At 39.7% G+C, this 72,089-nt stretch overlaps 2 protein-coding genes and 1 long non-coding RNA gene across 6 annotated transcripts; 2 read left to right on the top strand and 1 right to left on the bottom strand.

Moving 5' to 3' along the window:
• The first annotated feature begins 3,497 nt into the window (after nt 1–3,497).
• On the top strand, nt 3,498–7,385 carry LOC144995640 (uncharacterized). Its single transcript, XM_078955388.1, has 5 exons — nt 3,498–3,791; nt 5,079–5,172; nt 5,516–5,627; nt 5,736–5,995; nt 6,949–7,385. The coding sequence occupies exons 1-4, from the start codon at nt 3,671–3,673 to the stop codon at nt 5,739–5,741; spliced, it is 333 nt and encodes a 110-aa protein (XP_078811514.1). The 5' UTR covers nt 3,498–3,670; the 3' UTR covers nt 5,742–5,995; nt 6,949–7,385.
• Nucleotides 7,386–8,680: 1,295 nt separating this feature from the next.
• LOC144995641 (uncharacterized) lies at nt 8,681–8,918 on the bottom strand. The gene is made up of 2 exons (XR_013659159.1): nt 8,812–8,918; nt 8,681–8,733 (listed from the first exon to the last, which is right to left on the bottom strand). It is a non-coding gene; the product is annotated as an uncharacterized LOC144995641 (long non-coding RNA).
• A 5,579-nt stretch (nt 8,919–14,497) lies between these two features.
• Nucleotides 14,498–68,946, top strand: rapgef5a (Rap guanine nucleotide exchange factor (GEF) 5a). Of its 4 annotated transcripts, none has more exons than XM_078955387.1 (26): nt 14,498–14,922; nt 23,957–24,007; nt 25,385–25,491; nt 26,395–26,516; nt 27,679–27,856; nt 33,287–33,368; nt 33,440–33,488; nt 33,648–33,721; nt 36,889–37,089; nt 52,425–52,570; nt 53,319–53,419; nt 58,165–58,243; nt 58,321–58,465; nt 59,821–59,912; nt 59,996–60,071; nt 60,457–60,535; nt 60,699–60,848; nt 60,973–61,070; nt 61,320–61,442; nt 63,908–64,086; nt 64,176–64,266; nt 64,346–64,396; nt 64,478–64,565; nt 64,651–64,715; nt 64,841–64,895; nt 66,585–68,946. In XM_078955387.1, exons 1-26 carry the CDS (start codon nt 14,779–14,781, stop codon nt 66,701–66,703), a joined length of 2,745 nt encoding a protein of 914 aa, XP_078811513.1. In that variant the 5' UTR covers nt 14,498–14,778; the 3' UTR covers nt 66,704–68,946. The 4 variants fall into 4 exon arrangements, with proteins under 4 accessions (XP_078811513.1, XP_078811512.1, XP_078811511.1 ...); XM_078955386.1 differs by having other exon boundaries at nt 14,498–15,036; nt 60,041–60,071; XM_078955385.1 differs by having other exon boundaries at nt 14,498–15,036.
• The last annotated feature ends 3,143 nt before the right edge of the window (nt 68,947–72,089 follow it).

Genomic DNA, 72,089 nt, shown 5'->3' with positions numbered 1-72,089 from the left:
GAAATCTGCTTCCAGAGTTTTTATCACATCCAGTAGGCTGACTTCTTTCACTTGGGTTCTGCATACAAAGTGTACTTCCTGCTTAAGTTTGACTGTTTGATGTACTTTAGAAGTTACTTCACGCACAATGACTCTATGACTGGTGCCAATAACATCACTTTGGCTGTGTACTTGATATGAACAGCCTACAATGCTCCAGCCAAGATCTGTCAGTTGTGCATACGGTTGGTTTTCTGTACCAGACAAGACTTCTCTTGGTAGAAGAGCTTGTTGGCAGTTATAGCCAATGAGTAAGCCAACTTCACATTCTAGCAGAGGAGGTATGCAATCCGCTAGTTTTTCAAGATGAGGCCACTTTAAAGCGGTTTCAGACGTTGGGATGTGCGACTTGTTCGCTGGGATAAACTCTCTTGTAAAGACTGGTGGCAGAGTAATTCTCTGCTTGCTTTGGTATCCTCTTACTTGAAGGTTTAGGAGCTTCTCACATGGAATAACTGTTAGCTTGGCAGACATTGTCGATAGCCGCAGACTGGCTTTGTTTTTGTCTGTCTCAAGTTCTTGAGCTATGTCATCCAAGATGAAAGATGAATCGCTCTGTGAGTCGAGAAGAGTATACACGAGTACTTCTTTATCTGGGTACTTTGTGGATGAGACCCAGACGGGCAGTATTGACGATGTCAAAGTGCTTACAATTTCTTGGGAAACTCTATTGGTTGTTGCGGTTGCAGGTATGTCTTTGTCACTTGTATGTGTCTCTTCTTGAACATCTGTCTTCTCTTGAGACTCACTGTCAATTTTCACAGTAACTGTCCTTTTGCGTTCTGTGAACTTGTCATCGTGCAAGCATGTTGGATGTTTCCTTTGACACTTATCACATGTGCTTCTCTTGTCGCACTTCTTGGAGTGATGCCCTGTCATTAAACATCCAAAACAAAGTTTCTCTGTTTGTACAAACTTGACACGATCTTGTACAGTTTTCTCTGTAAACTTGCGACACTTATTGAGAGAGTGACCAGACCTTTTGCAAAATATGCACGTTGTGGCACTGAAAATTGAGTTATCTGAGTTTGTTGTTAGAGTTTTGGCTTGAATGACTTGAGTTTTTTTGTGTTTGGGGTTTTCTGATTCTAAACTTTTGAGTGCTTGTATTGAGGTTATGGGGTCGCAGGCCAAGTCTGCTTTAGCTGACATGAATTCCACGAACATCTGGAACGATGGGTAATAGCCACTGATTTGTCTTATTTCCTTAGCTTTGCGGTTCCATCTTGACACAAGCCAATCTGGCAGTTTTAACAGTATCCTTTGGTTCTCCATACAATCATTGAGAACTTCCAGAGTTTTGATATGTGGCATTGCTGCTTCACAACTTTTAAGGAAGTCTGCAAATTCTCGTAATTCACATCCATCCTTGGAGTTTATTTTAGGCCAACTGTGGAGCTTGTCTTTAAAACATTTTGCTATGGTGAATGGATCTCCAAATCGTCTTTCCAACAAATCTTGAGCTGAGTCGTATGCTTCGTCTGTGCCTATTAGGAGAAATCCTTCGACTGCCTTTTTTGCAGATCCACCAATGTACTTTCTAAGGTAGTACAGCTTTTCGTTTTTGGGAATATTTTTTCTTTCAATTAATGTTTTGAAGGACAACTGCCAGTCTTTAAACTTTAGAGGGTCTCCAGTAAACACTGCAGGTTCTGGAGTTGGAAGCCGATTGGCACATATGGCTTCTGCCAAAATGCTCACTAAATCAGAATTATGCTGAAGTTGTGTGTTAGCTGTGGGGACTTGTATTTCTCTAGGAACAAATTGCGGACTTGATTCTTGAATTATTTGACTTTTGACTACTGTGTTAGCAAGTGGAACAAATGCAGGGCTCGTTGCATTTAGAACTTGTGCTGTGTTTGAACCTTGAAAGAGTGTAAGTGGTGTGATGGGAATTTCATTACGTTCATCCGCCAGTTTGTTGCTGCTTGTCGAACTGTAACTTTCGTAGCTGTTTTCCGCTTCATTATAGATCTTCACTCTGGCTTTGGCTGCATTAAGTTTTTTAATCTCTTCCAAACGTTTTATTTTCCTGCGTTGTTCCTCCATTGCTTGTTGTCTTATTAAAGTTTCAACTTCAAGTTTTTGTAATTTGCTCTTTTGCCTTTCTTGTTCTTCCATGACAGCTAAGATTTCTTGGGATGCGGCTGCCTCAGCTGCTGCTTCAACCTTTTTGATTGACTGTGCGCATGACAGCAATGAGCTATTTGACTTTTGTGTTTTCGACCTGGAATTAGATCTTTCTGAAGCCAAACACGATCCAACATCTGGCCATGGCTCTTGGTCCTCTTCGGCCTTTCCTTCTAGCCACCTTTCAGCTCTTTTAACAATGAAATCTGAAAGGGTTGTGCATGCATCAACCTTGCACCTCATGTCTGGATCCGGAGCATGTATTTGCCGGATCTCATTGTATATAGCTTGAACATTTTGGCAAGTTAATATTATGTTGTTCATCAACTCTGTTAACTCACTCTCAGTGGCTGTGTCAGTCAATATTACTTTGCTTAATCTTGCCTCATATCTCCATTTTTCATAAGAAATTTTGTATTTACGTTGCAGAGCTTTGAGATTTTCTTCTTGAAGCTCCTTTCCCTTTTCAGTTAATGTTCTTGTTCTTTCACTTTTGCGAATATTTGTTTGAGTATCTGGATCATTAGATACGTCAGTCATCTTGTGAGTCGAGTCCTATTGTTATAATCTCACTTCTGATCACAAATGACTCAAATATTACCTTCAAATTGTTATTTCTTAGTAAATAACATTAGTTAATTAATTTCTCAACATAAATAGGATACATTCACTTATATTACTTCAATTAACCTTGAATATGGTTTTAACTTCAAACAAAATGTAGAGACTTCAGTAATTAGAACAAACAAATTACCATAAAGTTCAGTAGACCATAATTAGCTTTTGGCTTAATGTGCTGAAATAACTTTGTGCAGTTTAACTTCTTTTAAACCACCCTTATTTCCTTAGAGCACAATTCTTTTCTTATTTCCTACTTTACTTCATGAAATTGTCCTTAATCAACGAAGCACTGTTGCTGGGGAACGTTGAGCTGGCGTAATGGCGCCCTCTTGTGGTGTGCGTCGGTTATCGACCAACTGCCGCTGTTGTATGGAGTTATTTCAGTCTCAATAATCAGAAATGCACACAACCGGTTTTACAAATACACACGCTCCGATTCACAAATGTCATTTTATGCAAACGTGAAAAATAAATTCGGAAATACACACCCTGTGTTTCACAAACACACAGATTATGTTTCACAAATGCACACTAAATGTTTTACAAATGCACAATAAGTGTTTCTCACAAATGTGCACACTGTTTTTCACATAAACATTTTAGGAATTCACAATAAATGTATCAGAAATGCACAGTAAGTGCTTCACAAACGTGACTTTTAGGTACACATGTGATGTGAACTCACAGATCATTCGAACTGCAGACTGTGCATTCAAAATCCCGTTCTCGTTTGTGAATCTCCCCGTGTGTGTGAGAGATTTTTCTACGGTGAATATTGAGACTCATCTGACGGAGCGGGTCAACTAATGTCACCATTGGCTAGTGAATCTGTCAATCAAACTCATCGGCAAAGCAGGCGGGTTCGCTTTTAGCCAATCGAATGGCCCCTTACACTCTTCACTCTCAACTGACGAGGGAGGGAGCTGTTCAGCACAGCAGTTGGGAGGACGCGGGCGGCAAACATGGCGGAGAGGTCTTCAGAACGGGAACAGTCTCAGCCCGTAAGTAATGCACTTATTTTATCATTCCCTCGTTGTACATCTTGTAATGTTATTGAATACTAAGTTGAAGCGGTCTCCTTAGCCAAGTGACATGTGTGAATGCTTTATGAACACTGCAGCCGAGTCGTTTGCAGAGTACCCCCACCGCAAATTAGCTTAGCTTAGCCTGTGCGGTCATATTTTTTATGAAAGCGGGGGAGGACTTATGATGGTTTTGTCAAGTTTTATACTTGGCATACCAGCTCTTCACACAACACGAGTAACTACAACCAACCAGGGGCCTCGAAACTAGCCGGCTTTCGACTCAAATTGTGTCTGCCTGCCCTGTGTGAGTGTGAGGGAAGTTTAAGCTAGCGCATCGGTTCAAGCTAGATATACAGCCAATGTAGGTTCTTAACATGATTCATAAGGAGCCAAGGGGAAAACATGCCGGATTTACAGCAGCACAGAAAGTTTAATAAAAAGTATTGATTTAGAGACGGGGATTTGTTTAAACACTGATGCTATGCTAACTAGCTAGTAAGTTAGCTGTCCCGTGTGCTGCCTTTATGTAAACGCGATCCGGGTTAAAGTTAGACAGTCTTTTCACAACCCAGACTTTAAGACGGGGTGGATATGTGCAACAAAGTTAATTCATATGACATTCATGAAAACGGCATTTTTTAAACATAACATACATGAATCCACTGAGAATGAAAGAAGCCTCATTAACGTTTCTAACGTTAGAACCCGTATTCATTGTGATGACCAGCCCTATGAGATTGTGTCAGAGTGACAGCCACTAAATTCCCCGTATCTTTACTTCCAATGACAAAATGACAAGAATCCCAAACATTGTGTTTTTAGGCTGTTTTGTAGTCAATAAGTAGTCACAGAAAGGGCGGATGGGAGAAATCTGCTGTCAACAGTGATTTGAGTAGAAGTTACTGTAAGTATTACACACAGGCTTCCTGTGATCAGTGTCTTGTCTCTGATATTTTTTTAAAGCTGTTCTTTACTACAAGCTCAAGTTATCATAGCAAGAGTGTTTTAAAAAATTCCCCTTTCTAATATTTGAAAATTATGTAATTTAATCTCAGACAGCTAAATGATCCATCCATGTTTGTTGTGTTTTTATTTATTCTCTAGGAATTGCTGAAGCGTGACATCCTAAATACCTTTCTATTCTATTCTATTTCATATTTTATCATCCTATTGTATTACTGTTTTACCTGTCAATTGGGAATTTAGCATTTTTGCCCCTGTAAATATCTGTCAGTTGAAAGTATTTGTACTTGTATTCCATAGATCTTGTACCTGAGAAGATAGCAGAGAACAACTGTGCAGACACCCACTTGGCCTTCTTCAGTGACGCTGTGAACGTTTATGGCTTACCTCTGAGGTATTCATGTTTTTCATAAAGAAATCTTTTATTCACATATCAGGCAGTATAAGTACTTGGTTTTTTGTACAAAAATAAAATAACTTTTTTTAGACTCCTCTGAAAACAAAGCCAACTCTAAAACTTTCCCCTCGTGAATAACATTTTACCCCCCCTTAACAGTCTCTCTCACCTCATTTTTTTCCCCAGTGATACATGTAACCCACTCCTGCAATTTATCTAACCTAGAAATTCTACTTATTGGCATCATACATAAGAACATTACATTTTAAGTTGATGTGTACCGTATTGGCGATGCATTTGTAATTATGTGTTTGAGACTTGATTTTCATGTTATTGTCAGGGTGAGAGGAGATCACGGAGGAGAAAACGTGGGCATAGCCGAGTTAATGCTCACAGTACGTACAACTGACACAAACGGCTTCATTGTGGGAAAAGTGTACACACAATCAACGGTGAGTTGAACCTAGTTTTAGATGCTTTAATATATACATAAAAGTGAATGATGTATTAAAAATAAATCTGACAATATAATATTTCTTTTTGCTTTTTTCCAAATACAGGATTGAGCTCCTCTGGTGTGATGTCTTCATGACTGTTACTGGTTTATATTACAACATCCTGCACTCTCCTGAGGACCAAGACTTGCTCAATATCAGTAACATCACGTATTCTGCTGCCATTACATCTTCCTACCACGCATTCAGGCCAGTTTGGATGTCTTTAGTGACGCGTGGGACAGCCAATCAGGACGGAGCAAAGCATGACACCAAATCAGCTGTGGCATTTGGGCTTGACCCAGAACCCTGTTTCTGATCCCCGGGTAAGTGCTTTATTTCAGTGTTTTTCAACCTTTGTTCTCTTGTTCCACGGTCTGACACCGGACTCTGTGGAAAGTTACACCGCTAAAGACAAGCTTTAGCTGGTATTTTTGTTATAACTGAGCGACTTTATCAGCAGAATTAAAAACAAGGAAGTGAAAACTTTAACCACTTCTCATTGGTCAGACTGATGACATGTGATTAAGCCTTCAAGAATGATTGGTGGAGACAGTTAAAGGGGCGGGACTTTTCCTTACAAGGTTATAGCTGCAGCTAAATCACGGTACTGTCAACCTTATCAAAATGTATTTTATAGAATTAAATAAACACAAAGAAAAAGTCATTTTAAGATCTTTTATATTCCTAACTACTCAGTGTTTTATCAGTGCCTGTTTGGATTAACAAAGAGCTGATTTCCTGGAGATGAAAAATGATTTCAGATCAGTGAAGTAGGGCAATTCCCCACGGCACACTTGACCATCTCCCGCGGCACACACACTGGTTGAAAAACCCTGCTTTATTTAATCTCACTGTACTGGACAACTGATTTGTGTGCAGTTCGACTAAAGTGGAAAGTATCAAGAACAGTATGATGAAATCACAATGACTACAAGGAATTTTCATCAAAAATGAATGAAAAGTATTATTGTTGTGTGGTGCAAACTATTTCCCTAAATTGTTTGGTTTTTTAAATCAAGTAGGAAGAATAGCACATCTGCAAGTTCAAAATGCATCACAATGTTTGGCATTATGAGCCATCAGCTGTACTAATCTCACTACTTTGTTAAGAGTCACTTATTTGCAAATTATAAACAGTTATGGAGATATGAGGTCTGCCTGCTAGAAACAATATAAGTCATTATTAGTGGGTCTCTGTTCCTACATAATCTAAAACATTAAAAAAAACAGTGCTGTTCATAAACAGTATCTTTTTTTTTTTTTTTTTTTTTGTCAGGGTATGCTGGTTCCAGAGATTGAATGGGAGGAGAGTGGATCCATGGCTGAACCTCATCCTGGGATCAATGTCCTGGAATGGGACAGTCACCTTTTGGGTCCACAAATGTTGGAACTGCAAGACGACATCAATCCATTGTTTAATTCAGACCGTGTGGGAGTGGACCTACATCTTTACTGTCCCGTTTGTTTAGAACTTAATTTAGGCGACATAATTACATACAGAAGAAGAGAGACTGAGGGGAGTAAGACAGAGTTCAAATCAATACTGCTGTATTGTTCAAGGGACTTCATTGTATGTAAGGAAGTTATGAAAATTAGTTCCACTTTAAATAAAATTCAAATCAGTAGAGATCCCACATTTGCTTAAATTTTGATGTTTTAATCTGTCCATGTTTTCACTGAATTTTACTCTGCAATAAAGGGTGAATGTTTGCACTTTGTTGTTCTATGACCATCTTTTGTTGTGTAGTATTTAACCAGCTATAAAACCCAGAGAGATGAGGATCTTTTTTGCAAGGGTGACCTGGCCAAGAGGTGTATATGTATATGGTTACAATATAAAATCAATGACATTTGAGTTATTAAAAAAATAAAATTAAGGTCCATCAAAGTGACTTTGGGCTGAGCAGGGGAGGTGTATATTGGGCGTCTGTGATTGACAGTGAGATGAACTTGAGGTAATGTAGTCCCACTGCGTGGTACGGAGCAAAGTGATGCCAGTTTCTCCACAAAACCTTCTGTGGAAGTTAAAGATTTTTCTCCTCCACCTTCAGATGATCACGACCGAAGGGAACCGTGTCTGAGTGTTGAAATGACGCTAGCATGAAAGCTAAGAGAATAACGTACAAACAATCCCGAGTGAAACATTCATTTTAAATCTCATGACCAGTACAGAGTTCGATGGATTCTATGTCAACTGCATTCAACCACTGTTGCCTTGCTCCCAGGTCCACTGAAAAGTTGCACAAGCCAGTAATTTTTGACAACCCAAGGCAAATAAACCGACAAGCCATGCTAAGGCTAACACGCTAACGACCGACTGGTACAGAATCAAATATGGGCGGAGCTTTTGCCACCTGCAGAAAGCGTAGAGAAAGTGTAAGGGGCCATTCGATTGGCTAAAAGCGAACCCGCCTGCTTTGCCGATGAGTTTGATTGACAGATTCACTAGCCAATGGTGACATTAGTTGACCCGCTCCGTCAGATGAGTCTCAATATTCACCGTAGAAAAATCTCTCACGCACACGGGGAGATTCACAAACGAGAACGGGATTTTGAATGCACAGTCTGCAATTCGAATGATCTGTGAGTTCACATCACATGTGTAACTAAAAATCACGTTTGTGAAGCACTTACTGTGTATTTCTGATACATTTATTGTGAATTTCTAAAATGTTTTTGTGAAAAACAGTGTGCACATTTGTGAGAAACACTTATTGTGCATTTGTAAAACATTTAGTGTGCATTTGTGAAACACAATCTGTGTGTTTGTGAAACACAGGGTGTGTATTTCCGAATTTATTTTTCACGTTTGCATAAAATGACATTTGTGAATCGGAGCGTGTGTATTTGTAAAACCGGTTGTGTGCATTTCTGATTATTGAGACTGAAATAACTCCATACTGTTGTGCCGTCCGTCTCTCGAGCTTCTCACCGCCGCTTGGCTGGAAGAGTTTTCACTGTAGAGTTTTCTTCACTGTTCCTCCTCAATGACAATGCTGGACACGGTATTCTCGAGAACAGGCGCATTTTAATGTCTTCACTCCATGTAACGCCGTGAAAACTACATAACAGAGTTGTACAAATACCGTTAGACTTGAAATTTACAATTTCACCAAAAAATACATAACAAGTTAACTACCTCGTGGCTGCCTGTCACTTTGGAGGTCTTTGATAAATAACCAGTCTGTATTCAACTTTTCACAGCTGGTTAGCTCCTTTTCCAAGCTGCCTTTTTGCATGGATCTTTCAAAGTCTATTATGATGTGGGAATAAACTCCTCAGCCCAACATCAAATCACGCGAGTTCTCAGGAACTCTCGTGTTATTAGTGTTATACACAACTTCATATAACATTGTAATATAACAGTACTAAACAGTATAAAAATCAAATAAAACACAATTTACACATTTTAATAACACAATTTTCAACCAAAGGTATTTCTTCCTTTAAACCAAAAATTCCCAAATCTTGTAACCTTTTCAGTGACACTTACATGGACCTCATACCCTTCTAGATGCATTCCTTTTATAGGTAGGCCACTTGCTGCTTCAGCATTTTTTTCTGCCTCGAGAATAGAGGCTTCAACTTCATACTGACCATATCTTGACCACAAGTTCTTTTGAACTATTTCCTTTACTTCTTTAAACTTCTCTTCAGCATCAACTGCTGTCTTTTCAATGTCATAATCCAATGCCTTTTCAAGGATGTCCTCTGATTCTTCTTCTGTTGTTTCAAATAAAAGTCCAACTTTGTACTCATCATTGCTTTCCAGAAGATGTTTGAAGTAGTCAGACAGTTTATGAAATTCTTCTTTTAGCTCTACTTCAGACATGCAGTTAGCTTCTCTAGTGAGAAAGTTGGTCTGTCGTGTGAATCTGCTTTTTGCAGCAGTCCTCTCCCTTTTGAGTTCCTTAACAGTCTTTCCTGGGCCTTCATATGCCATTTTTGTGTTGAGAACTCTCCACGTCTGCGTCAGCAGCTTTACACAGGATCTTCTGGAGCCTTTTATCTTCTCCTCCTGGCTGCACCGTGGTTATCAAGTGTCGAGTTATTTCTTTTCATTTTCAATGCTGCCCAACTCGAATGGCTCAGGAGACAACGGAGGATGCTGGACAACTCCACTCATTTTAACTTCTTTTTATTTTCAACAAAGAATGGATGAGAGCTTGATAACCTTGAAATAAAACAGAAAATAATTAAACAGATATCAGAAATGTTTGTCAGAAATGTACTGTTATTTTAAACTTTTGCAAATATTGTGCCATTTAACTATTTCACTTGTTGAATAATGTTCCCACAAATATCAAACTAGAAATGAAATTGAAATCAACATACCAATGGCATCACCGAAGTCATCCAAGCATTGAAATGTTTGTTTGTTGCTCAGCTCACCATGACTGCCAGACAAAAACCCCCACCTGCACACTGTCACCTGGTTAAATACCTCTTCCCATCTACCTGCCTGGTAGATTAGGATTCACATTCTCCTTATACCGCCCCCTGCAGCTGTGGAGTTGATCCTACCTGGAACAATCCTCCAAATCAATGTTCAGGAGCAAAATAAAGAAAATAGAAAATAAGGCAGAATAAAACAAACTTAACAGTGATCTTTAATAAATACTTTGGTTGAGTGATTTGTTTTGCACTTCAAGGCCACCATACCAAACAGACCCCAATTCTACCAACAATGCATATCCATGTTTGAGATGGGACTACTTCCCTAATTCCCCACCACTACACTGCCACCATGGGTCTGGCTTTTAGTGTCATCTCATTAACCTGTTTAACTCAGGGAATAACTTTTGAATATGACTTGGGACCTACCTCACATCTTTGTGTAGATCAAATGAAGCCCAGTCTATAATCAGTGAAGTCATTATAGTAGCTTTTCTACCAAGATGTGATCAAAAACATTGATTGGAAGAACACCTAGCAGCATCATACACACCTTACCATTCACATCACAGAGCTAGTTACACAACTGGTCTCCATCTCTTTGTCTGCTCTGATCTTCTTCTGTCTGTGAATGCTTTGCTGCTTCCTCCTCTCATCTTTTTCCTCATCCTCCCCTGCTGTTTGTGCCTTTTTTTCTCAGGTCACTGTGTTCTTCTTCCCTTTGCACCCCCCATCCTCTTTTGCCTTGGATGGAGAGCAGCGAGAGGAGGAATTGTATCTCCTCAGTTTGCCATAGGCTCTCTTCAATATTTCATCAAGAGTGCATTTGTTTGAGATGAGCTCTGCATGTGTGTCTAAAGAAAGATGTCTTCACAAACAATTGTATGTATATTCACATATGAAGGGGCCTTAAAACCGGATGGTACTGTGTATTGAGAGATGATTTAAGGCTTTGTGATCTATCACTGGATTTTTTTAAACTTCACTTCCCCAACCCCATCTTCCATTTTTCAGCTCCAGTCTCATGACATCGTCATCAGGCGCTGTCTAACACTGCACATGCCCTCTTGTGAGGGCTTTTATTCACCCCATGCATGCTGCTACTATTAGTTTTCCATGATTTTGCTTGGTGTGCATATGAAACAGAGTGTACATGCATCATGGGCCAGTCTTCAGGTGGTCCCTAAGGACCACAAAGCAGCATACATCATCATCATCTAGACTCGACATAAAAAAGAGCCCAAATCCCTTCACTTCTTTTGCTTTTTCAGCACTTTACAGATTTAAAATTGTATATTTATATAGTATTTTTTTTCCTTTGTTTTACTTTCAGGCGCACGCTGCTCTTTAGGTTGAAATCTGCAACTTCCATCAGATTTTTAGAAGAAATTTTACAGTTTGTGTGCAATTCTATTTTACTTCCTTCGCATTCTTTGTTAATTGGTTAAGTTTCTTAATTTGCTATGATGCAGGTCAATTTAGAATCTGCCTCTTTTTCGAATATGTGCATTTACCTCTGAATAAAATTGCAAGTTTGCATTGAAATTATCGGATATTATGTTATTTCATTTTAGCTATAGAGACTTCAAGTAATTAAAGAAACATATATAGTGTGAATATTGGTATGAAAAAATGCTCCAATAATATTTAAAAAAGATAGAAAAAAGAAAGATAAGAAAACATATTACTGCTGACCCCCCCCCCCCCCCCCCCCCCCATTTAAGCTTTTAGTGTGTTTACTGTCTGGCAAAGTAAAAAAAATGAAAGTGAAAGAATGAACAAAGCAAAAAATAATAATAATTGTAGTTGGAGCATTAAAATCAAGATGTTACTGGTCCCGCTGTTTCTACAGATTCCTGCACATTCCATGGCTGTTGTCAGTAACAGTTTGGCACAATCCACATCCCTGACAGAGACCCATTATCCCAGATTAGAAGCATTATCTAGAAGCCCAGTTGACATCATTTAATTAAACCAGTGGAACTCAAAGAAGTTTTAGTGTGAATTAATTAATTATTTCTTCCTTATTTTGTTGTCGCAAATTACCAAAGTTTGCAAATTAGATCATCCAAGGTCAATACTATGTTCAGAGTCTCCAATCATTTTGGATCTATTATCAAAGCCTTCTTGGTGGTCTTTTATTTAGGATTACATTGTTTTAGCTCAAATAATTAAAAAAAAATGTGTTTTATTTTGGACATAGTCTCTGCAGGGAAGCAGAAAGTCATTAAAAATTAATCTCTGACTTGTGGGCAGGACTGTTGGCATGGAGTAAGCCACTCCACTCCCTCCATCCCCATTGCAGAGATCTCTCTGTTGACATGCTCTCCTGCTAGCTTACAGTCCCTCACACCCCCACCCTAACAAAAATGGTAAAGAATATCTGAGCTATCCAGCTTTTTTGATCTAGAAGGTGCTAAGACGAGGATAACAAAGATGTACATGGATCCTTTAGTCTGCAAGTGTTTGCCTCAGAATGGGGTGGAGCACGGAGCTGGTGGCCCAACCAGCTTTTTTCTGTCACAAATATAAATTTTTTCCAAACATTTTTCATTTGCTCCTGATTCAAAACAATTTGACCAAAGACATTAATTTTAATATCCAAATTTTAAGCTCAAATTCATTTCTATATGCCCTTCATCATGAAGAAAATGCCACAAAAGCATGTCAAAAACATTTAAAAAAATTATCGGATATGGTCTTTAACATTTCAAAACTCCTTTAAGAGAATAATTTGTTAACACATTGTCCAAGTTAACTAAAAGAAGCACCAAATTCGTAGAATTTGATCTGATTTGAAATGGTTTATTTCAAGCAATCAAATAAGAAAAATACACAACAATACAATCATCAGTTATCCATTCATACAATGACATATCAAACTTAGGATATTTAGACATATTAATAAATATTGCTTGAAAGGGAGTGGAAGGAAGCGAATTTATGTAATCCCACCCCGTTGTACTGTAACCATTTTATTACATGATTTATCAATATCCGGTTCCTGGCTATTATCAGACAGAATTAAGAATTATTAGGTATCAATGAGGAACATGACAAAGATGAATTACTTCAATTATTATTTAAAAATAACTTTTAGAAATCAACATGCAGATCAGTTATCCAAAATATATGCAGAATATGTTACGTATAAAAGTCATGTATATGATTAATAAAAATAATACTATATCAGTAAAATAAACATAACTCAGTAAAAAAACATAATCAAAGTAAACAACAGCAAAAAATGTTTTAAAGTACAATGTCATTCAGTATTTCTTGGTAAACGTAGTACAGCTCAAAATTGTATCTAAAATTACAGACTGATGAGTATTCACAATTATTTATTTATTTAGATCTTTGAGATTTAAAACTAAATAAATTTTAAAACTGTATAGATGGATGATGCACTGTGATATTGTGGTTAGTACTGATGCCTCATAGTTAGAGGGTCCTGGTTCAAATCCCATATGGGTCTCTTCTATGTGGAGTTTGCATGTGCATGTGTAGGTTTTCTCTGGTTTCCTCCCACAGTCAAAAAAACACGCTTTATAGGTTAATTGGTGATTCTAAAGTACCCGTAGGTGAGCATGTGAGTGTGTGTGTACATGTGAGTCGTCTTTTGTCAGACTGCCGACCTGTCCAGGTTATACCCCACCTTTGCCCAACGGTAGCTGGGACAGGCTCCAGCAACCCTAAAAGGGATTCAGTGGGCTCTGAAGTTTGAAATATTTGGAGACTTTTGGCGTCACTTTAATCTAATTATTAATTAAAAACAGACCATAAAATTATGAAAAAAAACAAACTTAAAAGTCGCACAGAAGACAACATCTGACAACCTGCATCAGGGAGGTTAGGACATCTTATCCCCCAATCGCAATCTGATTCTATCAAATATAGGGTTGGGGGGGGGGGGGGGGGGGGGGGGTCAATTTTCCATTTAAAACCAATTTTGTTTATTTATGGGGAAACAAATCCACAATCAAGTGATTTAAAACTAAACAGATTAAACTGAATCTTTTTTTTTTCAGGAGGAAAGGGGTATTTAAAGGAAATTTGTTTAAAGAGATTTAATTAATTTACACTGAGGATGTATTTGATTAACTGATTTTCAGATCCGCAGGTGTCATGTTGCTCACCTGCATTCCGACTCACGTTTGACTGGGAGTGTCCACAGGCTTCACAGCATTCCCAGCCCTTCAAGGCAAAAACGTACAGGAAGTTGTGCGCCCATGCAGGCAGTCTGTGACTTTTCTTTGTTAGGAAGCAGGAATCTGAACCACCAGGTAATGTCGCAGCGAAGCCCTCCTACAACAAGCCCCCACTGTACTGCGCGTCACTCCTCCTCCCCGAGCGCAACCAAACAGCTTGCAAATACATTACAGGACGTCAGATTTGGAATAGACTGAAGGAGAGGTGGAAGTGATGCAATGTTTGTGTGCACCTGTAACCCCCCACCTCACTAAAGAGACGGATCAACTTGGTAGTAGTACCGGAGTAGGACGCAGCGCCAGCCATTGGGTGGAGCCGCAGCGTCACCAGTGCGCACGGCTTGGCTGCAGATGCGGATCGGTGTCAGTGCGAGGCGTTGGGGGAGACATGGCAAGTAGGCGCAGGCGGTGCGCCTGGTGAGGACGCGGGGAGTAGGACGCCGCGGCACACAAACACGCAGCGCCGCGCGAGGAGGAGAAAGGCGGGGACGCAGCAAACCATGGAGGACACCGAGCCCGCAGAGGACGGCGTGCTCGCGGGGCTGCGGTGGAACAGAGGCGCGCGAGACCAAACTCAGCTGAAACACAAAATTCGGGATCTGCCGGGGCTGCTGAAGCACGGACTGCACCTGCGGAAGAAGAGCGTGAGTTTTAACGCACCGTCCTTCCGTGTTTTTGTGGACGTAAGCAATGGCCTCGTCTTTGAACCAGCAGAGTGCTGTCCACGCGGGCTGTTTCACATTCTCGTCACGACTCAGGTGTTTTCCTTTTACTACAAGCATCCCTGTCGCAGAAACCCCCTTATGTATGTATGGTTTTTTACGCATGCTCAGGATGTCTGCTGGGCACCATACCTTTACAGTCATGTAGTCAAGGCAACACCACTTCCACCTCCTAAAGCTGGATGTACTTTTACAGTCTCATCATGTTACACAATGTGCAGATCATCAATCAAAAAATGTTTTCTTTATACAAATAGTTTGAATAAATATTTACATGTTGTGATCAAAGTCTTAAAGATCTGCTCTGATTAAAAAAAATGTGTTTGTGCTGTTTTTATAATATGTTCATTTTTCTGATGACGAAGGACATAGAGAAAAAAAATTGAGCTTAAAATAGCATTTCTAGGTATTTCAATATTCAAATCATCAGACGACAAAATGCGGTTGGAATAAGATTGTATATGTGACGTAGAAAACATGTTGAGTTCCCTGCACCGACTACATCCTTTCACATCATTTTCCTTGTCCAACCTGGTATCTGGTTCAACACTGTACAGCTGGATAGCTGTAATATTTGCTCGCTGTTTTTGTTGCACCAAGCTGTAAGCTAGCGGAAGGCATGTAAACCGAGAACTCTCATCAACAGGAAGGGGTGTCGGGGTTGCTCCTTGCCAACGGTCTTGCCCACAACAACAATATTTCCCGAAACTTGACTTTAAACACTTTTATTACAAGGTGCATTGTTTTCTAGTCAAACTTGATCGTTTGCTACAAAAAAAAACAGGTTCATTGTCTTCCTCCTTCCTTGAGAGATGAGCTTTAGAAGGTGTCACATTTCAAGGAAACCTTTGGTAAGAGAAACATACTCAACTGAATTTCTGTGCACATGTATAGATTCAACATTGAGGTGTCAGTTTCAGGGTTTAATTGGGTCAAAATTCAGATTTATCTTAAAATATAGAAACTTAAAGGCAGTTTCCCAAAGTTGTGAATGTTCTTGTCCTAAAACTCTTGGACACAGGGCCTCAGGGTCACCTCATAGCTGATTGTCCCAAAGAGTTTGAAAGTATAGAGCTAAAACTGTGATATATTTTGGGTGTATCTCTTATTTACATCTGAAGAATTCATGACTAATCTGTTGATCTCAGTCTGAATGGCTAAACTGTTCTTAGGAAAGCAATAATTTTCAGTTGGTAGAGTTTGATAGTTGATTGTGAATCGACTGCTGGGTTACGTCATATGCATGCTTGTGTTTTGGGCATACACAGAGCGCGTAGAAGGGCATGTGCCATGGGGGGTAATTGCATACGGGACTACCTGTGCTATTTACTTGGTGCAATTCCAGGATGGTGCAGATAATTGTTTTTTTAGTGCTGATGCCAGGAGGTTGCATTGTGCAGAAGAGAGTTTAGAGTATCTTTTATTTATTTTAACATAAAATTAGTTTCATATGTTTTCTATTGCCTCTACGGAGGAGTAAAAATAAATGATCGGCAGAAACCAATTATTTCTTTAAAAACATTTTAAAGGGAAGTTATGACTGTAATTAATCTGTGTTGTCATGGATAGTCAGTGATGAGTCTCCTGACATCAGCAAATTCTGTGTCTTTGGATAAAGGGAACTCGAATATTTGTGTTCTTTAACTGGTTTTCTGTTGCTTTGTGCAGTTTTTCAAGAGTATTTTACTATAAATTATTGTTTATCAAATATGATATCGTAATGACACAAAATGTTCATGTTAAAAATGAAGTCTTAAAAATGTTCTATGTCTGTGTTACCCATATTTTCCGCACTTTATTAACTGCAATCACAGTAACTCTAGAACTTGTTTGTAATATCTGTTACACGCTAGCAACGTTAGACGTGTTAGTATAATCACAATACCTAAGACACAGTCCAGTGCAATCAAAATTCAAAAATCCCTTCAACCTAGGTAAACACAACAAGAATTAATTCATATATAAGATGCTCAGGACATTAAGGTGGACTGTCATGAAATGGGTGGTATATTTCTTTGCTTGCATCATAATTTAGTCAAAAATCTTTTCTGGTCTTATATTTTAAAATATGTAAAATAAAAGAACATTTTCAAATAGATTCTTTGACAAAAGAAAAAGCCTCCTATTTTTGTAAATCTTATAGTCTACATATGTTTCAAGCTATATTTGTGTCTTTTTTCAAACCTTCTTCTGTATTTAAATCAAAATATTGTCAAAATGAAATTAAATATTGCTGCTAAAATAAAATATTTGCCAAACAAATGACCTGTTTACTAATAAAATCCCACCCCAATCATCTTTTTATCTATTGGAAAAGTGTTTCCAGTGGTTTTTAATTATAAATATGATGTTTTTAGCCCAAAACCAAAAACTATGTTGTTTTCTGGGACAAAGTTTCTATCTAGCTATCCAGCCGTACAGTCGCCAGCTCAGATGAGATAAAAAAAAGACGTACATGAATATATTTGTCTGCAAGTAGATGCATCCAAATGGAGCGGAGCAGGGAGTTTTTGGCCCGTCCATTGTAACTTCTAGATAACAAATACGATCTTTTTCAAACTGAGTTTTTCCATCTGCTCTTGATTTACAGCTATTTGATTAAAGAAATCCTCAGAAATGCAATTTAAAGATTAATTTTCTTTCATTAATATCCTCCATCATCGGAAAAATGCTGCAAGAACACGTTAAAAACACCTAAATCTGTCACCAGACCAAACTGGAAGTAGTCATTTTTTTGGTTGTCTTAGTGTCTGTGAATAGATATCTCAACAAGTACTGGCTGTAGGTGTTGGTGAGTCAAAGGTCACATGACGAGGAGTTTTGTTACAGTGGAGCTCTGCTGATCTGCACATGGATCCCTGCGTGCTTTGATGTCTCCATTTTGAGTCCGCGTGCGACGGATGCGTGGAGTCGACAGATGTGTGTTTGTGTGCCTGAGTATGCAAGAGGGAGCTTGCCAAGCATCCTGTGCCACAGCTCTTCACTGCGCTCAGCAATCTAATCTAAGAGTAATCCATTTCTCTCAGATAATGACCTCAGCTCTCCTGCCCTGTCTCTAGACTCTCTGTATATGTACTTTGAAGTCAACACATAACAACACATAAATGATCTTTTCTGCATCCCTGCAGCGGAAGCAGTCTTTTGTTAAAAACAGAAGGAAAGCACCTGGTATTCAAATGTTCTTTGAGGGTTTTGTGAAGAGATCGGAAGATGGAATGATGATAACCAGACAACAAGACAGGGAAAAAACACAAATGGAAAAGAAAGAAAGACGTTGTATTTAGTGTGTACAATATGTGCTTAGCTGGCTAGTATGCTCTGTTTATCCACCAGTCCAATCTGCACTTGCAGTACATCTATACTAAGGAAACATTTCTTAAAATGAGAAACTTAGCTTTTTTTCTTTTAAGTTTCCTTTTGCTGTTAAATCTAACGATCAAGAAAGTCTGTGACTTCAAATGCTTATAGTTTTTCTACAATCCAATTTTTTAAAACTTATATCAATTGTTGTGAAGGAGCATTTTTTGTGTGCTTTTTTAAAAAAAAGAGGTGTTAAAGGGCTTATATCATGCTATTTTGGCAATATTGGAGGAAAACCTGTAGAAGTCTGTAAACACTTGAGACTGGGGTGGAAATTCACCGTCCAATAGGACAACTACCCTAAACATAAAGCCAAAGCTCCAATGCCCCAAAGGACTTGGATCTGTCTGTAATTGCAGCAAAAGGGGGTTCCACAAAGTATCGGCTCAGGGGTGCTGAATACTTTTGCCCACTGCACTTTTCAGTTTTTTATTTGTAAAAAAAAAAAGAACTCTTGTATAATTTTCTTTCCACTTTACAATTGTGTGCCACTTTCTGTTGTGTCTTTCACATACCGTTCCAATAAAAAAGAAAAAGGTTTGCAGGCATAATGTAAGAAAATGTGTAGAAGTTCAAGGGGTATGAATACTTTTGCAAGCCACTGTATGAGATACCCCACTGCCCTTCCCCTCCCCATTGCTGAGAGTTCTCTGTTCAGAGCAGGGAGCTTTCAGCATATTTTCTACGTTACAAATACAATCTTTTTCAAACAGCATTTTTTGTCTGCTGCCTATTCACAACGATTTGAATTAAGAAATGATCGGAAATGCAAATTTTAAGCTTAATTTTATTATTATCTGTCCTCCATTATCAGAAAAAGGTCACAAGAACATGTTAAAAATCGCAAAAAACGCAATTTTCATTGGAGTGGGTCTTTAAGTTTTTTCATTGGAAATTGAATGACTTGTTTACAAGCGACATTAAACTTCAGAGTTCAAATTCAGTTTAAGTAGTTGAAGTGAAAAACAAAAGAAACCTTTCCCGCACATGTGACCACATAACCACGTGGCGTTTCCTTTTAACAATTGACAACTTTTTTTTTTTGCCTTTTTAATGTTTTACAGACATGCAGCTGTCCTCAATATTAACTGGATATTTTTTTAATTGACTCATTAGGGGTTTGTCCTTAGCTGCTACGAATCAATTCTGGGTTGCATATTTCTGCTGGCTATCATCAAGGAAGCATTTATGTGATACGATTTATTTACATTACACTTAGATGTCACGTGGTTCTAATGTAAACAAATGTTTTGAAGGGGTTTTTCCCATTAGTACAGAAAGGAAGCTGCGCATGTCTGATCTTATCTTGTGTGGGCATCAATTTCATTTATGTTAATTAGTTTCTAAGTGTGTTCTTTCAAATCTTAATATAGTGTTGCTTTTCAAACTGCTAGTTTTCCCATCTCTCCCTGTGATGGTGTTATTTTGCTTCTGTAGCCAAGCCAGTATTGGCCTGCTTTACTTTCACAGCAAGTTCCTTTGAACACATGTTGTGGATTCAAAGCAACCGGCTCCTCGTACAAACAGAAACAACTCTTGGCACTCGACTTCTCCATGTTTTATCTACTGTGCTTATGGACAAAAAATAATAATCTGGTATGTTTAATTTGGGTTTACCTAATTTAAAATCTAGATACACTAATGTTACCCTGAAATCATCGACTGTAAATGAGAACTGGACCGAGTGAGTGTGATGTCACATATAAAAATGTTTCACTTGTGACTCAGATGAAATGGAGTAAATTCAGTCGCCATTTTTTTGGGATAAAGATGCCGCCATGTTGGAATCAGATGGGTCAGTTTCAGTCGGTCTGAGTCCTTGTTTTTATGGCAACTACTCTCGACGATCAGGAGTGAGCTCGTTGGAAGTCCAATCCCCTTCCACTTGAAAGCCGCCATACTGTCAATCAAACATTTTGATCATTTGATTATAGACCATATACCTTTTTCAGGAATGATTGGCCAGTTGAATAACTTAAAAAAAATAAAAAAATAAAAATGAGGATTATAAACATGTTAAAAAAAAAGGTATCAGAGCAAGAATGGTTGATCGGACAAATGGAATGACTGAGTAATAGCTGTTTGTTTCTCTATAGACGTCTACGAGGTACTTCCTGTTTGGAATGTGAAGGGGGCAGGGTCACTCAGTCCAGTTGTCATGGACAGTCAATGTTCTGAAACCCAAAAATAACGCTGGTTTTTGTGCTAAGTTAAAAATAAGTGCGGAAATGCTGATGAGGAAGATAAACAATGCAAATTTCTGTTTAAAAAGTTGAAGTGATTCCTGGTAAGTTCAAGTTCAGCGGGCATATTCATCTGTTGGAGAAAGCTCAATTATTCACCAGATAATTTCAACAGTTCTAGTCTGAGATGTTTAGACTGTTGCCCCAATTTGTTTCTTTTTGGTTCTGAATCTATGTTTTCTTTACACTTTGATGTAGAAATGATGACATTTGTATGGTTAGCTGCAGGACATGAACACTGCACATAAACTTCACTAGACAAAGCAACTTTATGTGTAAAACTGATCAGGAGCAAAATCTAAGACGGAAAAAAAGTTCCTAAACTTCATGTTGGGTATTTGGTTTACTAGCCAAAAATAAACCAAAATTTTACATTTTCTGTGAAGTATATTTGCATGTTTGCTGAAAGCCAGGCCTAAAAAATGTCAGCATACTTTGTTTCAACTTTGTATTTTAATACGTTTTGCTTTCACTTTATACCTGTAGATTATTTGTCTGTGGTTTAAAACAATTTTGTGAGTAGATTTGGGTATTACTGAAAAAATACTAAAGGATTAAATTTAATTTTCCGGTTTACAGTTCAATAAAAAGTGAATTAAAAATCAATTTGTCTTTCAAATTTCTATTGAAAAAGCAGACATATTTTGATTTGAAATACACATATTGCATTTTTTAATATTTTGTTTTAACAAAAGTGTAACTTTAATTAGTAAGATCAAGATAAAAAACAAACCAAAAGTGATTTTTGACTAAAAACATACAAGATATGTTTTTAATGGACATTTGAAAAAGGGATTAAAAGACCCACTCTAATGAAAATTGTGTTGTTTTTTCTTATCATGTTCTTGTAGCACTTTTCTGATGATGGAGGACATATATAAAGCAAATTTCTCAATATTTCTTTATTCAAATCGTAAATCAGGAGCAGATTAACATAACGCCGCTTGTCATAAGCTTCCTGCATCCATTCTGATGCATCCACTTGCAGACAAAAGATCCATGTATGTCTTTGTTTTGCTCATCTGAGCTGGAATCTGGATTTTAACCGTACGTCTGAATAGCTTTGATATTGCTCGGTATTATTGTAGCACTGGTAATGTTATGTTTGCTGTGCAAGGGGCTGTAAGCAAGTGGGAGATCGCGTACACAGGTGGGAATTTCGGGTTGGCTTATTGAGCTCCAACAGTCCCACCCACAACTCAGAGGTGAATTACTAATGAACTCCTGCTACTCTGCAGAAACTATGTCCTAGAAAACAACACAAATTTTGTGATTTTTGCCTAAAAATGGCATATTAAAAAACCACTGGGAACGCTGTTAAGATGGATCAAAAAATGACTTTACTTAATCAATATTGATTAAGTTTGGGGTTCTTTTGTGTGAGAGTCTTTCCCATCCAAACTATAAATGAAAGCTTTAGCTTTAGTGTGTTGGCAACTTTGTTTGGTTTCCTTTCATATAAGTAAATAGTAACTGATCCCCAAGCCTGTGATTTACATTTTCATTAGCTCTTGTGCTTGATCATTTAACACCCCAGATAGGATAATCTGTGTAATAAGGAGGACCGAACCTGTCTGTGACTCTTATCATAACCGTTTCATTTACTTGAGACGGAAATCTGCTGCCACGCGTTTTTTCTCCTTCAGCATTTTTATCTCCCTCTTCCTCTCCTTCGGTGTTGTAATTACAATGATCTCTGCTTCTCGCTGCCTCCTCTCATCTCCTCCCCATCTGTCTTTGTCATATCCACAGTTGTGGGCTGTGGAGATTACCTGTTATTTTCATCTGTATTTGTCATTCTTTTATTTGGTCTTTACATTTCAGTCCATCAGCTCGTGTTTCTTTCTATTCTCTTTTATTTTCACATTACTATTAGAATAATGAACTTGCTTTTTTAAAAAAAAACAACAACTTTTTTTGTTGTTTTTGTTTTGCTTTTCTACAGAAAAAGCCTTGGGTCAGAAAATTGCGAATCCTTCGCTTTTATTGACCCCAACTTATGACACTTCCTTCTATAACCCTCTTTGTCGCATTCAAACCAGTGATTAAAATGAAAATGACCATTGTGACCATCACCAGAGAGAATGGTGTGAAGCTACGTTCAGACCGTCCACAGCAACGCATGTTCAAGAGGTCACTTCCGATGAAAAATGGATGTAAATGCATGTAAATACGTGTTTCAGGCTTGATCATTGAAAAGTCCTGCGTTCACACATCGCTACACACATTTTTAAGACCTTGTCTAGTGTGAACACCATGCTAAATGCTTGGTGTGTCTGTAGCTAAAGACTTTTGAATGTAAATTCAGTTATCTAGTCAGTGCTCTTATTAGTCATCACAGTCAGCTGTTCTCTTGATTACACAGAGGGTTGACTTTACTAGATGAATGATTTACGAGGTATATGTCAATTCCTTTTTTTCTAAAGAACTATATTAATTATCATTGTTATGCCATACTTTTATAATTTGCACATATAATCATTTAAAGTTATGAAAATGTTTTTGTAACCAGTTGGTCGTTGTATTGTGATTTAAAAAACTAGTTGATGACAAATTTGACTAAAGTCATTATATGCCCAAAGTTCCTACTAAATAAAATGTTTATCATTTAATTCTTACTTGAAAAATGACACATTAAGGTTTAAAACTTCAAAGAAAATATCAAAACAGTGATTGTGCCTTAAAAGGATGGATTTTCCCTGGAACCTGCTGCCTTCGTCTTCAGACAAAATATGTGGAAAGAAAGCCTGGCTTCTACGGAAAACACAGATTCTCACTATTATACAACTAAATCATCTCTTATTTCTTCTAGCAGCTCCTGTTTTTCAAAATGTCCCTGGTGTTTTGTCAGCCTTCTGCTCCACCCTCCCTGGTTTGCCCTCAAACACTTTCACCTCACCAAATCTGGCCCTTTTGGCAAAAAGTTTAGACACCCGTGATTTAATGCACGTATGTGAATCCAATGTCTCTTAGGTTATTGGGACTTTCACTGTAAAGCATTATAGGTGTTATATTTTTTATTGATTTTTTTTTATAATTCTGAGTATTGACACCAGTTTTTGCAGCAAAATAAAACTGTGATAATTCAAGTAATTTATAGGAATTTCCTTTAGAAAGATGGCTGCACAGTAATAAAAAAGAATGTTTGTCCGTTTGAATGTGGTGGAGGCCCAAATCCCAGGTGTATTTGAAAGTACAGCACTATACCCTAACTTTGTTCAAACCAAACCTGCATAATGCTTTTGGATTTATAAAACTGTCCTTTCATTTCTCAGCTATGTTTGTTTAGCGTGTTTACTCTGTATGTCGTCTTGTATGAATTGCCTTTGATAGGTTGCGTTTTGTTTCCACAGCAATCACCTGACACCATCCCTGGACCAAGTACAGGACCGACGGTACACAAGGTGAAAAGGCACACGCTGACAAAGACTTAGAAGTGATGTCATCCTTTCAGTTTTGCCCCGAGGCAAAACATTTTGTTTATTTATCCCTAACACAGGTGACATCAGTGGGGATATTGTCTTGGGAAATTTCCAGTTTTTACACCTACACACTTGACAGACACACAAACCCACTCGGACAAACGCAGAGCTTTTTGTCATTCCACTGCATTTTGGCGTATACTTATATAGCGCCTTTCTTCCTACAAGGACAAAGCGCTTTACAGTCACAGACCCATTCACCCAGTCACACACACATTCACTCACACATTCATACACTGGTGGCGGCTCTGCTGCCAAACACAGGCGCCCGCCTACCCCCAGAGGCAAGGTGGGGTTCAGTGTCTTGCCCAAGGACACTTCGACTCATGGGTGTGCAAGGCGGGAATCGAACCTGCAATCTTACGATCATGGGTCGACCGCCCTACCGCTGCACCACGGCCGCCCAGGAAACACTGTATTCTAGGAAAGCCAAAGGTCCTAAATAGATCATATATTGGTTTTCTATAGACCTAAAAGAAGAAATGTAAGTTAAAATAGAGGCCACAACCTCAATAAGAGATAAGAGATAAGTTTTTGTTTATGGACATGTTTTTTCCCATGTTCCTTTGCTGTTGCAACTTGAATAAACTGCTAATATTATTAGGACTCACAATGATGGACAACAACCTTTTCCCTTCATAACCTATTGGAAAACCCATATGCATAATTTTTAAATGCATGCAAAACTGGACCACCTAAATTGGAGCAATAATTGTTTTTGTATGTAAAACACAAGAAGTGACACTTTTAGAGTCCCTAGCTTACATCCCCTCACATCCCCAAACTAACAATACTGGTACAACAAATCATCTACTTTATTTTCGTCTCTACACAAATAAGAAAACTTTAGTGGTCTTAAAACAAATCCAAATTTGATTTAAAACCGAGGAGCTAAAGCAACCTGTTATATGAAACCTGTAACAAATCCATCCCTAAATGGTTAAAAGAAAAAGTATCTCAGGTAAAAAACAGCCCTGCAAAACGGGGTAATTAAAATAAAGTTAGTGGCACGAGTCCCCTGCTCGGTTAAATGCATGGTTGTGTCAGAAAGGCATCTGGCAAAAAAATCTCTGCCAAATAACCTGTGTGAATCAGTGAAGGCTGTTTCCCTGTGGCGACCCCAGCAAGGGGTATGGCGAAAGGTGAACAACAACTTGCAGCAGGACGATGGAATGAGCAAACACAGTGAAGGAGAGACTTGGTGAACTGCTTCATGGTAGTTGCATGTAACTGTTGGAATAAATGTAAACATGTTTAAGCCTTTGACTGTACAGTAATTGCTGATTTTCTCTGTGTTAGTCGTGCTCCCAGAGCTTCCCATGTGCTGGTCGAGCTGTGAGGAATGCCTTCCTCTCTCATGGACCATATCCGGCCAAAGACAAGATCCATCTAGCCAGAATCATCAGGTACATCTATCTGTTTTTTGTTTGTGCACTTTTTTCCTGCAGAGCTCAATCACTGAGTCCAGTGAAGCAGATGCCACTGCACAGTAACTTTTCATGCTGCATTCACTACGAATGCAATTCGCATGCTGTCCCAAAATATGTTTGAAAATGTGACGCTCCAGATGAGTGTGGGAGGAGCTAATGTCTAAAGTTCTTAGCCTCACCGCAAAATGGGGGCATTGACTGTATATATCTTTTACAATCCACGGAAGATGAGAATAATTACAGTTTAGATTTATTTGTTTTGAAGAGCGTTGGTAATCGCCTCTCCATGTCTGTGTTCTTGAGATCATTCAGAGACTCTCCCAGTATGATGAGTTTCACCATCTACTTTATTGTTGTCTCCATGCAAATAAGAAAAATATCATCCACCCACTGATCACGTCAGCAACATATCAAAGGCCAAAACCGAGTCCCCGATTGATTTTCTTTGTCAAAGTTCAAGAATATATAAACTCTGGACGCGACGCCCAAAGGGCACTGCTTGATGTTAAAACTGCATTCGGTTTGAATGTAGCCTTTGTCCTTATTAACCACTTTGATTATGTTGGGAGAAAGATACAAAAATAGAAAGCCAGGATTGCATGTACTGAGCATTTTAAACACCCAGATCCATCCAAAACCATTTCAGCTCATATATAAATAGAAATTTCATGTCATTGTACACACACCCACTCCAATGCAGGGTTTGTCTTTGAGGGAGACCATACTGAACCCATTCAGGGTTTCAGGTGAAGATATATCATGTTTATTGTGGTTTAAAAATAGTTTTTTTCTTCTTCAAAGAAGTGTTTTTGCTCATCATGGGTTTTGTGTGACCACGCTGTGATCTGACAATGCAAATGTGTGTGTGTACGTTCACAGGCGCAGCTATGTGGGAGTGGAGCTGGTGCAGTGGCTGTGCGAGCAGTGTGTCTGTGTGCGCTATCGGACTGCTGCTGTGCGTGTCTGGCAGGTGCTGCTGGAGCTGGGAGTCCTGCTGTCTGGTAAAACACACACTTACATGCACGGTGGATGTGGTGGTGGTGGTGGTGGGGGAGAGGGGTCATAATTTATAACTGCCTTCCAGCCACATCAGCACCTATCTCCAGACCCCTTAAAGATGTTAGTGGCTGGTTATTTTCAGAACACTAAAGAGGTTCAATTATTGCTGCAGTCACCTCGTCAGCACATATAGCGGGTTTTAATTTAGATCTGTCGTGTGAAACTGTGAATCATTTCACCGCGTGGGTTAAAGCCCCCAAACAATCTCTCGCTCCGCTCTCCATAATGTTCCTGTAATGATGTTGACATCAATTTCTCGTACACTGACCGCCAAGGCTGTCCGTTAATCGAATATTGGCAGCTGACAGAACCTGTGTATGACTGCGGCTGTGAGACAGAATAAGGGGCACAGGAATTGTGGATGTTTTTTATCCTGTTGGCTACTTATCAAATGTCGTTTGTTGACAGTGAGACTTGATCTCTGATTAGGTTAAGCCAATTTGGCAGATATTTATCATCGGGGGGGGGGGGGGGGGCAGACAAAAAGAAATCAATATTTAAAAGCAAAATAGGTAAAATATTGATTCATAGAAGTACAGATACAGAATGCAATGAAAAGGTTAATGTTCCAAAGTGCAGATGACAAATTCAGGGTTTGTTGGCTGTCGAGCAACAAGGCAGTGAGGGAATAGCTTTAAGGTTCTTGAAGACGTATTATTTTGGACTATGAACTATAAATCGCTCTGGCATATAAGTTCAGCAGCTAAAAAAAACACTTTAGTCTGCAAAGGGATGCATCAGAATGGAGCAGAGCAGAGAGCTTGTTGCCCACCAATTTGAGTTTGCACGTAACAAAAACTACAAGCTTTTTCAAATGGGATTTTTTTCATTTGCTCCTGATTCACTAGGATTTGAACAAAGAAATACTCAGACGTGCAATTTCTATCTTAATTTCCATCATGAGAAAAATGCCACAAAAACATGTTAAAATCACCAAAAACACTCTTTTTGTTTGAGTGGATTTACAAGTTGATGGTTGTTTTATTTGACCAACATGAAAATAAGTCAATAAAAAAAAGGCATTTCAAAGTGATGTTTATTAATGTAAATGCAAAGCTTCAAAGTTTGACTTTTTATTCTGCTTTGTGTTGTTTTTTCCTCTAGTTGACCAGAGGGTGGTGTTTTCTGACTCCAACTCTTACTACCAGTTCAGTTTTGAGGAGTGTGACTCTCCTTCTTGTGAGTTTCGCCTAAATGAGGCAGAGTGGCCAGAGGCTGTCAAACTTCTTCTACAACTTGCCCCCTATGTCCAGTTCCGCTCAGGTGGCGGGACCAATAGCCCGTGAGTAACAAAGCGGACACACGTGCTGCTGCTGCTAGTGTCCGTTGTTTTTAGTTTGGTTGTTATAGTTGACTGAGCATAATCCAACTAACAACTAATTGTCCCTGGAACCGGAATCAAACTTTAACCCTTTAACCCTGTAGATTTAGCTCCAGTTTAGACATTCTTTTGACTATCATAACTGTTCAACTGGTTACCCACTTTTACATAATTCCAGCAGATAGAAACTTTCAAACAGACAACCTTTATTAAATCTGGGAAAGAAAGCCGATCCGTGTGTTCAGCCCCAGATGTTTTGCTACATGGTGACTCATTTAGACTTTTCTAAAATAGGAATGCACTCTGCAAATAAAAACCCAAACACATGCTGTGATCTCTTATATACATGGAACGGTCTCTAAGGCCCACTTAAATGTACATGCTGAGTGGTGTTCGCCTGTTCTGCACGGTTCCTGCTGAGGCTGCGACTGAACTCAATCTGTCACTCAGAGATGAGGAGAGACTGAGATCAGAGTGTGTGTGAAGGGGTAATGAAAAATGGAGGATATATATATATATATATATATGCTTCAAAGGGGATTTAGAGAAGATTTAGAGAAGATTGTCATTTATTTTACTAATGTAGGCTTAATGTACCATGCCTCTAACTGTAAAGACTGTATGTACATTTTGTTTTTATGAATGATGTTAAACATGTAAAAGAAACTAATGTGCACTAAGAGGCTCTTCCATTTGCAGTAAAGACAGCTAGAAATGTAATTTTATATAACACAGAAGGGCTGGACAGTTTTTCTAGGACAGTTTCTGCAGAGGAGCAGGAGTTCATTAGACTTCTGCCTCTGAGTTGTGGGTGGGACTGTTGGCACGGAGCAAACCCCGCCCCCATTCCCCTCTCTGCTGCTTAGAGCTCAGAGCATGGCTCGCCCAGTGTATTTTCTACGTCACAAATAAGCTCTTTTCCCAACAGCTTTTTATGTCTGCTCCTGATTTGACAATGATTTGAATAAAGAAATACGGTATTTTCCACACTATCCGGCCCACCAGATTATAGGGCACAGCGCCAATGAATGGTCTGTTTTTGAACTTATGTCACATATTAGGCAAACTGATCTATAAGGTGCATTAAGTGAGACCAAATAGTCAAAGATAAGTCTGTCGGTCAGACTTTATTATCCATGTTCACATTACTTCTAAAACTTGTTTGTGACACGCTACACATTAGCCACATTAGAAGCGTTGACATATTCGCAATAGACTGCCTGTAACTCCCAACCTTGTCTGCAAGACGTAAAAAAAACTGATATTGCTAAAACAAACTTTACTGTGATTTTGTGAACCCCCAACCTTGTTAGTAACACGGGAAAATGCACGGGCCGACACCAGTATATGTTAGCCACGTTTGCGTATTTATAGCAATACCCAAATTTGTTTGTAACTGAGAAAAATAAAGAACAAACTGACAGAAATGCAACTTTAATCTTGAATTTCTTAATATTTATATCCTCAATCAGACAAATGCAACATGATCATGTTAAAACACCCAAAACATTTCTATTGGGTCGGGTCTTTAAATTGTCTAACAACTTCATATTTAAATGTATTAATTCCTTTAATCATGGGTGTTGGACTTTATTTTATCAAATATTTCGTGGTTGCCTCTTTGTTTATTAGGATAAACATAAATAGAATTTTCTCTTCAGCTTCAGGCTTTGACACTTTGAATATTGTGTCTTTAAATGCTTCCACCTGTTTTCCCCCTTGTGCTTTCTCTTTCTCTTTCTCTTTGAAGGTGAATAAATGAGGCTCAGAGCAGAAAGTATTCAAAATATTTCCACTGCTACCAACAGGAAAGATATGACAAAATGAATTACCCTTCGGTGATTCATTTTGTCGCCTGTTAGCTTCTGTTACTTAAGCTCTTCAGGAGTGATAGCTTCCTTTATCGGAACAGACATGCTGGAAATTAATACTAATAACTTCATACACAACCTGATTGTTGATTAGACATTACAAACAACTGTTTTAGCAATTGAATTGTGAGATTATTTAGTTAAGAACATCATAATTTAGTACTTTTTTTCCCATTTTGTTATCCTTTATTCCCATACTAGAATAACTTTTAAATAATGAGTTGTGTGACTGAACACAATCTAATTGACATTAATGTTCATTTATTCATTTATTTATTGCTGCAAACCTTAATTTTCTTTGTATGTGTCCTCCATCATCAGAAAAATGTCACAAGAACATGTTAAAAACACCAAAAACAGAATTTCCATTGGAGTGGGTCTTTAAATAAGTATGAACTAACAATAATTCCAACTAAAATTAAAAGTGACATGAGTGACGGATGATAATTTCCTATATACAGCATTCTCTTTGTTTCAAAGGATGAACATGAAAACCGGAACTAAGAAAATGTCACATATGCTGTGGAAGCGGAAATTTGATTTGCATACCACCTCAGTCTAAGAGACGTCATTCTGGCATTTCTTCTGGCATTCTCTGATTTCTTTTCAGATATTCTGGTTTTCTGTGTGCACATGCTGCACCGAAATGCTGTCACCTTTCTCATGTGTTGATCTGTGTCATCATTTTTTGTTGATGTTTTATAAATATCGGCATCCAGATATAAAGATGCACTTCTAAGACATTATCAGCAGAACAAAACACAAAACTGATTTTCTAAATTTGCATTACGAATGATCATCTTTTAAGTCATTAAACTTCTCCAGCAAGAAGCTCTTGACGTGACTGGGACACGAAAACCCCAGATCACTTTTATCTTCGGCGCTGTGTAGGACTTAATGATCAGTGACACCCCCCTACTGTGCCTCTCCTGCAGTCCTGATACATTTAGGCTCATGGTGAGTCACCAAATTACTAACTGAATGCTGTCTGGAAATAAAACTTAATGATCCAGATGAGAATAAACTCCTCATAATGGATCATAATCGTTTTTTTGTTATTTGCAAGTGAATATTTGTTTAGCAGCAAACACAAAGATTTATTAGAATTTTGTGAAAAAGTCTGATTGTTTCAACACCAAAGACGCTTTTGTTGCTCACCACCTTCACCTTGACTGTCTCTCCCAGCACTCACGCTTAAAGGCTGTTGTGTAATCGTCTTCTCCCCTGTATCTTATCAGATTACAGTGCAGACACATTTGCCCAAGGCTACATCCTCCTCCCTCTGCAACTATTACATGTACCACTGGGATCTGAGCATAAAATCCAAATTGTATGCAAATAAGCCTAAGCTGCACATGCATGCAGATGCTTGAGGGAAAATGTGTGTAGGGCAGAGTTGTTGATCATATGCTTTATGTCAGAGCTTTACAAATCAATCCAACCCCTTCTTTTATAAAGATGTGGCAGATGCATGTTCTTTGTCGCGTTTAATAACCGTTAATGCGATGCATATTTCATCCCAAAACAATTAGATTTCATTCTCGCAACGTCTAAACGTGCACACCGATAAAAACAAATGTGATTAGCGCATGCTTGCTTTGGAAGAGACTGCGACCCCTCCATGAGGGTGCTGCTGTGTTCCTGCATGCACAGGAGCTTCCCTAACATCAATGGAGAAGGTGTGTCTGGAAGCCATTTTACAGGAAACCACATGAAAAGACACAGCGCTGTTGAGAGGGATGTGTGACACAAAAGACTTGGAAAAAAACTAAGCAAGAAAGATGGATGGGAGTAGTCATCTTGGCTGGATAGAAAATAACCCAATTTGGGTTTAAATGATGGCCTTCTGTCTAGATTAATCTTTCAGCTGCTCAGTTTATTTTAAGGGAATTTTTTAATACAGAAAAATGATTTGTTTGGAAGTGGAAAGTGTGCAAAATAGATTGGTGGGGGAAAAAATTGATGGATGTTTTTTTTCTAACAAAGTACTTTGTGCACTACAAAGCCATGTCACACACATTCAAGAGCGCCTTGTTGAACAGTACGGTGTTCACACTGGACAGTCACTCTCCGATACTAGCGCATGTCCACCACCTACAGTTGGAGGAGGTTTGGTGCAAACTGCATACAGTTCCCTCAGGGCGCAAACCTTAATAAGCATTTTCTCCTCCATTATCAATTTTCAAAGGGTTGGCACTTTCATGAATGAAAAGGGACACCATTTGTATGTCACTATCAAATCGGAGTCCCTGATTGGTCAAAGTTCGACCTGGTTTAACTTTCAGCGCCTGTTCAATGGCCACGCGTTTTGTACGTGAAAATGGTTGTAGAAACCTGCTCAGCGACGTGTGCATGCAAGAGTTTTGAACATGGGAGCCTAAAACACACATTTGCGTGCTTTTACATCGATTTTTTTTCCCTGGAAGTTGTCGCATGTGCTTTTCCAAGGGCGATGTGAAAGGTAAAAACTCTTGTTTAAAAAAAAAACATACTTTTTTCTGTCTTGTAAGAAAAGTATCTTATCAAGAAGGGTTTTCAATCAAAAACTTAACTTCATGTTTTCCAAAATTAAGAATTTTAGGCAGGACCATTTTTCACACCCCATTGGCAGATTTTATTGCTTAATTATTGCGGGCCTGTTTTTGCAGTGTGACCTTTAGTATCTAATTACTAAATTATTTTAGGTAAATACAATAATTGTAATAAAAAAAATACCATTGCAATTTAATTGTGTGGAAAAAAATACTTCACTTTTCTGTTTACTGATTTATTTACATTTCTTTTAGTTTTGAAACAAAATTTTGGAGGGTGTTATTATGAGAGAATCAAATTGTGTCCTTAGACATGTCAGAATGTTTACGTAATTATTATGGGTCAATTTTACCCATAATAATATAATATTATATATAATATAATATTTATAAGCCCTTTTACCCATGGCTTATAATAAAAACATTTAAAATGTATCCGAATGCTTAGCTTTTCATACAAAATGGACAACAATTAAACATAGTCAGCTAAGAATTATATGAGGAAACATGAACATAATGTCTGTTTCCATAGAAAAACTGTTTTTTTCTATAAGGTTACGGTATTTTTTGGCTTTTAGTTGTGTGAGGATGAGAAAATACTCGTTTTATGTATATCTGAATGGAAAAACCTAACTAACTAAAAAAAAGTCTGCAAAATATGATATCTTTGCATTACAAAAGTCATTTTTACACAAAAATGTAGGATCATATTTAAAAGGGTTAACTCAAATAGAATTTTGTTTTAGCTGTTAAGGGAAGGTATTTTTTTACTCAAAAGTTTGAAAGAAATTCACTCAAATAAATTAGTTTGCATCATTTTTGGGGTGGCAATATCAATAGAATGTTTTGGGTTGTGTAAATTGTAGTTCTTTTTGTGATGCCAGAGGGCAGAGTTGTGAGCAGTAAAGCTCAGCAGGAAGCCTCACATCACTGTTATCAGAATATTGAACGCTGCTGTTGGAAAGAAACCTGTGTTTGTCTCCCCCAAGGTCAGAGGAAGACTCTGAGGGTAACAGGGACATCTGCAGTGAGATTCTTCAGCTTAAAGCTCTGGAGAGGCTCACCTCCACGGTCAGTGTGTGTGGAAAACAGCGCTTTTTATTTTATTTTAAACAACTAAATCCTTACACATTTTCCCATAGGTACAAAGCGAGTTGGCAGCTGCTCTTGCCAGAAAGACTCGTAAAGCTTGTAAGTATATTCCTGCAACGGTTGGAGCTTTACTCACACTTGATTTCCGCTTTTTTCTTTTACACTTGGCCATTATGAACGGATGAAAGAGCACAAACTGGAAATTACTGTGTTTCAAGCAAAGAATAAAGGCTGTCATTTACTTGTGTTTGGTTGCAGTATCAGAGCAGGACTCTGAGACAACAGAGGCACGTCAGCAGGAGTCGTGCACGCCCAGTGAAGAGAGCAGTCCGGTATTACAGACACACACACACACAACACACACACACAGATATATCTCACTGCAATCTGACTCTTTATACTTCTGTAGTCTCGTTTTCTTTAGATGAACATTTTGAGTTTGCTGCAAGATCATCCTATAAGACTATAATTGATATTAGTTTGATCTTTGTTCTGAAGTTAGCTTTTTGCTGACAGTAGCATTACACAAAGGTTGCACTTTTTTCACACTTTTGTAGCTAGAAAATGAGAAACAAAAGATGAGAAGTGGATCAGGTTTAGTATGACCTTATCAGCTGAAGCACAGCTGCATTGCAACACTGAAAATGAGACGGTTGACAGCTTCTCACTAAGTTGCTTTCTGCTAAAGGTCACCAAGTGAAAGTTTCATGTAAAGATTTACCAAATCACATATTTTTTAGCCCTGTACACTCACCCTGTAAACCCCTGAAACCACCCCTTATTCACCCATTATCCAGAGGATTTGAGCCTTTAGGACAAAAGAAACTTCTTGTTTATCAAAAAGAACTAAAGCAGTGGTGTATGTTGTTAGGTCAATATACAGAAATCTTGGAAAAAATGAAATTGTTTCAGTTTCATTAAGAATGGGGAAAAAAATGGAACTTTAGCGGTTGGTTCATTTAGCCACATTTACACACATTTTTTGGTGGCGTTCAGATCGTTGTTTTCACTTCTATAGAACTGGACTTACTTTTCTAGAAAGGGTGAACTTTGAGAGTTTAATCAAGAGAGAAACGTGTATAAAGTATGTAGTGAGGAGTTTACAGCATTAAAAGATCTATAATAATTGTAAAAAAAAAAATTTAGATTTCACCTGCCACAGGTTATTTTTTAAACCTAATTTCCACAATAAATGAGGGACCCCTATACCCACCAAAGACAACATGTATTAATTAAGGTATTCCCAAAGGCATAATATTAGTGACATGTTTTATATGCTTAAGCAGTGATCTGCTTATTTCTGCCTTTAGTGCTCAAACTGAAGTCACAAAGAGGGAATATTTTGCTCCTTTGACTTTTAACCTGCTCAGTAGTGACCCATATTTGTTTTTCATATTCCCTAAAGGCATACGGGAGTTTCCTTTTATAGACGTTGTGTTAACTGATCAGTTATGCAACATAGCCTGCTTTAAGGGATGCAGGAAACACTAATCCTTCAACCCCTGTGGTGGAACATGATAAGCATTTGTGATTGCAGGGAAATATGAATGATTCCTAAGCCTGGAGCTGCTTTTGCACTGCGGATATACATCACAGATTGAAAAAATAGTGAGCTGAACATCACTGTTCCTCTTTTAGTAGAAGTTGTCACAAATCAAATCGAGATGCAGCAGTAGAGTCAGCTGAGGGGCATCTACTTCATTATCTGCGATGGATTTCCATTACATATGTGCAAAAGTTTATTGAAATTCTGCCCTTCACATAATTTGCATGCATACATGTATGTACTGTATGCATGCATGCATGCATGCATGTATGTGTGTATGTAATGTTTGTCTGCATGTATGTGTACAAATTTAAAAGATAATAAACTTTTCTTTAACAATACTTATTATTAGCAACACCAGAGTAATATATCTAAATATTAGTTTTTATTGTTAATTTCAGGATTAAATCTGATCTTAAAAGAGCAGGACAGCACTACTTATTTTAAGAAATCCTACATAGTCAAATTCTTCTTGTACTTTTACCAAATCCTTTTACTTATAAAGCTATGTACACACTGGCCATGTGACGCGCGTTCAAGAACATGCTAAGCGTGAGTTCTTGAAGGCGTGTTTAGCCTATAGTGTTCACACTGCCATCTACAGTTGGAAAATACTTGGAGTGAAATTGATGCAAATCTCGTAAATCTTGCTCCAAGCCTTTTCTTTCACAGCTCTATGCTGATGCTTGCTGTCATTTATCGTAGACGCATGCCTTCGGCGTGCAAACGCAACAGCACAAAACATACATATACTTTTCATTGTTAGTGGCCACTTCATCTTGCGTTACAGAGAGTGGTATTAACGTAGCTTTACAAGGGAAAAAAACTTGTTTTGTATATATTTGTTAATTGTTTTGAGAGTAACATTTTTCTTACAGTGTAACCATATTTACATGTTCCAATTACCCAAATAAACTCAAGTTCTTGTAAATGTAAAAAACAAAATGTAAAAGATTTTAGATTACCTATCTATTTATTTATTTATTTTTATTTAACTGGTCCTTACCAACAGCTGAGCAAACAGATGAGCACTAAAGGCCTCTTGTGTATGACATATTTTACTGTTACTATAGGGTGTTATCAATCTTCTGACATGCGAGGTGTATATTTGTATAAACCCCTTTTGTATTTGAGGCAAAACTTTATTTATATTGATTACATTATATACATTTCTCGCTATAATAAGGTGCACAGAGACAACAGGCTTTATCTTGCTAGGTTAGGACAGGAAGTCAAAAGCAGTTTTTCAAGAAACTGCGAGGAACATTAGGGTTTTCATGTGTCTGTGTGGGCATGTTGCAAGATAAGACCTATTTGGGGGGTGTTTCCTAGTAAATAAAGGGTGTATGTGCGCTACCCTATAGCGTGGTGGGGGACCGTGGGATACTGGAGCTCACAGGAAGGTTTGGTCAAGTCACAGCCAAATGAAACAAGCCTCTCTGCCTGTCTTCCAAAGAAAACAAACAAATCAGGCTGCCCGCAACTGGTGAAAACCATCACACAACAAGCAACACTAAAGATTTTCCCGTGCAGTGTGTTCGAAAGAAACTAACTTTTTGCAACACCCTTTAATTCAGATATATATAGTTTACTTTTTCCCTTTTGTGGCATACAGTATCAATGTTTCTTACTCTTATTTGTTGACTTTGTGTCCACCTCAGGGAGCTCCTTGTTACAAGGAGGGGACAGACATAAACCACACACTCTAACACCTCTTCCCGCCCACTTATACTCCTAATCACACTCTTTTTCTGAGGTCCTCTGACGCACAGCAGTCAGGCTGACACTAAGAGAAATACTACAGGACCTATCAACTCAAATCGATGGGATTATTTATTTAATCACAACTTTTATTTTCCTCTGGACTGTCAGATTTTTGTAGGGCCTGTGAGCATTTTCAGCATGTCTTGGGACTGCGGGCTGAAATATGTCTTCATGCCTCCTGTGTTGCAGCTGGGTGGGGTGTGTTCGTTGCGGGACAGCGGCGACAGCAGCAGTGGCGGCAGTGGTGGTGGTAGTGGAGGAACGGGGTCTGTTTGCTGCCGCGAAGAACTCACCAGCCGACTGGGGCTGGAGGCGGTCCAGCGGCTGGCGAAGGATGGCTGTCGGATCCTGCAGAACCACAACTACCAGATATCTGACAGGAGTCAAGCGGTCAGTGGAATCAAAAATCCCCAATCTCATGCAATATTTGATCGGAACGGACATTTTGAGTGTAATTTGCAGAATAACTCGTAGCCTCAGAGCGCAGATCAAAGGAAGTCATGTGGTAAATGTTGTCGTTACTGTTGAGTTACTCATGCATTCACATCTATGATCTTGTGAATAGATTGACATGATTGGATTAATGCCGGTCTCTAAGACACATGTCCAGCACTTTATCACCACAACACAAAACTCTGTTAACTTGCACAGACACATTTTGGCTTTATTCAGACAAATGTTGCATTTAGTAACCAGCATTTCCCTCCTGCTGCATGTCTAGTGTGGGTAGTAATAATAATGGTTTAGTGCAAAGTGATATCATGCTCTTTCTACAAGCTGTCATGACGTTTATGTCTGCACAATCACTTGTGTGTCAGTTTGCTGGCTCGAGCTTATAATTACTGAGAAGGGGCTTAAAAGTGTCTGCTCATGCACTGCTAGCACTGTGGCAGGCTGAGTCAGTGATCGTGATTGGGGTGTTCGCGAGGCCTTGTGATGTTTAATCCGCGCTACCGTGCTACTTGAAGCAGGAAGCACGCCACATGCAATCTGATATCATCCCGCGTCATGATATGCATGTTTGTGAAAGTTACTGCATGCAGGAGTTTATCTGAAAGCCTTTTAGAAAAATAGCAGGGGATTCCTTTTCTGCAAAGGGAGACATTTTCTCTTGTATGCACTGCTGGAAAAGCTGGAGCAGAGATCCAACTAAGCTAGACTTGTCATACTTTGTGAGAATCTTAGTCACAACTGCCCTTTCGGGTGAATATGAGCTGTCTGCGGGTGAAAAATGGGGGCACGCAGGTGGCCCACACGAAATCAAAAGTCAAGGTCGTAAACTACTCGATGATCCAGAAGTATGAAAATATTCATACACATTTTTTCTACGAGCATGCTGCGGGTGGCAGGTCGTATGGTAATTGGTAAGTAAGGGTGAAGTGAAAGAGACACAGGTGTGTGGTATGAATTTTCCCTTTTTTTTCTCCCCAAACCCTGTGGACTACGCTGAGAGCCCATGAGTGCTGTTTAGGTTAAGTGTACGTTCCTTGTGCAGCACGACTGTGAGGCAATCACAGTGTAAGTTTTGTGGGCATCCTATGGGCACTTGCATACCACGTGCACACCCCGTGCGTACAGCATTATTGCAGTCAGTAAAAAGCCAGTACCTTATTAATGACTAGACTGCATAGTAAAGTCATCACCTGTACGTCTTAAGTGGGTGTAACTTGCATTATCCTTACAAATACTTCACAATACACACACAACAATGGTCAGTTCCATTTTCATGATGTCCCTCGAGGTGGCCATACGGGTCAGACCCGGTACAGGTGCATGTGACTAAGGGTTTAAATGGGTCAAAGTCTGGGTTTCCCTGTTCTTGTCCCTATCCCGGATAAAATACAGGCCCGTGTCAGGAAGGGCATACGGTGTAAAAATCTCTGCCAAACCACCTGTGTGAATCAGTGAAAGCGGATTTGCTGTGGCAATCCCTAACGGGATGTGCTGAAAGGTGAACAACAACTTGTTTTAATGTTGGAACCATCCCATAAAACACACAAAGTTTGACAATGATGTGTTGGTAAAAAACTGTGAGAACTTTTTTTAGCCTTTGTTTCATATAGTCAATAAACATCCAGAACTGAGAGGGTTAAACTAGCTTTTCTTTGAGCAATTTTACCCGTAAAACATAATTTAGTCTAGTTTATTCTTTATAAGCTTTTTTTTGTTTTAACTTTTCCAACAAATTTCCAAAAAGTACATTTATTTTGTGTAATCAGTGACTTTTAGATTGCATTCAGAAAGGGGTTTATGTTTAAATTAAATTTCACGAAAGAAAGTAAAGTTTGTACATAAGTCTCACTTTTAAATTAGACCCATTAAAGCTATTTCTCGCTCAAAAAAAACAACAGTTTTTTTTCCTATTCTCTGACATAAAGAGCAGATCTGTTAAAGAGCAGATCTAAAAAGAGGGAAAAATAATGAGACATTTCAGGATTCAGTGCATTTTCTTGCTTGAAATTTCAGAACATTTAAAAGTAAATATGAAAGTATTATTTGTGACAGTTTTGACATCTGTGAACTAAGGGCAGCAGGAAGTAAGAATATTCAAGAGACATTTCTATGATCAAAGCAATATTTAAAAATAATATCCCACAGAACAAAATAACATTCTGCTGGTTCTGTTTTCCTTTTGTTTTATTTGGCTTGCGGGGAATAAAAGTATTAAAAAAGTAATATTCTCCTCAAATATCTTACAACACAAATGTTTTTTCAGGTCTACAGAACCACACTAAAAATTCTGTCTTGCAGCAAATGTAATTCAGCACAATTCAAAGTAATTACTCTGTTTAATACAGAAATTACTTTTTACTGGGTTGTCATAGGGACTTTTTCATTTTTTTGTATATATATATATATATATATATATATAAATTCATTTTTCACTTATGACATTTTAGGAGTCTGACAAACACATGTGAGCCGTTCCCATAGCGATATAATTCATGTGCCAGTGTTCCTCCAGCAGCTTCAGAGTCGCATTTGTCTTTTTCTTTGTTAGATTTGATGGATCAGTTTTTCAGCATAAAGTATTATTTAAGGTCACAGCATTTACGACACTGATATGCACATGTATGACGTTTTCTATTGTACAGTACAGTGTGTGTGTGTGTGTGTGTGTGTGTGTGTGCTTGTGTGCGTGCGTGCGTGTGTACCACTGACCTGAAAGCATTGTGTTTTTAAGCTCTTATCCATTATTTCCTGGAATCCAGCCCAGCTCTGTCACAAAACAGGCACGACAGGATCAGTGTTAGTTTAGACACAAAAACACACACTGAGAGGAAACAGAGAGGGGGCTTCCTTCAGGCTATCCTAGGCCCACCTTTCCTCTCAACAACATTATGTCATATTGTGTGATTGTGTAATTAAGGAAAAAGTACCATCTAGATTATGACTGCAGATGGAAGAGCCACTCTGATCTGCATTTAGTGCACTACATCTTTATTTCATATGGTTCAGATTTAATTGAAATCGCCATTTTTTGTGGGTCATTGGCACAAAAGGCTTGTGTTGTTTTTCTTGTTGTTAAAAAAATGTCATATAAGCGTCGGGTAAATATGAATGGATGCTAGAAAGGGCTGATAGAATCTAAAGGATATGAATTTGATTACTCACAAGTAAATTTAAACAAATTTGGCTTTATGAGGTTCTTGGGGTGTATGTGTCAACGGAGGGGAGGGGAGGAGGGTAAAGCGGTGGGTTGGTTTTGATTTCATTTTTGTATTTTTTTTAACTGTGAATTGCTTTGAGCTGCTCAGAGCATAAACTTTTTTTTAAATCTTGATTTGAAGCTTGATTTACAAAGTATGCACCAAAGCATCACTTTGCATTTGATTTAAATCATTTGCATTTTGTAAAAACAACCTTTTTTTTTTAAAGTTTTCCCTTTTTTTCCAGTTAGTTTTTAGCCAATGGATTTTCCTGAAGAAAATCCAAAGATGTAGTTGTTGTTTCTGTGTGTGCGTGTATGTGCAAGAACTGGCAGTGTGTAACTTTGGCCTGTGATAGGTTGGGATGACTCCTGTGACCCTTGTCAAACTGAATTGAGTATTGGATGGATTGATTTCCTGTCAGAGTTCATTTTAAACTCTAACTATATTTAAATTGATATTTGTTTTGAATTAAATTAAGGTTTTTTATGAAGGGTCTGCGTATGATTGTACTTTGGCGTTTGTTTTTCTTGGTCTACACACTTCCAGTAAAGAGTGTAGGTGTTTGGTGGGAAGATCAACAGTTTGTTTTTGTGTCAGGGGCAAAACAGATTTTCTCCCACTGTTCCATAACCGCAGTTCTCCCAGGTTATATAATGCTTTTATTTTTATCGCTGCTTTTCTGGAATGTTTTTCACTGATTTTGCAGAAAGACAGCAGACGTCTGCTCTGATCGAGGATGGAGAGTTTTGATAAAGCTTGCTGGTACTTGAACCATGTATGATATGCTCTAATTGTACGTCCCCTTTAGACCACTTAGCAAATCTGCTATCTTGACTTCACATCTGAGCTGCTGGGTGTGGACTTGGTGTCATTCCAAAAGCTAATGAATTGAAACAAGTGCCACGCTTTAGTAAATCAGATTTCAAACGGTCTAGTATTTATTTGATGGCTCCAACCTGGAACTGATAACTCCTGAGGAAGTTTATTTTGAACTAATGGCTTCAGATTTACCAAAGAGCTCATTAAAAAGCCTCAGAGCATACCATAAAAGAAAACAAACTATGGTGAAGGTTTTCACTACTATAGATGTCCAAGAATGACTATTTTTATGTTCTTTTCCACCCCATTTTTTATAATGGGGTTGTCATTTTTCAGCCACAGTTGAGCCTCTTGTATATTGTTGTCTTTCCGATCATGGAGATGGGGATGAAAGATACTGTAATGTCTAAATGCAGTTTCTAAAACAAAGAAAACCTGTTGAACTACTGCTGAAAACTACATAACTGTCTACATCATTGTCTTTTTTGTAATTTTACAAAAAAATGGCTGGGTTTGTTTGTTGGTCCTAATCACAGAGAACAAACAGAAAATATACTAGTGCATGAATGTTTTTAGGGCAATCTGCTGGCTGCTAAGAGTTGGTACTTTGAAGACTGCGATCATTGTTTGATCTGTTTTTAAAGCGTTCCCAGTGATCTTCTAATTGTGATTTTGCCATTTTTAGCCAAAATCTGAAAAACAAAACAAAAACAGTGTCGTTTTTTTACAACTTAGTTTCTGCAGAGCGGCAGTAGTTCATTCGAAAATTCACCTCTTAGTTGTGGGCGGAACTGTTGGCATGGAGCAATCCCATCCCCACTTTCCGTTACCCATCTGTTTGCAGACACTCTCGCTAGATACAGCCCCTCACCAGTGTAATAAATATAGGGGACAATATTGGAGCAAACCAGTCGTACAGTTCAGATCCAGATTCCAGCTCAGACCGGGGGCCTCATTTATAAAACTTTGCGTAGGATTTGCGTCAGAAGTGGCGTACGGATGAAACATAGGACGTGCGTACACACATAAATTTTCGGATTTATAAAACCGTGTGCACGCACATCCTACGCATCTTTCCCTTAATAAATCACAACCAATCCTAAATGCAGCGCAGCTTTTGCGACTTCATGACACGCCCATAGTTGCCCATAAAAAGTCAGTGAAACGTCCACAAATGAACATTCATTGATTGCGAAATCATGGCACACACACCGAGAGGAAATCAAAAAAACGTAATTTCACTCAATGTGAAGTAGAAGTTATCGTTGGGGAGGTGGAAAAGAGGACAAAATGTTGTTTGGAGGGCACAGTGTGGACATTACTAATGCCAAAAAGGCACGTGGTAGACGCCTTATATGGGGGGGGGGGGGGGGGGGGGGTGGAGACACCAGAGCTGACCCTCTTGATGAGATACTGGCGGCAATAATTGGGGAATCCCTTTTAAGTGGAGTGGTGACTGAGGCGCAGGGGGAACACCGACGTGCCAGATGCACCGGGTGACACACCCCCAAAAGCCCGCAAAGGTCCAACAGGACGGCTCGAGGAAGTCGGAACCGGCTCATAAGCCACTCGTCCTCGTTTGCCAGCAAGTCTTCTTGCTGTTTAAAGTGCGTTCACTTCGAATTCTTCCATTTGCCACATCTTCTAAGAGCGCAAGATCAGCCATTGTGCGTCATTACGCATTGTGATGGGGCATTTTATTTCCCTCCATTTAATTACATCTGACAAGCTACAGATGTCGGGAATAATCGACGTGGAAATGGGAAATTGATCAGCGCAAATGTAATTTCTTTCTGAATGGTTGAGACATACGCCATAAATTGTTTTATCAAAAATAAAACAAACTAAAGGCATGAATACTATAATTCCGTAGCTTATGAAGAAATGTTTTACTATGAAAACAACTTTCCCCAGTGGACAATAAATATGTCTGTCTGTCTGTCTGTCTGTCTGTCTAATTGCACCTAAATCTGCTCCGCCAGACGGACACATTAACGAGAATATCAGTTTTGTACATTATTTTGTTCTATTAACTATATTATTTATGAGGATGAATTGCAAAACATGCCAATATTGCAGAACATATTTCACTTTTCTTTCTTTTGTTTGTTTCACTGCTGATCGATCAAACGGGTCTTTGTGTAGGCTGTTAATTGTAAGACTTGCTTTGTGAAGTCGTCATGTAATTTCTGAGAGGCAGGATTGTCATTTTCACTTTCACGTGTTTCTTCCATCTGCCGACGGTGTCGCCGTTTCTCATTTCACTCGTTTTTGTGCGCACGCCTGGGTCAGAGCTTGCGTGAAGGACCGCACATTTTCCCGTCAATTTACTTTTTATAAATATCAATTATTACGTAGAGAGTGGCGTACGCCTTCTTTTGTGCATACGCAACGTTTATAAATGAGGCCCCAGGAAAGCAAAAACAGCATGGATCAATTTGTCTGCAAGTGGATGCATCAGAATACATCGGAGCAGGGAGACGTGGCACTGCTAGTGTATTTTCTGTTAAAAATACAAACCTTTTGAAACTGCATTTTGTCTGCTCCTAGTTTACACCAATTTGAATCAAGAAAAACTCAGAAATGCAATTTTAAGCTTAATTTTCTTTCTGTGTGTCCTCCATCGTGAGAAAAATGCCACAAGAACGTGTTAAAAGCACCAAAAACACAATTTTGATTGGAGTGGGACTTTAATGTTGTAGAACACAACATGAGGGTTTGTCGAGTGGCATGTTTTGTCTCGTATGCCTACAATCTCTCAGATACTTTTGTCAAGCTGACCCAGAGATTACATCTGTTTGCTTGACAGTGTCTGCATCTGTGTTGACTTGATTTCAAAGGACTATCTTCTGGCTCATAAAATCCTTTTTTTCTCCCAATGTAATCATGATTTTTCCTTGAATATGAATTTATTTTAAGTGCATCATGATAAATGTATCTGTAAAGCAAGAACTCTGTTTGGGTTTAACTATTTCTCCTAAGCTGTTATGTTCTTAACAGCATGTGAAGCGATGGTCTTATGTATATCTGATCCTCCGTCTTTGATCTTCCTCACTTCCCTCTATTTTGCCCTCCTTAGGCTGTGTTTTTATTTAAACATTTTTTTTTTTTTTTTTTTTTTTTTTTTTTTTTTTTTTTTTTTTTTTTTTTTTTTTTAACTTGTCCTGTCCAACAGCTAGGCAAACAGATGAGAGCTGAGGGCCTCTTGTGTTGGACATATTTTATTCTAACAAGAGGGGTTATTCATCTTCAGACAAACCAAAGGTATGTCTGAATAAACCCCTTTTGTAATTGAGGCCAAACTTTATTAATTTCAATCATGTTTGAAAATCTTTGGTGTTGGACCGGACGGAAAAGGAAAGAGGGGAACAAGAGAGAGGGACGTTAGAGAGAGGGGGGGGTAGGAGGGTGATAATAGGAGGGGAAGGGGGGTAAGACCATGAAGCAGCATAGAGCAGACAGGTTTACTGGTTGTTTATCGTTACGGTACGGTTCAAATGTAGTACAAAAAGGGCGGGGCCTGTTCACACACACTCAAATATTATCAACACACCTGCTAACCGCAGAAATGTCCACATGTCAGCATGCACACAAAACAGATAGTGTTCACGAACGCATACCTATGCCTTTAAACCAACTAGTGTGAAATCTTTCATTCATTCAATCATGCAAACTATTAGTGCAAAGGTGAGCTAACACCTGTGCTCAGGTGAGTGTTTATGTTCTTCTAAAATGGATGGTGGAATGTGAAAAGAAGGAGGAGGAGCGCCCAGCCACCCCCACACCCATACCCCCGCCGCAGCAGCAGCGGCAGCCGGAATTCCCCCAGCGCCACACGGGAACAGGCAGGGAACAACCGCCCCCCGGGCGACCAAGACCGCCACCCAGGCCAGGGCCAGCAGGACCGCCGCGAGGCCCCCAGAGCCAGAGAGCAGGGAGGCGCAGAGGGAAAGAGAGCGCCGCCCCAGCCCAGCCAGGAAAGCAGCCCCCCGCCGCGCCGGAAGAGCCCAACGCAGGGCCCCACCGGAGAGGGACGCCCACAGCCCCAGACGAGCACCCCACCACCACCCAGGAGTTCCGGGCATCCCCTCGCCCCGACCCCAGGTACGAGCCAGGACCCCCCAAGGGAGACCCGCTCCGCACTCCAGGCAGCCACCCACCCGGCCCACGGTTGGTCCAGGTAGGAGCAAGGCAGGGGCCCGCCGCCCCCGCCCAGGAGGGGGGAACCCCGGGGAAAAAAGGGCGGCCCATAAGGGATGTTATAAATATGGCCCGACCAGGCTCGGCCATGTTGGAAGTTTGGCGGGGCCCAGCGCCCAGGGGCAAGGACCAGGACCCACCCCCCAGGGACACGAACACCCCCGGCTCAGGTGTAATATGAACCCCCCCACCGCGCGGAGAGAGCACCGCCGGGCCCAGGGAGCCGGCACCCAAGGGACACGGCCGCCATCGCCAAGAGGCCCGCACCCCCCACCAGGGACGGGGTAGGGGACAGATGGACCCAGGTCCCACCTTCCTTGTAAAATGTGTGTGCGTGTATGGGTGTTTGAGAGGGTGTTTGTGTGCATGTGTGTGTGTTTATGTTTGAATGTATATATTGAAGGGGGAGGGGTGTGTGTACTAAGGGGGGTGCAGTTAAAATTGGCGAGTAGGGCACTAAGGGGACATCTCCTGATTACTCACAGTGATGTCCCCTCACCCTCCACACCAAGGGGCCCTAAATGTCTAAGGTGCGGTTAAAATTGGCGGGTAGGGTGCCAGGAGGACATCTGCTGCTTGCTTGCAGTGATGTCCAAGCACCCCCCCTACCAAGGACCCTACGTGTCTAAGGTGCAAATAAAACCGAAAGAGGGGGGGCCCACTCCATACGGCAACCATAGGAGGGGGGCCACTCCCAAGTAGCCCCCCCCCAAGGCGCATCGCAGGCTAAACCCCCCACCCCCTCACCCTAATATGAGGTTATATAAGGAAGGGGGTAAGTTGGGGACAGCTGGTAGACTGTCCCCCGGTGGTCAAACAGCCGTCCCCCAGCCCACCCCCAGCAAAGGGGCCAGGGCCACCCAGCCCAGGGGCCCACCCCCGGAGGCGCCGACACCCCAGGCCCGGCACCACCCACCCCACACAGAGAGAGAGGAGCCAGAAAGCGTCGCCCCCCCCCGGAGCAAGCCCAGGCCCCCACCCCCAGACGCCGGCCCTAGAAGAGCTCTGGTCAGGCCTCGACGGGACCGAGGAGGCCAACCGGCCGAGGCAACCACTGATTGCCTCAGCGGAGACCCCGACCCGCTAGCCCCCCCGACCCGTACTAATAATGGGCCCCCCCTCCCCCCCAGAACGCCCCCCCACAGGACAGGGCCGACAAGCCCCCCACCCCACCCCACCCCAGACCCCGCAGCCGAAGCGGGTGATACCCAGAGCGACCGGGGGCCCCGAGAGGGTTGTCCCGTCCCGTCCCAGAGCCAGGGAAGGGCCGATCCCAGCCCCAGGTGCAGATGGGCAGCCCATCCGGCGCCGCTGGGCCCCCCCCACCCGAGCAGGGCCCCCCGCCAACCCCCCCCAGCACAGGCAAAGGGACCACCCCCCCAAGCCAAGCCAGACCACCACCCCACCCCCCCACCACGCACCCCCACACCCAAGCCCAGAGGACCACGCAGCGCCCCAGCCCGCCCCACCCAGGCACCGGACCCGACCCCCCGACCAACGGAGCCCCCCACCGCCCCCGCCAGGCACCGGAAGCCCCGACCCCCACCCCAAACCACGGCAGAAGGGCAAGGAGCAGCGACGACCAAGCCCTCCACCCCCTAAGTCATGGAGTCAACCACAGGAGACCAGAGAGACTGAATTCTTTCAAAGTTACTTGAGCTTTGGGCTGACATTTTTTCCAAGCTGATATGATCAAACAGCAGATTTCTGTGTTGACTTATGTTTATATTTTTCTTGTTTTTCCAATTTATTAAAATAGTTTTTTTGGCAATACAAAGAGTTATGAAAATGATAGATGCTAATCCTTCTTCTATATCGATGGCACTCATGTCACCAAGCACACAAAGTGACGGTGAGGCAGTGATTGAAACCTTAAGCCAGACTGATAAATCGACACATACCTGCTGCCAGAGAGCCCTGACAGGAGTGCAGAACCACAGTGCGTGCATGTAGCTGTCGGGTAGATTATTATCACAGTGCTCGCAAATGTCTGAGTTACTGAGACCCATCTTGAACATCCTCTGTCCAGTGTAGTAAATTCTGTGAAGAGTTTTGAGATGGATTAGCTGTAGATTTGAACTTTTTGTCAGTTTAAAGGTGTTTAGACAAAGTTCTGACCAGAAGCTTTCATCTGTGCTGATGCTCAAATCTGCATCCCATTTTTTTGTTGGAAGGGCAATATTGTTATCTAAATTGCATAAAAGTTTGTATATTTTGGAGAGAGTTCTATTCATTGAAAAATTAATCAGAGTGGTAACTACATCTGGTAGCTTTAAATCGTCGTCTTTAATTTTATACTTTTTAGTAATACTTGATTTAAGTTGCTGATATTCCAAGAAGTTATTTATTCCATGTTTGTCTTGAAGTTCCTGGGGGGTTATGAATCTTCTATCAATAATTACGTGCTCTAGTTGTTTTATGCCCCCTGCTTGCCAAGCTGGGAAGTGAATCATTTTTTTGTTAATAAGGATGTCCGGGTTGTTCCAGATGGGTGTCATTTTGCACGGTTGAATTGATGATTTTGATATTTTGAGAAATTCCCACCAGGCTGTTAAGGTGGCATTTATATTAATAGTTTTGAAACAATCCTGTTTTTTAACTATTTGGCTAATAAATGGTAGCTGTGACAGGTTGATCTTTCCACATAACACCTGTTCCAAGTCTAACCATGAGTTGGTTTCTGGATTATTTTTTAACCATTTTAAGATATATTGTAATCTATTTGCAAGAAAGTATTTGTGGAAATTAGGTAGTTCTAATCCTCCACAGCTTTTTGCAGATTTTAAAGTTTTTAGACTAATTCTTGCAGGTTTGTTGTTCCATAGAAAGCTTGATATGGATGAGTCTAATGTTTTGAACCATTTTAATGGCGGTTGTGTGGGAATCATTGAGAAGAGATAATTAACTTTGGGTAAGATTTTCATTTTAACCGTGGCTACCTTGCCCATAAGGGACAGAGGCAGGTTGGTCCAGCGTGTTAGATCGTCCTGTATGCTTTTCAGTAATGGGTGTGGTTTAGCTGCACCAGTTCTGATAGTTTGGGGGAAAAGTAGATACCCAGATATTTGATATTTCCTGTTTTAACTGGAATTGTGAGTCTTTGTTCCATATTCCTGTTGAGTGGTAATAAAACAGACTTATTCCAATTAATGGAATAGTCTGATATGGAGGAGAATTCATTTATGATCATTGCTGTTTCATTTACAGAATGTAAATTCCTTAAAAACAGTAATATGTCATCCGCATAAAGACTAATTTTATGATGGCTGTGTTTGGTTTTTATTCCTATAATGCTCTCATTCTGTCTTATTGCTGCAGCTAAAGGCTCAATGAATATAGCAAAAAGAGAAGGGGAGAGTGGGCAGCCCTGTCTGGTTCCTCTTCCAAGAAAAAACCTGTTTGAAGTCTGTTTATTAGTTCTAACTGATGCATTGGGGTTGTGATATAATATTTTGATCCAATTGATGAATGCTTCTCCAAAACCAAACTTATGGAGGGCAGCAATAAGGAACTTCCAATTAACTCTGTCAAAGGCTTTTTCAGCATCCAGCGATAGTACCGTCATTTCCTGGTTTTTAATGGTGGCAAAGTCTATTATATTAACTAGTCTACGGACATTATCATCCGAGTGTCTGCCTTTGATGAATCCAGTCTGGTCGAAGTGAATTATGTGAGGAGTGATTTTTTCTATTCTCTGTGCTAGTGCTTTGCAGATAATTTTTACATCTGCATTGATTAAAGAAATAGGGCGATAGCTTGAAGGACTAGTGGGATCTTTGTCTGGTTTTAGAAGAAGAATTATGTTGGCTGAGTTCATGTTATGTGGCATTGATTGGCTCTCATTAATAGATGTGACAGTTTTATAAAATGTTGGTGCCAGTTGTTCCCAGAATTCTTTATAAAACTCAGCAGGAAAGCCGTCAGGCCCTGGTGCTTTACCATTAGGCATTAGTAACAGAGCTTCATGAAGTTCAGACGGCGAGAGCGGAGAATCTAAGTTTGTGATTTGATCCTCATTTAGCCTGGGTAGGTTTACATTATTAAGAAATGAGTCAATACTTTGCTCTGACGGATTGATCTGCGGTGTGTACAGGTTTTTATAAAAGTTTTCAAATTCGTTATTAATTTTGACCGGGTCATGGGTGACATTTCCTGTTTGGTCCATAATAGAGGTGATTGATGATTTTTCTCTGTTAATTTTAAGCTGATTAGCCAGAAATTTGCCAGATTTATTAGAGTTTTCAAATCTTTCAAGTCGTAGCCTTTGTATTTGAAATTGTGTTTGTTTATTAATGATGTCATTTAACTGCAGCTTTAAATTTTTCAGATCTCCCAGAATGTGTTCCTGTGCAGAAGCAGCATAAGCAGTCTCCAGGGTTTTGATTTTATTTTCTAATTCTAATAAATCTGCTTTCTCTTTGCGTTTTTTGTGCGTTGAATAAGAAATGATTTTCCCTCTCATGACTGCCTTTGCTGTTTCCCAAAGAACGCACGGTGGGATGTCTGGAGTATTGTTGAAGTCTAAGAAGGTTGCCCACTCTTTTTTAAAGAATTCAAGAAATTCCTGGTCCTTTAACAGAGACGTATTAAACCTCCAGGTTGTACCAGAGGGTGTGGATTTTTCCCTAGAAATGTTTACAGAGACTGGTGCATGATCACTGATAATAATTGGATGGATATTGGAGCTTTGAATATTTTTTAAAAGAGAGTTACTGATTAATAAATAGTCTAAACGGGAGTGTGAATAGTGAACTGGAGAAAAAAAGGTGAACCCTTTAGTGCTTGGGTGACATGAGCGCCACGCGTCGCAGAGACCCAGATCATTCATGTACTGCTTTAGAATACTTGCAGACCGCCATGTACGCTGGTTTGCTGCTGTGCTGAGTCTGTCAAGTTCAGGGTCCAAAACAAGGTTGAAGTCTCCTCCTATAATGATTGTGGAGTCAGAGTGAACTGAGAGTGAGGTGAAGAATCTGTGAAAGAAGGAAGAGTCGTCAACATTGGGACCATAAATACTCACTATACAATAGTCCTTATTCTGAATGGATATATTAATGATTACAAATCTGCCTTCTGGGTCAGTAACTGTATCCTTATGAGTAAAATTAAGATTTTTATTAATTAAAACAGCAACTCCTCTTTGTTTGGAGTTGTAACTGGCAGAGTATATAACTGGAAATTGTAAGCAGCACATAAGGTGATTCAAAGAATTTGATAAATGGGTCTCCTGCAGTAGAGCTATATCTGCTTTTAGACCATCCAGGTGATTTAACACTTTCAGTCTCTTTGGCTCAGAGCCAAGTCCACGCACATTCCAGCTAACGATGTTAAGACTGTTCATAACTGCTCTGACTGAAAAGGTGTAAAGCTAAGTGATGCATGTGTGCCAGTCCGTGTGCGCGTGCCCGCATTGAGAAGCGCTGTGCGCGTGAACGTTTTCTGGCTATGTGAGCTGCGTGTCGCGTGCGTCCTATGAGAGCCTGTGTGAGGTGATTGCAGTATGTCGGCGTGTGTGTGCGGGATCGCATGTGCACGCCCCTGTGTGCGCTTGTGTGTGCGCGCGCCCGTTCCGTGCATAAATAAATACTTACCGAGGATGAGTTGCTTCCAGGTGATTTACATATAATGAGGGGGGAGAGGGGGGGGGGAGAGTAAAGGAAAGAAAAAAAGAGATAGAAGGGAAAACGAAAACAACAACAAAACAACAATAGAAACATCAGTGGGACTGAGGTGACGAAGAAAAAAAAAAAGACTGTTTTCCTGCGATCGAGGTGTGGATTATTGATGATCCGGTTTTCCATTCATTGAAGTAAGTTTAGCGGGTTTCTTCTGGGCAGCGCAGATGTTCTCAGCGCGGATCTGAAAGCCTTCAGCACAGCCAGGGGGTGATCTCCGGGTCCCGGAACAGCCGGCCGTCCACGTAAAGTTTGTCAACAGCCACAATCGCTCTCGAACCAGCAGCAAGATGCTTCCTTCTCAGCGGGAACAGGATCTTCCTTCTGCGGAGGATTTCTGCCGGGAACTGGTCATTAACGCTGTAATGCGTGCCTCTCAGTTCCCGTCCGCGGCCCTTCACCATCTCCTTCTGTTTGAAATGTTCGAATTTAGCCACAATAGGACGCGGGCGCTGGTGGTCGGACCTTCTTCCTCCGAGGCGGTGAACCCTGTGGAAGGAGATCTTCTGCACCTCCTCCTTGGGGAGCTTCAGGTGGACCTGTAAAAAGGATCTAAACATTTTTTTTTGTGAGCCTTTGTTCCTCCCAAAAAGCCTGTTCTTGTTACACCAGCGTGTCCCAGCAGTACATGTCAGGGTCACGCATCAAGTTGCTGCTCATTTGTAGAGATCATCGCCAGAGTCAACCCAGATCCCTTGGTGTCACATAGAGCTGTCTATTAAAAGACATATTATATTACCACCTTTTTATATTAAAGAGCCAGAACAGGCTTTGTACAAGTTTATTAATATTAGTTTATAATACCTTTCATTTTTTTATAGAATATAAAAATATAGAATTAGAAAGGACCTCGAATGACTGGGATTAATCAATTGTAACTATGTGTGGTGGTGGTTGTGTTTTGTTAAAGAATGCTAAGTGGTAAAAAAAGAAAAAAAAGAGCACTCTCTGCTGGTCAACAAGTGCGATTGTTTCAAAACATTTAAAGACTCACTCCAATGAAAACTGTGTTTTTGGTGTTCTTGGGACATTTTTCTGATGTGTAGAAAATTAAGCGTAAAATTGCATTTCTGGGTATTTCTTTATTCGAATCATAATAAATCAGAAGCAGATGGAAAAAAAATACTGCTCGAAAAGGCTTGTAGTACTTGCAGAATACCACTCTTTTAAAAAAAATGAATATATGTACAAATAAAGTCATAAAAGTGTGCGCTATCTTGATACAGAGATTTTAAGACGGCTGCATGACTCGCTCCACATCGCTCCAGTTAGTGGCGTGTCCATCCAGTAGTGAAACATTAACTGTCCTGGTTTCTTTAACTGCTGTCTAAGCAGGTTTGCCCTCCTTCACTCTGCCTTTTTCCTCCTTCCTTCTTAGGAGGCGCTGGGGAGGGTTTGTCTTAAAGAGAGAGGACGAGACGTGTTGGTGTTGCAGCGGGTTACGTCTTCCCTGACGTCGCCATCAGACCGGCCCTCACCCACGTCGTCAGGGGGCGGGCTCAGGCAAGACGACTCCAACAAGAGGTACTACTCTAGAAGTTGTAACAGGCATAAAAACAGTATTTATCTCAGTTTTTTAGGGTAAAATTTAAATCTTTGACAGCGGAGAGGTCATTTTTGGGTGCAAGTGCTGAATGTTATTAGTGCTAGTAAGCATTTTGAAGTTGATGCCTTGAAAAAAGTGGGTTTTTGTTTTCAGCTGAGGAAAGAAAAAGATGATCAAAAGACGATTTGGTGTTACATTCTATACAATGTATAGAAAGGTAGCACACAGAGGGTTTTCTGTGTCAGATTAAGTATGAGCCAAGACCTAAAATACAAAGCAGGGAGTGTCGGTGACAGGCAGGTTAGGTAGGTGTGTTTGTGTGCAGCACCAATCTGCTTCCCTTCCAGCTCGACTGTAGGAGCTGTCAGACACAGGGTTCTATCTGTAGAGGCTGTTTACTAACTGGGCAGCCGGCAGGGCAGCATGCCCCACGGAGGGACAGCACTGCTGGGTATGCAGAGCTTAGAAGAGGGCTGATTGTTGGAGTTTAGGTATGGAGAAGACCTCTATGCTGGCTACACTCGCAGAAGCAGAGGAGGATGAGGATGAAGCTGATAGTGAAGACGAAGATGGGACAAATTCAGACACATTTGATGTTCCCCATTTGCGTTACATTGATGATGATTCAAAAGAGGAAGAGAAGGAGGGAAGCTGGGTGGATGGAAGTGGCTGCCGCTGGTATTCCCGTTCTCCTAAGACAGACTGTTGGAACTCTTCGTCTTACAGGTATGTGGTGGTCTCAGGAACACCACTCAAGATTCTGGAGCATCTACTCAGCGACCTGCGACTCGATGACCAAAGAGGGGCACAAGAGAACAGGGAGAGCGGTAAGTTTAAAAAGACGCGCAAGCATATATGCACAACTATGTGAGGATATCCAACACACGGAAAACCAAAGAACCGTGGATAGAAAGGGTTTGAACAAGAGCAGGACAACAACAATTCAAGTTTACTATATGCCAGTGACAGCGGTTTCAGCAAAACAAATGAAGTCTAACTGAAAACCAAACCAGCAGCACATGCCTCAGCTGTCTTCAATGGAATCTGAACAAAGCGCCCGCCCCACCTCCGTTTAAGGTATTTCTTTCTGCACAAGTTCCAACAAAGCCAGAAGGTATGCACTTCCCTTTCAGTGAGCTTAACTGCATATAGCAGTGGACACAGCTCCTACAGGTGAATTCATTCAGCCATGTCTTTACCTGTAAATATGACAAATATTTAAGAGACTAATTGCACTAATCAAGTGGTTAAATGACTACCTCAGGGTGCTGTAGACTAGAGGCGCCTACACTTTTGTAGCACGCGAGCTATTTTGGAAACGACTAGCTCCAAAAGATCCACATATATATATATATATATATATATATATATATATACGTGTGTGTGTATGTATGTATATATATATATATATACACGTGTGTGTGTATGTATATATATATATATATATATATATATATATATATATACACATGTGTGTGTATGTATGTATATATATATATATACACATGTGTGTGTGTATGTATATATATATATATATATATATACACGTGTGTGTGTATGTATGTATATATGTGTGTATATGTATGTATATATGTGTGTGTACGTACGTACGCACGCACGCATGCACGTACGTACATACGTAATAGAATGACAAGCTAATTTTGAAGTGAATCGGACCATTATTTCAAATAGAATTGATAGATTTAAATAAATAAGTTTGCGGTTCTTATCTCGGGTCATCAAGAGTCAGTAGACTTGACACTGAAAGCTCACACCTTTCTGAAGGTTGGAAGGAATGAAAACCTCCATATCTACTAATGAAATGTAGCGCTCTGTGTTGTTGAACGCTGAGCGTATGGATGAACACAGTGACATATGGATTCTGTGCCCATTTTACTGTTGTGTTATGTTTTTGAGAGCCATCATACTCTGCTTTGATGTTTGGGTTCATTCTATTGAAAGACAATTTGATTACGGTATGTTTTTGAATATTTTCTAATTGTCTTTTTGTTTCTTAATATTATTTATAGCTCACTTTTTCATTGACTTAATGTAATAATACTAAATGAGAAAATGCATTTCTAATGCCTTACGCTACGTTCCCACTGGGCAGGTGCCGCCCGTTCAAGAGCTAAATGCCCATTCTTGAACAGGCATTTAGCATATGGTTTTAACACTGGACCAGCAGGGAGGGGCTTTTTCTTATTTTCTACTGTTTACTACTGCATGTCTGCCACCTACAGTTGGAAAAACCTATGTGCAACATTTCAAAGTGGTGCTAATCTCGTTAATCTTGTTTTTTTCACAGCTGTATTCCAGACTTGGTGTCATATAATTCCGACCGGGCACAAACTGCAATTACCAATTTCTCCTATATCATTAATTAACTAACGGTTGGCACTTCCGTGAGATAAAAAGGATCCCATCCATATCTGAGGCCCTGGTTGGTCAAAGTTCAACTTGGTTTAACTATGAACACGCGATCAATTCAAATGGATGCATGTTTTGAACGTAGAGCCTAAAAACATGCGTGGTGATGTGTGAACGCAAGAGTTTTGAATGTGGAAGCCCGACGGCGGATCTGCATAGACTGTTCAATAGAAGCGGTTGCTCGAATGTGCGTTGCTGATGATGGTGTGAACGTAGCTTCAGGATTATAATGAAATAGTCCACAATTATTCAGTCTATTGAGAAATTATCACTCTGGGATGTTTAAAAAAACAACTTAAATTAGAAAAACAGACTCTCTAGCCTGGTAGCATAAGACAAGGAGCCTTTATGCTTCAAGTCTGGGCTCAGCACCACCAGCTCCCAGCCGTCCACAGGGAACCATTTCACTGAATTGCAGGAAGCAAAGGAAGAAAGAGGAAGTGATAAATGTGGGAGAGAACTGAGATGGCCTTTGTCGAGGAAGTCCGCCTGAAATGTATTAGAGGGAGAGCTGGAACACAAGCGGGAGTGGGGATTGAGTGGAGATCCATGTTAGCTTGTGTCAGACAGTCCTTTCATTTTTGTAGCTGGAGGAAACGTGTACATAAAGTGTGATTTGCTGGTGCGAGTCCCCCTCGGGGCGGTGCTAAGCATGGGTGCACCGTTTTAGTGGGCTTAGCTATGCAGCGTGTTGCACACAACTTTTTGTGGATAAACAGCAATTAGCCCAACACCCCAGCGGCATGCACACAGAAAATACACACTCATGCCACGATATAAAAAGAAATTCACAGCGGGAGATTACTTCGATTAGTTCAGCACACACATTTCCTGTAGTTTTTTCTTCTCTAACACAACAGATAAAGTCCCCAAGGTCAGAAATGAAAGAGTCATTCATCAGGGCGGCGTTTGTGTCCGCTCTCTGTGCGTACAAGCGTTTGACTCTGTGTGCTGGTGGAAATGCAAGTGGCATATGTTTCAGATGAAAATGGATATTTATCATCACAGAGATAATGAGCGTAGGAGGATGGAAGTAGCAGGAGAAATGCAATTGCCAAGAAATGAAAACAGAGTCTATATGAAAAGGGGGTTGGGGGTGTTGAAGTGCAGAGAGAAAACGAGGGGGATTCAAAAGCCAAAAAAAGGTCTGGGTTCCATATTTATTGTTTCAAATGACGCTTAGAAGAGACTAAATAACAAAGATGTCAGTCACTAATGTTTTAAAAAAGCAACAAGCTCACGGTGATCTGCCCAAAAAGATTTTTCAAGAATGTAGGCCTTTAAAATTAAAGAGACGACAGTTAATGAAATATTCATGCGGCCGACTGTGCTCGCTCTTCTATAATTGATTTGGTTGCTCTCCGCCGTACAGCGCCGTTCCTGGGCTGCACATTTTCTCAGAGAATAAGTTCGACATGTGCACACGCACACACACACGCGCACACACACACAAACACACACCCACACACACACACACACATGCACACCACCAACAGCGTCTCATTACCCATTTGCTGTTTGAACTTGATTCTTACCAAATGATCACCTGCTGATTTTGACACACACGCACACACACAGACACACACACACTTGCACAGTAGTCTTCCCCAGTCAATGCTGTTTGTTACAAAACACCTTTTAGTTTAAGGAGGTTTCTGTAATTACTTCATACTTTCCAATAACTGGATTTAATTTCAAATAATGTTTTAAGTTCCTAACTGAAGTCATCTCTATTTGTTCAGTTTATTCCAACAAAATCCAGCAATATTGGCACAAACAGTGGAGGAAATAAGGATTTGATCTCTGATTTTGCAGATTTGCCCACCTAAAAGGAAATTGAAGTATGGCATCCAAATGGTTTATTTGAACAGTGAGAGAAAATACAATATCGACTTTCAAGAACTTCAATTGCATTTCATTGAGGGAAAAACATATTTAAACTCTCTTACCAGAAAGGCTTTGTACTTTGTGACAAAACCCTTTTCAAGCACAGGTCAGACGTTTATTGTAGTGGATGATCAGATTTCTGCACATATCAGGAGGAATTTTGCTCCACTCTACTTTATAAATAACTTTTAAATCATTCAGATTTGGTGGCTGTTGTTTGAAAACTCTATAGTATTTTTTATAGTGGTCTTTCAATTATGACTATTCCGTTTTTTAGCCAAAATCAAAATGCCTGTGTTGTTTTCTAGGACAAAGTTTCTGCAGAGCAGCGGGAGTTCATTAGAAATTTGTCTCCAAGTTGTGGGTAGAACTGTTGGTGCAGAGCAAGTCCGCCCCTTTCCCCCTTTTCCTCTCTGTTGCTGAGAGCTCAGAATAGGGAGCTTGTGGCCCCGCCCAGCATATCTTTTACATCCCAAATCATCTCTTTATCCAACAGAGTTTTTTCGTCTGCTCCTGATTTGCAACAATTGAAATAAAGAAATACTCAAAAATCCAAACTTAATTTCCTTTTCTATATGTCCTCCATCATAAGAAAAATGCCATATGAATATCTTAAAAAAGTGGTTTTCATTGCAGTGGGTCTTTAGAAAGCTAGCAATTGCGCATATGAGTGTATTCAATTTCCTATTGCTCATTCAGCATCAGGGATTACACCAACAACATTTTGTTTTCTGTTGGTCTTTAATCATAATAATACAATTTGGATGATTTGTCCTCCCAATTATGATCTGAAGTGAATAGGATCACATTGACCTTGAATATTTACATGAATTGGATTATCAGAGTCTCAATGAATTTAGCTTGTTTTGATGTTTCAAGTTGCACTGTTTAGGTTGCACAATCTCATTTTAGTAAATGAATGCTGTAGGGAAAAGCGAAATTGAACGGTCTGGTCTATATTGCTGCATAACTTTGTATTTGACCTCTATTCTGTAACACTCACATTAAGCCTGTCCCTCTTTAAAACATTTCTAAAGGGTTTTGTCAACCCCAAGTGTTTGGCTTTTTTTGCATTTTAATAATGAATTTAATTTTTTTCTGATGTAGTAAAATATGCAAAGTCTTACTTTAAATTTACCCAAGAAAATCCAAAATGAATGTTGTTGGTACAAACATAGAACCTTTCCAAACCTTAATTAGGAAATCATCTCTTTGCCAGGCAGGAGTAACTCTTGATGTGTTTTGTGTTTTCCAGAAATGCTGCTGGATGACTTCCTGCTGACCTACCTGGTGTTTATGTCCACTCATGACCTCTGCCAGGCGCTGCTGGGACAATATCCTTCACCTTCACACAATGAATAGGAATGTGTCCTCTAGATTTTTACACTGCTGGTTCCTTGACTGCAGTCACTTATGGCGGTGCCCGCTGCAGAGGCCAAGAGGAGGGCAAAGATGCCCTCTTTAGGAAGCGCAAGGTACTGCAGTTGGTCTCCCACTGGAGTAGGCTTTATAAGGACTTCCTGAAAGAAGAGGAGCACGTCAGAAGCTTTATGAAGGTTTGTCACAATGAATCTTCATGACCACTTCCTATATTATTTTTAAAGTCTCTGCATTTGCCCTTGGGTGTTTTTTAACTCATAGAAACACCAGATGGCGCCTCCCTCCTCATTTGGGTTTTTGTCTCCTCTTAAAACAAATGTCTAGAAGGCTTTTCTTATTTCTAAGGCGCTCCAGATGACAAATGAGTGAACCTGCATGGCTATTATTTTGTTAAGCTTTCTTTCACATCACACCTTTAACAGAAGGATTAAAAAAAGAGTTGTTATCTCATCACAGATAATGTTGTATCCATCATTCCTCCTTGTGTTGCCCATGAGCACATTCCCTTACTTACAGCCACCAATCACTCCTCCCAGTGTGAGTTAATGGCTCAGTTTCTCCGTGGTGGGTTGCCATGGAAACCGCAGTGGTAGGGTTGCCAAGGGCATAATCTTGTATGGGGTGCGTAACCCAGGTGACTGTTGCTTAGTAACAGAGGCATGAAGAGGGACTTGTAGATGGAGGCTACAGAGGGTCATGACTACAATAAGGAGGTATTTTTTTTTTGGGGGGGGGGGTGCCTGCCATGATAAACAAACCTCCAATTTTCTTTCTTTAATATTAGTATGTCGTGTAGGTTTCTAAAAATTTTAATTTTGAAAAACAGGAGCCACTCCAGTTAATTTGTGAGCTATTCTAAAAGTGGTCCCAGTGGTCTTTTTTCAGCGGAATGGGTCTTTAAAAGATAACTTTGAACAGAGAAGTCTCATATTTACCATTAAAGGATGAACAGTTATCTTCTATAGAGATGACAATTTTCTTAGATAGGTGTATTCATGGTTTACTCTGATGCTTTCAGTATACTGTACAGAATGAGATTGTAAAACCCCTTTTGTTGGATTTCTGTTCTTGTCTGCATCATAGATGTTGACAAAAAGGCTGAGAATGAGCCATATTGGATAATTTAATCCTGTAGGTGTGACTATGCCAAATTTTGATGTTAATTATAAATACAAAGTGGATTGGCTGACCTCAGGTGTAAATCTGCCAAAGTGTTAAAAGGTTTTCGATGGCTGTTGTTGTATAATAATGGATGAATGGGAGTAGAATATGTATAGATGATATAAATAATGAAATCTACAATTATCTGCTACATGGATCACTTGACTTGTTGTACAGGAAAATGACAGTTTTGTCCGCTTATGACATCAGGCAAACACCTCAGTAGTTTAAAGTACTTTAAAGTGTCAGCATTCATAATGCACATTCTTCTGGTTCTGATCTGAACCAGATCTGTGTGACTCTGCTATATTAGAGTTAACCCAAACTAAATGTATATTTAGATAAACTCTTCCCAACCTGTGTCTTGCAGACTCTGTACAGGTGTGTTTTGGAGGATCTTTATGAGTTTCCCTCGCTGGAGAAAGATCTGAAGGAGTTTCAAAAACTTTTACGCCGCAGACAGTAAGAGTCTTTGTTGATGAAGACTTGTTTTAATTGCTAAAACCTTTACATTGTACATTCTTTTTTCTTTTTTTTATATATAGTTTTACATCCTCATCTCTTCTTATTGCTGTGCATTCTTCTTGCAGCACCGTGGATGACTGCCCTCCAAACCAAAAGGTAAGAAGCTTTGCTTTTCAGAATTAACAATCTTAATAGACACATCCGAAGGGGGAGTGGGGGAGGAGCCGCCTTGGTTACTCCATGGTAACAGTCCAACCCACAACTCAGAGGTGAATTTCTAATGAACTCCTGCTGCTCTGCAGAAAATATGTCCTAGAAAACAACACCAGTTGTTTGATTTGGGCTAAAAACGACATAATCACTTTTAAAAAAAATCACGGAATGCTGTGAAAATAGATCAAAAGATAATCGGAGTAGGACTTAATTACACAAGAAAGAAAAGAGAATTTTCCACTCTCTTTATCTTTTTCACAGGTGCCAGTATTGCCATTAGAAGTGACCTTTTTCAAATCTTCACTGATCGTTGCTTCTTTTCTTACAGAGCAAACAAATGCATCAGCAGTTGAGTTTGAAAGAAAACTATTTGCACCTTCGCACTCCCCAGACGGAGCATAAAGAGGGTGAGTAAAGAATACAAGCTCAAGCAAAATCCGTCTGTCAAATGTCCTCGCATTATTCTGCTGTGTTAATAAAGAAGTCATATTTTATGTTATAATTTTTTTGGTCCAGAAAACTACTATTTGTTTCTTTTTATTGTGTTAAAATGTGATGTTTGTCTTTCAGTCATGTGTTGCGTATATGTGAGTGCCGATTCCTACCTAAGTGTCCACACACACCCCTCATTGGAGGCGCATGAGCTGCTACGGATTGTGGGGATGAAGATGGACAGAGCAGAGGAAGACATGGTGCTTGCTGTTGTGTCGCACACTGGAGGTAAACACAAACGAGCATAAAAACGATTAAATAATTATGAACAGCTACAAATCCTTGTAGAACTTCCCAGCTAAAAATGTGTCCTTTAGGTCATTTTATTTACCTACATCCTTCTTTCCTGCAGAGCGAAGGGTGCTGCAGCCAAGTGACTGTGTGTATTCAGAGTCACTGACCCCAAATGGGAAACTTGTGGCCTGTCGCAGGGATCTCAATGAAGTTTTGGTATTTATGAATCTTTTTCTCATAGCTTTCATGACTCTGTCAAAAAATGTCTATTTTCGTCTGAGAAATGATAAAAAGTCCATGATGTTTCTTCCAATAGCAATATATTGTTTTGTCATTAGAAGAATAATTGCCTCAGGATCTTGAAAAAGGTTAATTTATGTAACAATTTATCTTCAGTGTAACTAAAACCCAAGCATTATAATAACAACAGTTTTGGTAATATAATTTATTTCTGTGTGTGTACAGCCTCCTTTAGCCGACAGTGCTGAGTTAAACAAGAGGCCGGTTCGACTCTTGGGCATCAACACCTGGGACGTGGCAACGGCGCTCACACATCTGGACTGGACGCTCTTCAAATCCATCCATGAGGTTTCTGCACTTTTATGAAATAGTAGAAACTGTGTCCTTGCATTAAAAATGTCCTCGTTTATTCACTTATTGGACATATTGATTTAAAAAATGTGATTTAACTAAACTAGAAAACTAAAATACAAGGGATGTTGCAGGTCTAAAAAAACATGATCCGATAAATAAATAAAAATATATTGAAGACTAAACAAAATTCCTTTTTTAAAATGTCTTCAATATAAAGTTAACATTAATATAAAGGATTAAGTAACATTTTGACTCTTCTAAACTGCTTCTTTTGCATTTATTTGTAGTAAGAAAAAATACTTGTATTAATCATCATTTTTATTTTTATTTTTAAAGATCTGAGTTTTGCCATTAAACTGCTGGCCTCAAAATCTTAGCATAAGGCGACAATTTTTTTCATCATTTGCAAACACATTGCATTTTCCATCATTGATCTCTTTGCAGAAGTCTTTTACTTTTGTTTTCAGAACAATTGTCCATCGTCTTGTGATATAATTTCAGTAAAAGCTTTGGGTTGCTTAGGCCTTCGTCACAACTGCCTTTACGGCGGGAGACCGCCTGTCTGTGGGTGAAAAATGGGCAAACCTGTAAAGGGCATGAAAGGTTGTAGACCACTCCAAGCTTTAAGAGCCAAATGTTTGTGCACATTTTTTTTTACGTGCATGCTGCAGGCGACAGGTTGTAGCGAACACTTATACAACTTGTAAGGGAAAAGTAGGTGAGATGCAGGTGGGTCATGGGTGCTCTTTGTGCACAGATTGGCTGTTAGAAATGAGGATATTAGGCCGAGTGTCGCGGCTGGTGGGCTCAGTGAATTAATTGCAGGACTTGCACACGGAAAACCAAGGTTCCCTTGGGCCGCAATGAGTTTCATCCAGTGGGGGTCCTTGGCCATGACCCTTCGCTCTACCACCTAACTATGTAGCCACAAGGGGGATCAAGGGGGGACCTGTGCCGGTCCCCAGCCCGGATAAAATACAGGGTTATGTTGGGAAGGACATCCAAGGTAAAAATCTTTGCCAAAACCAACCGTGCGAATCAGTGAAAGCTGATTTGCTTTGGCAATCCCTGAAAGGATGTGGCGAATGGTGAAGAACAGGGAAGTAGTTTGTGTGGACATCCTATGGGTGTCCTACGGGCAAATGCTTATCACCTTCACACCCTGTGCGTGTAGCATTTGCGCCTGGTCAATAAGGAGCTACCACCTTAAAAACGACTAGAATGTGGCGTACAGACACTGTGTGACAGCATCCCCTTGTATGTCAAAAGTGTGTGTAACGATTCATTTTAACAATTCAATTCAAATCATAATTTGTGGTTGACAATACGATTCATAGCTGATATTTGTTTATTTTCAAGGATCCGATTCACTGACCTAAAGTGGATCCAGGACATCTTTAGCCAAAACCTCAACCTGTGTGATTTGGAGATAAATACCCTGGCACTGAACAGTGCAGGGGAAGTTTTCCAGATTCCGTATATTTCTTCAAGATAATCAAGTGTAAATTAAATATGTGTACAAACAAACAAAAAAAAACAAGAATCAATGACAAATCCATTCACATTTTATTTTCTTCAAGTTCAGTCCAATGTTGTTTTTCCACATCCAAATAATCCAAATAGAACATTATTTGAACATTCTACCTCACTTGAACACACATCTTTGCTAAATTCAAAGTATTTCCACACATTGAACTGGAATGATGGACTGGACTGATCATTTTTTGCTGACATCACGTGTATGTTGTCCACTGTCATTGGTCATTTTTATGTTTTAGTAAAACAAACCTACTGTCAGTTATAGATGGATTTATTTCATTTTGAAGGGATTTTATCATGGCATAAGCCCATTCGAATGACAGCTTGCCTCAGACAGATCAGTCCAGTTGGATCTGATGGTAAAATAAACCTACCATGTCTCAGTCCTAATGGTATTTTCTAATATTGATCTGATTATGGATTTATCTCATCGGGAATTTATTTTGTAATGGTATTGTTCGTTTAAGTTTCAGACAGATCAATATGGTTGGATCTTAGGAATAGAAATCGATTCATCAAATAATCGTTACATCGCTAGGAACTGACATTATCCTTGCAAATCCTTCACTCTACACTTGCCACATGAATGACAATGGTACATTCCATTTTCATGATGTCCCTTGAGGTGGCCGCAAGGGCCTCAAGGGAACCCCTACCACAACCCGGCCCGGACAACCCAAAAACCTGCAGCACCCATACAGATCAACCACCCATAGGGGTTCATGTGACTAAATCTTATGGCAGCCCTTTTCAGAACGCTGCTATTATTGTCTTTGACAGTCAGTGGTTCGTTATTTCTCAAGTAGAATATTTGTGGTTAAAGAAAAGTATTCTTTCTATTTCTATGTTTTCATTTTGTTGATTCAGCTCTTACAGTTAGTTTTAATCTTTTTCCACTCCGTCTGCATTTGGACTTGCAGCAGGAGCTGGTGTACTACACTCTCAGCCGCCCTCCTGGCAGCGGCCACACAGCGGCGCTCTCTTTACTGCTGCAGCGCTGCAACGAGGTCCAGCAGTGGGTCATGTCTGAGGTGCTCATGTGCGTGTCCCTCAACAAGAGAGTCCAGCTGCTCAAGAAGTTCATCAAGATCGCCGCCCAGTGAGAAAAATCCACACATAAATTAGGATTACTGGAAAGAAAAAGAAAAATGTGTTTGGTTTCATCCAAAATGTTTTTTTTTTATGTAGCTGTAAAGCCCAAAGAAATCTGAATTCTGCATTTGCCATCATCATGGGTCTCAACACGGCCGCTGTCAGCAGACTAAACCAAACATGGGAGGTGAGGACGTCTTTTTATGCGTTTCTTTAAAATCACAGTTTGGATTTTCACTCCAACGCTGTGAAATCTTCTCTTTCAGAAATGTCCCGGCAAGTTCAAGAAGCTTTTTTCTGAGTTGGAGCTCATCACAGTGAGAACAGATACATGTAAAACGAAATAATACCATATTCAGCACCACATTGTTCTTAAGCTGATTTATAAACTCCTTTAGGATCCATCTCTTAACCACAAAGCGTACAGAGAGGCCTTCAAAAGGATGAAACCTCCTAAGATCCCCTTTATGCCTCTTCTTCTGAAAGGTTTCCAAAAACCCGAAATTCACTTGTTTCTGTTAAACATGTCAGTCTGGAAGTTGATCATTTTGAGCATCTTTTCTGTTTTTAGATATCACGTTTATCCACGAGGGAAACAAGACCTTCCATGACAACCTGGTCAACTTTGAAAAACTGGTAAGACAAGTCAAAGTTGTTTAGTCATTTTTAATGTGTATAAATCGTTTTTAGCTGATTTAACGATTTAACATTCAGGCAGCGTTTTATTGATGCAATTTTTTCTTTCTTTTTCAAACTGACAGCACATGATTGCAGACACAGTGAGAAATATTCGCCACTGCCAAAGTGATCAAGCAGGTGAGCCATGTTGTATCTGAGCAAAGTTGATTTATTGGAGGTCTTAGTGACATCTCCCCTTATGGGTGGTGGTCTACGGGCCAAAAAATGGGCAAACCTGTATGGGGCACACACAGGTGGCAATTTTAAGATGAATGTAGACTGCTAGGTAAGCCCGTAGTGCAAAAATGTTCCTGCACATTTATACTATGGGCATGCTGCAGGCGACGCATAGAGAACACTTAAACAACACTTAAGAGTCAGTAAGGATAAGGTAGGTGAGACGCAGGTGTGTCGTCAATCCCCCAAATCCTCGCGCAGGGATCCTGTTAGTGCTGTTCAAGTAATAAATACGTCTTGGCTGTTAGAATTTGGGAAATTAGACAATCAGACCGTGATTTGTGTGGGCATCAAACAGACAATGAGTGCAGCAGCAGTTGCATGCGGTCAGTCATGAACAACTATAGTGCGGCATTAGGGCGCCGTACGACGTGCGTGTATCTTCTATTACCTAGACAAATACTTCACGACACACTCACTATATTGTAATAGTCAAGGCAGAGAGTAGCTCTTTTGGGACTCTCAAGTGTCCTTTAATGATGAGGTAGTCGTTTTCTGCGTCACGGGACTGAAGCGCTCTTGGGGCTTGTGCTGTAGCTCTTTTTTATTGGTGATTGTGATAATCGGGTTGTGCAGGTTCTGTTTTATTTATGTATAATTTGAGGCAGTAGCCGTCCAACCGGGTTGTATGAGGTTGATAACCATTAATAAAGTGACGGACACTGTTGGAGCCCCAGAATCTGAACATTCTTGAGTTTTTCTAGCTGCCATCTTGACTTTTTCTCTCTGCTGAGCTCCCGTGGTCTTTTGCACAACCTGTCAACGTTGTGACATGAACAACAATGGTACATTCCATTTTCATGACGTCCCTTAAGGTGGCTACACGAACATCAAGAAAAAATACAAACTCTCCTTTAGATGTGGCTCCTCCTCCTTACGACCCTCTATGATTTTTATTTGCACTTTTTCAAACAGTAAAGCATTTATAAAAGGAGATAAATTTGAAATTCCACAGTCATAAAACCCTTATTGTTGTGTAGTTGAAAAGATATTTTTTAAAATTTGCCATTGAAATTGGTTTATTTCGAACAAAAAAAACCCAAAGAAGACAAACAAATAAAGAAATACCCCATATATGTATACGTACATCTACACACACATGAAAATAATACCATAATAAGTATTCTAAATCATAGGCATACAAGGAAAAATATATATATATATCTGTTATAATTCAATTTTTGTACATATTAAAGGGCAACATATTATAAATGCACAACTTAATGGGTCCTCAAATACAAATATTGTGTATTTTTTGTAGACATTGAGGTGGGACTGTGTTGCTCTCGTTGAATTTTGGTCTGTAAGAAACTGGACCAAATGATTTTATTGTGATAAAGCTCTGGATTGCAGTAATTTCAGTTTTCCGAGGTTCTGAAGTTTGCAAAGAAAATGAGCAAAAATATTGGATTTTTTATTTTGGTTACATTCTATTCTGAGTAATCTGCATTAAAGTTTGTGTTGCATTCATACCAGTAAAGTGTTTCATCAAAGTAGCAGTGCTACTTCCTGTTTGTGTTGGATGGATGAATTCTTCAGTCCTCCAGAAAAATGTTCCGTTTGATTTGTTTTTTTCTGTTCGTCTCCTAGGTAACGAGGTGATTGGAGTGGACAGTGCAGATGTGCGAGCGAGCGTGCACTGTCTGCACATCATCGACAATCAGCAGACGCTCTTCAAACTGTCGCACAAGCTGGAGCCGCGCGCCTAAACGCGCTCACGCACGGGCGCACCAGTTGCGCCAGCAGGTGTGACGTTTTTCAGCAAACAATCAAAACACTGGCAAGATCAGCCTACAGTGACAGTAGAGGGCGCTCTGACCAAGGCCATGAAGAGTCTCACAGTGAAAATGTGCTTGTAAAGGATTGGTGGTGTGAAGCCGGTGAGCTTTCTACAGACCTGTGGAGGAAGATGAAGATTTGCCAAACTGAACCTGAGGAGGCTTTGCTTTTTCTTTTCTTTTTTGGTACAGTACCTGTCAAACCAAGTGTAGACTTATTTTTTGTTCTTGTAAAAATAGATTTGTTATTTATTGACTTGTTGATCGGTATGTTTCTTTATTTTTGCCAACAAAGACTTAATCATTTCTACATAATTTCAGTGGTAACTTTTCCTGAGAAGCTTTTGTTTTAGAGCCTTGCAGAAAAATCTCTGCAGCCACACGATCAACAACCCTTTGTTAATGGAACAGTTTGCTGAGTGATCCATGTTGACCCTTTTAAAGCTCTCCTGCTCGACCTTTGGCCAAATACTCTCTATCCACGATTCTCTACGATGTCTTAATGTGAATAGATGCTGAGAGACGAGGATTGTACAGTTTTCAGTGCCAAATGTCACGTTGACTTCCTCAGCACAGCTGTGTTTTTCTACGGCTACTCTTTTTTTTTCATAGGAATCGTCACGTACGACTTCTTGGAATAAGCACTGCAATGACGTCTACTCGTCCATCCGATTCTCCGCTCGATTGTATGCCATGTGTGGTTGCTATGGAAACACAACCTCTGTAAAAAGCAGCTTCTGTTTTGTTTTTTGTGTGTCCTTGAAATGTTTTGTTGGTGTAACGGAGTTCATTCGATACACATTAATAGCAGCTTTGTTCCACAAAGTTTGTGTGTAGATTTAAAATATATGCTGACTGAAAAAAAAAATAGATTTCTAGAAACTGTGAGACCCCATTCAGAATAGGACTGGAAAAAGGAAGGACAACAACACAGTCCTGTTTCCTGTATGAGCCATTATTCCTTAACCACTCCTCATCTGTGCATCATTGTCATTAGTTACCACATTTCTGCTAATATCTTCTAAAATCTTTGTCCATAACCACCTATAGCTGATGGTAAAGCCCAATATCTGTCTGAAATAATAATTTAATCATTTTGACAAATGTGGGGATCATTCTGGAAATCAGAAAAGGTTGTTATAAATACATTTTCAGCCAAACATTGTAAAGTTTTTTACAATTTTAGCTAATAATTTGTGTTTGGTTTCCTACTCTCATTACCAATGTGTTTCTCTGCCGCTACTTTTTGTTTTTCCGATGCGTATGGGGCGGTTTTTGGGATAAAGTGCAATGTTTTAAACAGAAGACCTGCTTCAAGGAAGTGTCGTTGATTTACATTAAGCAAAATAAAAAGCTAAAGTTCAAATTTACTTTTGCACTCCCAGGCATTGTTTAACCTTTAAAAAGTCCCTTTAATATTTCATAAAAGTAAAAAGTCCAAAACTGAAGAGGTTTTTGAGGGATATCGCTCAAGTATTCTGACATTTTTCCTCCTTAAGCATTGGAACGGAATGCATTGAACATAAATGTAAAGTAAATTTTTCTGTTTTATGGGAAATCATGATTTATTTGCTCCTCATACGGTGTAAAGCCACATCAGTGGTGATATTTAGAGCTATCATTTGTTCCTAAATGACTGTACATGATGTGCAAACACAAATGGCATCATTTTTAAAGAATGAACTAGTTGTTTTGATAGTTAGATATTGAAATTATTTTTTTGGTGACAAATGTCTTGTTTAGTGCCATGTTTGAAGAAGATTCAGCAGATGTGGAGGTGTTGTTGTGTTTCATGGCCACTTGAGGACAACAGAAGAGCGATGGAGTGTGACCATATTCTAGTTTGGAAGTCGGAGGAAAACTGCACTTTGTTTCTTTTCTTTTTTCTTTTTTAAACATTTTGTGTAAAATTTTTTGCATGACTAGACAAAAAGGTCACAATAGGAGAAAGGACACACGTTGAAAGCGTTGTAATATTGTTGTGTAAATATATGCTCATGTTTAGTTTGTTGTAATTCATCTGTTAATGAAAATGCGGTCACACACGAAGCAATATGTCTCCCTCACCCAGCCTTCAGTCCGCTGAAGCCCCTCGTCTTTTCTAAAGCTGTGTTTTACTATGTTGAAATTTTACTGAAAATGAATAAATTATAGGTTTTATGTGACACTTATAAGGGAGCGGCCTTTTTTTGTTGCTGTTTTCCATATCTCTAAACATTTTAACAACCCCTTGATGCCTGAATTTATTTCCAGCTTATATACTGAATTTAGGTTATATTGAAGTGTTTGATTGGTATTTCCATCAACGGAGGGGTTTATCCACTAAAAATGAACAAAAGATTTATTTAAAACTTAGTTAAAAGAACTGGGGAACTTCTGTGAGCTTCTCAGTTGTCCTTCCACGGGAATAAAACAAATTGCGGCACATCCAATTAGAAATACACCAAGCAAATAAAATGGAATAGAACAGAACTGTATTGATCCCACAAAGGGGAAACTATCTAAGCATCTATACATTAACTACAAATGGATAAATAAGATAAAAACAATTAAAATTAAAGCAAAAAGGAGATCAGTCTTATACTTAAAGTTTGTCATTTAAAGATTGTATAATATCTTACAACGTTTAGATTTAAATATCACAGTCATTTGAATCTACTTTCAAGGAAAAGCTTGACATTTTATATTTCTGCGGTTTTAACTTACAAATACTAACTTCTATGGAAAGTTTTCCCTCATACCACTGATTTTATTACTTACCGTTAATTCTTTTAGGTAGAACACGACTTGGTTATAAAGAAATGTCACCGTTAGGCCATAATTACTATTTTCCTTTGTCCAGTAGTTTTACTTCAGTATCCTTTCAGCATGGAGCTGATTGTTCCAAGTTCTAATCTCTTTTGTCGTCATCCACACTTTTCTGTTGTACAGGATGTGTGTAAATAAGGTCAGGTTGTTCGTTTAAAAGGACAGATTGCTTCTGTGTTGGTTATTCATTGTAAAAATTTGATTGTCTTTAAGGTATTTTGTACTATTATTTTGAAACATTTTTCTCTCTAAATATGTCCTCCATGTTCAGAAAAATGCCTCAAGAACATGTTAAAAACACAAAAAACTATTTTCATTGGAGTGGGTCCTTAAGTCTTTGAGGACAAGTCTACTTGACTGATTAAATGTGAATCAAGTCAAATTAAATGAAGAAAATCAATTCTATATATTTTTTATTAATTATTACTTTTAAGGTAATCTGAGGTCAGTTTAATGAATTATCATATCTTTAGTCCAGCAGACGGTGCCAGGCTAATATGTCACCTTGCGGAATTCACTTCAAGCAGAGGATTACAGCAGGTGAAGAGGTGCAACTTTACGTACCATCCATGAGCAGCCATTGAGTCCCTCTTTGGATCACAGGGTTGCTGGAGCCTATCCCAACTACTGTAGTGTGAAGGCAGGGTACCCCCTGAACATGTCACCACTCAAACTTTGAAAACATTTAGTAACCTTCATTAACAGTTTATGGCATGAAGTAGAAAACCCACATTTGCTTGAGGAGAGCATGCAAACTCTATACAGAAAGGTCCCAGCTGGGATTTGAACCACAGTCTCCCAGCAGTGAGGCAACAGCGCTGAAAACTGCAGCACCCACAGCATGGTAAACATTGAATGTACATTTTTAGAAATAATAGATTAGATATTTTAAAATTAAGATGTTTTAAAATGACTGGAAAATGATTCTTGGTTCCAGACCATATTTTTAACCCTTGTGCTATCCTAGGCACTTTAACCTTGGGAGTTGGGTCATCTAGACCCACTAGACAGTGCTCTGAACCTTTTTTCTTCAATGATTTGTGATCTTCACTGGTGTCCATGGATTACATGAAATCTTTCCACCTTTATCCACCTTTGTCATGGTAGGGAGAACACGTAAATGTAAGGGGGGTCATCTAAGATAGCATAAGGGATAAATCCTTCTTATACCATCCAGCCTGAGGAAAAGTACCAGAGGGGTGGTCTGACACTTATTAGTGTGAGTTGGAGTCTGCAGGTTGGGCTGAAATCATCAGAATAGAGTTTCTGCAAGCCAAGGAACTGTGTTCTCTCTGGTCCTGTTTACTCTATATGTCAAAGTTAGAGTCCAGCCATGTGTTAATATCTCCTGATGAATGTTGCATTATGGGTTGAATCACAGATGGGGAAGACAAAGTGCTCAGGTGACTGATTAGGGGTTTAACCAAAAAGTGGAGATCCATCCACCTGCCCCTAACCCTTGTGCTATCTTAGATGACCCCACCCTTACATTGACGTGTTCTCCCTACCATGACAAAGGTGGATAGAGGTGGAAAGATTTCATGTAATCCATGGACACCAGTGAAGATCACAAATCATTGGAAAAAAAGGTTCAGAGCACTGTCTAGTGGGTCTAGATGACCCAACTCCCAATGTTAAAGTGCCTAGGATAGCACAAGGGTTACGTGGAGTCCAAACTTTCTGCATTTTAAAAATGAGCTAGAAAGTGTCAGTGTTGCCACAGATTAAAACGTAAATTAGCCAAACGAAATCAAGAAATTATACAATTATACGCAATACATAGAAAATGCTGGAGATATGATATATATGAAATTATTGATTTTATCTCAGGAGCCTGCAGACTGGTGGAAATTTGAATGCTGGCTGCATTCGGCCCACTGGCCGGACTTGCCAGACAAATTGATGAATACCAGGGAGATGGTGAAAGATTTTCTGAAGCCCAGGCCTTAGTCTTAGCATGGAACACCCCACAGTCTGTTGATCAGGGAGCATGATCTGGATCATGCAACAATTTAAGTTTTATTTTATTGATACAAGTCAATAACAGAGCAAACATCTCAACTCCCACTTTCAAGTGCACTGAGTCTGTTTCCCCCTCAGCTGGACTAGAGCAGTTTGAGTCTGTGAGTCTGTCCTCTTTAGAAGAAGTTGTCAGCCACATGAAGTCCTCAGACTCATTTAACCCTTGTGCTATCTTAGATGACCCCACCCTTACATTGACGTGTTCTCCCTACCATGACAAAGGTGGATAAAGGTGGAAAGATTTCATGTAATCCATGGACACCAGTGAAGATCACAAATCATTGAAGAAAAAAGGTTCAGAGAACTGTCTAGTGGGTCTAGTTCAGTGTTTTTCAACCAGTGTGCCGCGGCACACTAAAGATGGTCAAGTGTGCCGTGGAAAATTGCCCTCATTAACTAATCTAAAAACATTAACTATCTCCAGGAAATCAGCTTTTTGTTCATCCAAACAGGTCCTGATAAAACACTGAGTAGTTAGGAATATGAA

The sequence above is a fragment of the Oryzias latipes genome, chromosome 11, assembly GCF_053564925.1.
Source record: "Oryzias latipes strain Hd-rR chromosome 11, Olatipes_Hd-rR_3.1".
NCBI lineage: Eukaryota > Metazoa > Chordata > Actinopteri > Beloniformes > Adrianichthyidae > Oryzias > Oryzias latipes.
The sequence above is the reverse complement of the archived record's forward strand: the minus strand, read 5'-3'. Positions and strand labels throughout refer to the sequence as shown.

Coding starts and splice junctions, on each gene's coding strand:
- LOC144995640 (XM_078955388.1), top strand. CDS start 3,671: ATGGCCCCTTACACTCTTCACTCTCAACTGACGAGGGAGGGAGCTGTT. Junction 3,792..5,078: donor AACGGGAACAGTCTCAGCCC/GTAAGTAATGCA, acceptor TGTATTCCATAG/ATCTTGTACCTGAGAAGATA. Junction 5,173..5,515: donor GTTTATGGCTTACCTCTGAG/GTATTCATGTTT, acceptor TGTTATTGTCAG/GGTGAGAGGAGATCACGGAG.
- rapgef5a (XM_078955385.1), top strand. CDS start 14,779: ATGGAGGACACCGAGCCCGCAGAGGACGGCGTGCTCGCGGGGCTGCGG. Junction 37,090..52,424: donor TATCTGACAGGAGTCAAGCG/GTCAGTGGAATC, acceptor CTTCCTTCTTAG/GAGGCGCTGGGGAGGGTTTG. Junction 64,267..64,345: donor GACTAAACCAAACATGGGAG/GTGAGGACGTCT, acceptor CTTCTCTTTCAG/AAATGTCCCGGCAAGTTCAA.